The sequence below is a fragment of the Lynx rufus genome, unplaced genomic scaffold, assembly GCF_022079265.1.
Source record: "Lynx rufus isolate CCGP_SWC_20201006 ecotype Redwood Valley unplaced genomic scaffold, mLynRuf1.p SCAF_5, whole genome shotgun sequence".
Taxonomy (NCBI): Eukaryota; Metazoa; Chordata; class Mammalia; order Carnivora; family Felidae; genus Lynx; species Lynx rufus.
The window spans coordinates 73,559,488-73,631,576 of NW_025814867.1; positions in this window are offsets into that span (position 1 = coordinate 73,559,488).

Here is a 72,089-nt window from a genome sequence, read left to right on the forward strand (position 1 = left end):
TCTTTTCTCATTCTGCAATCTCCCCAGAGGCAATCTAATCCCTTCCCATGGTCTCAGTTACCATCTCTATGTCAATGACTTCAAATCTCAGGTCCAATCTTTCTTTTGAGTCCAGACCCACATATCCAAATGCCTACTTTCTAGCTTTTCATAGATACCTTAAAGTCACCTTAATCTCCTTCACACATCCAACCTGAACTCATGATCTTCCTTGTCCTCTTTAAACGGATCCTCTTTCCATGTTCTTTTTCTTAGGAAACGTAGACTGCTGGGGCCCACATTCAGAATTTCTAAAAAATCTTGGAGCTATCCCAGTCCCCTTTGTTTACTACTTACCCCATATATTACCTACTTTAAGCTTTGTAAATTTTACTCCTAAAATATTATTTGAATCTGTCTGGTTTTCTCCATCTTCATTGCCGTTGCCTCAGGGCAAGCTACCTTTGTTTTTCATTGAGACACCTACAGCAGCTTCCTAACCAGCATCCCCCCATCCTGCTTCCTCCTTGCAACAGTTTTCCATATCAGCCGGAGTGATACTTGCACAACACACAATACGTTCACATCCACCCCCCAACTTGCCCTATTTAAAACTTTTCATTGCCTTTTTATTGTTTTTAACATAATGTTTAAAACACTACATATGGTTTTCAGTACTAAGCAAGGTTTGGCCTCAGTGATTGCTCCAGTCTGGCCTTATTCCCTTTCCCTCTTTTTTTTTTTCTTCTTCTAAGTTTATATGTTTATTTTGAGAGAGAGAGAGAGAGAGAGAGAGAGAGCTAATGGGGGAGGAGCAGAGGGAAAGGGAGAGAGAGAATCCCAAGCAGGCTCCACGCTCAGCATGGAGCCTGATGTGGGGCTTGATCCCACAGACTGTGAGACCATGACCTGAGCCGACATCAAGAGTCAGTCACTTACCTGACCGTGCCACCCTGGCGCCCTGATACTCTTTACGGCTTGTTTTCTGTGCTCCATCCACACCATCATTCTCTGACTTCTTCAAAAGAACTAAGTCAAGGTCTTGGCGTGTGTTTTTCCCTCTTCCTAGAGACCACCACCTCTTTAACCCCCACCTTTTTTCCTCCCCCACTTAGTTAATTCCAATATATCCTTCTTATCTGAACTAGAACATTTTCAGAGAAACATTTTCTTCAATTGATCTCCTTGTTCCCTCCCACCCGCTCAATGTGAGGTAGGTACTATTTCATTTTCTTGGCTCCATATTTCTTTCTCTCAAAACATTTATCTGTAAATATGCATTCTTTGTCCAATCATTTTTAATGTTTTATTTTAAGTTTATTTGTTTTTTTTTTTTTTAACTAATCTCTATACCCAACATGGGCTTGAATTTACAAGCCTGAGATCAAGAGTCACAGGCTCTTCTGACTGAGCCAGCCAGGCATCTTTTTCTCTATGTAAATAGGTATTGAGAATGGTTTTTCCCCTATTGCATGCCCAAAAATGAACATGATACCTAACCACTCGTAGATAATAAATAAATCTCTGCTGACAATATGAACAAAGACCACCAAATTTCTGGCTTGGATAACTACTGGATCATGTGTTAAGTTAAGGAATGCAAGATGAGGAATATGCCGGAACGCGGCCAAGAAAAGAGAGATGTTAAGTACGAGGAAAGTTGCAATTGAGGAAGTCCCAGTGAGCAAATGCAGCAGGTGGTTGGACTACAGATTTAGAGCTGTGGGAAGAGATCCCGATGGAAATGAGGGTTCAGAGGCTATATGCATAGAGCTTTTCGTTAAGATCTTGGGAGTGGCAGGGGCACCTGGGTGGCTCAGTGGGGTAAGTGTCAGACTTCGGTTTGGATCATGATCTCACGGTTCAGAAGTTCCAGCCCCACGTCTGGCTCTCTGCTGTCAGTGCAGAGCCCACTTCAGATTCTCTGTCCCCTTCTCTCTCTGTCCCTCCCCGCTTGCGTATTCTCTCTCTCTCAAAAATAAGTAAACATTTAAAAAAAATTTTTTTTTAAAAAAGATCTTAGGAGTGGCCGAGCTAGCCCAGGACAAACATGTAACATAAAAGGAATAAAAGGCAGAAGACTAAACTCTAGAGATATTCTTGTTAAGAAACAGGCTAAAGAAGATTTAGAATAAAGTTTGAAATCACATGTCAAAGTTTGGAGGAGTTATATGCTACAGAGGGAATCTTTGAGTTTGGTCATTTGAGTGAGGTGATAGTCATCAGAGCTTTCCATTTTAAGAGATTTTTGAAGATCCTGTTCCTCAACAACTTTTCACCTATTGGTTTCAGCAGCCATAAATGATCCTTGATTGAATCAGTTATTTTGCTGGGGATTGCTGAATGGTGATTTTTAAATTTCATTTCGATTTCTTCAAGAACTCCTACCACTTCACCCTTTCCCTTAACAAAAAGTCTTATGTTCTTCTCAGGGAAAGATTCCCCAGGGCACCTCCCTCTTCCACTAGCCCATTGCTGGGCTATTTTACCCCATAGGTTCTGGACAAAACTCCTTCTTGAGAAGGTTGCAAGGGAATGGAGAATATGCTGGAGTCAGATTTGCTAAATCTTTGGAGAGTATATCCAAAGGAATGAAAGAAGACTTTTCCTTCTGGCAAAAAACATGACCCCTTCCAGCCTTACACCTCACCGACAAAAAATGCAGAGAGAGAGATGTGATTTATACAAGGTCACACACCCCATCCCTTGAAAGCCAATCTCTAAATATGATCTCATTCTTCGGACAGCTTTCCAGGGCCATCCAAGTCTAAGTAAGCTGCCCTTTCACGTGCACCCTTACAGCACCTTGCCCTTCCCTCTCCCGTCAGTCAGCACGCAGAATTGTAATGGCCACCTACTCACCTAAGCCCTCACTAGATCTCAGGGTCTTTGACAGCAGGGGCTGTGTCTTTCTGGTTCCATAGTTGTATTCCCAACATTTGATCCAGGACCTCACACATAACAGGGGCTCAAAACATTTTGCTGGGTGAATGAATGATTAGGGAGACACAAAGGGGGAGACGTGCGTCTAGCGAAGTGTGTATAGCATTCTGTGGCTGGAGCCTGGAGAAGAAAGGAGCAAACAGAAGTGTGATGCAGTAGGCATCCAGAGGGCTTAGACATTACCAGCAAGGCACAGAGAGACCTGGGGGCCTTCAAGGAGTAGATGTCCACCTCCGATTGGATTGGTGATTCAGAAAGACCTCATTTAATCCTCTTAACAACTTGATGAGATAGCTGTTCCTATCTCCATTTTACTGATAAGGAAATGAGCCTCAGAGAAATTAAGCGACTTGCTCAAGGACACCCAGCTAGGAGGTAAGTGGAGTCAAGAATCGTGACCGTCTCTCCAGCCTGCCTCTCGTCTTTTGTCAGAATGAGAATAGATTCAACAGCAGACCAGAGACAGAAACTATCTTGGCCAGGATTTTGACAGGCTCATAGCCTGGCTTCTCAGTACTTAATTTCTTCAGTGAGTCAGAGATAAAAATAGACACGCACATTTGACTTCACATGATGCACATGCTTGGGGAATTGCTGTCCATTTGAACGTTTTCAATGTCTGCATCTTGCTGCACCTTCTCTGCCTGAGGTCACATGGTGAAAATAAGGTTTACCCTGGCACAAGGTTAGCAGCAAAGGTCTATGTGGAGCCATTGCAGGGTCCCCACAGTGGGTAAGACCTCCAAACTTTGTACCAAAGAAAGAATAAAGACTCCTCTCGGGGCGCCTGGGTGGCTCAGTCGGCTGAGCTTCCAACTTCGGCTCAGGTCATGACCTCACGGTTCAAGGGTTGGATCCCACGTTGGGTTCTGTGCGGACAGCTCAGAGCCTGGAGCCTGTTTTGGATTCTGTGTCTCCCTCTCTCTCTGCCCCTCCCCCGCTTGCACTCTGGTTCTCTCTGTCAAAAATAAATAAACATTTAAAAAAAAAAAAGACTCCTCTTGCTGAAACCTTCCTCTAAGACTGCTTAGGAAAATTAGCTAAAATTTTAAAATAACAACTATGCCAGGCTTTCCATTGCTACTTCACTTGTCTTGGCTCCTTTACTTGCTAGCAGTGTGAGATCACTAAGCCTCAGTTTATTCAACTATAAAGTAGAGCCAGCACCACCTTTCTCATTGGGCAGTGTGAGGATTAACTAGGAGCACAAAGAATTTAGCACAGCACTCAGTACATTAGAAGTATTCAATGCATGCTAGCTACTATCATTATTATATATGCTTAACCCATGTAGCAACCACCTCCTGAGATAAATGGCATTATTACTCTCTTTTACGTAGGAGAAAACAGAGACTAGGAAGATAAATAACTTGACCAACATCTACCAGCTAATAAAACAAAGCTGTTGAGATTTAAATTCAAATCTGATTCCAAAGCCATTTTATTATTATTATTATTAAATAATCTCTACACCCAATGTGAGGCTCAAACTTACCATCCTGAGATCAAGAGTCACTCGTTCTACTGACCAAGCCAGCCAAGTGCCCCTGTTATTGTTATTTTAAACAATATATTGTCTCCCATAAGGAGAACAATAGTAGTGGAAAATGCTCAGGAATTCTTCAGTTGAGGAAATATAATGAAACAACCCTAAGTGTCCAGCTCGTAGTCTCTTGCCTAAATTTCTGAGACTTCTCCGAGGAACTTGCCTGGATTGAGTCTTTGAATCCTCCTGTGTCGTGCTCTCCCTACCCCAGTAGGGAAATGGCAGATTCTACACCCTCCTGGATTTGGCCTGAATCATTTCTCTGAGACTTTGAAATAATTCATTATTTCAGCTAAAATAAGGTCTCTGAAAATTTAGCATTAACTTCCAATTTTCTCCTCCTTTTAATTGAGGAACAGAGGGAGAAGATACAGTCTAGTTACTTGACTGATGCAACCCAAGTATCTAATAGAGGTTATGTGTTTTAATCAAATAGAGAGTTTAGATATTGCCAGAGTTGCCTTTGTTCCTTATTTTTAATTTTCCCTCTCACAAACAGCTTATTTGTATTTTTGAGCTTACATGTTAATAAAAACAATACAAGAAACAGTTGGCTAGTTCATTATTACTTGCGAATGTGCTTTCACACACATGACTTTCTTGCAAGAAACTTGTGATGTGTTTATTACCATTCCTTTCTCACAAATGGGGAAATGAAGCCCAGAGAGGTTAAGGGACCTGTTCAGGTGGAAATCCAGAGCCAGGATCTAAGCCCAGTCTTTCTAGATGCTGGATAAAAGCATGAGCTTCAGAGCCATACTGCCTGGATTCAAATCTCAGCCTCACTCTTTACCTGAGCAAGGTAACCTTGTCTGCCTCAGTTTCTTGTCTGTGAACTAGAGATAACAACAATATCTACCTTAATGGCTTGCTCTAGTGATGAAATGAGTTAATATTTTTATAGTAAGTAGAAATATCTCCTAGCTATGACACATAATCTGCCCTGGTTGTGGCACAAAAGGATTAGTTATTGTTGATGATGATGATGACTTCAAACTCTGATTTGTCCCAGTATCTTCTGTCAGAAGTACACCGTGTAAGTATGGAAATGAATTAATCCAGGAATTGATGGAAACCTCCAAGAAAAGTTGACTCAAGATTTTAGGAAGAATAAAATTATTTTTGAAAAACCTTACTGGGGGTACCTGGGTGGCTCAGGTCATGATCTCATGGTTTGTGAGTTCAAGCCCCGGATTGGGCTCGCTGCTGTCAGTGTAGAGCCCACTTCGGATCCTCTATCCCTCTCTCTCTCTGCCCCTCCCTCACTCATGCACTCTCTCTCAAAAGTGAATAAACAAATAAATAAATAAATAAATACATAAATCTTACTGAATTAAAGTTAAATAAATCTGTAAAACCAATATTAAGTCTACAAACCCTAAATAAGGAAGCAAGTAATAAGACAATGCCTTTACTGATTTATGCAAAGGATATTCTATTCTGTTATTTTTCTTCTGAAATTATACATTTCCAAATAAACATAAATGTTAGAAATCAACTTTGCCATTTTCTTTTTTCTTCTTCTTTTTTAACATTTATTTATTTTTGAGAGACAGAGACAGAGCATGAATGGGAGAGGAGGAGAGAGAGAGGGAGACACAGAATCTGAAGCAGGGTCCAGGCTCTGAGCTGTCAGCACAGTGCCCAACACGAGGCTTGAACCCATGAACCATGAGATCATGACCTGAGCCAAAGTCAGCCGCTTAACCAACTGAGCCACTCAGGCACCCCTGAACTTTGCCATTTTCTAACTCATTCACTTGGGTTGGGTCCCCAACCACCTCCCATAGTTGTATAAAATGTTCTCAGTCTTTCTGAAGAGATGGGCTGGTCCCTTTGCAAATACAGTAAAATCTTGGATTGCGACTAACTTGTTTTGCAAGTGTTCCACAAGATGAGAAAACACTTCTAATAAATTTTAACTTGATAAATGAGCGATGTCTTGCAGTATTTGATGCCAAACATCGCATGATCACCACATGTGGGATTGTGGGTGATCGTCTCCCATGCTCGGATGCTTGGTCTCAGACCAGGGTGTTTGGCAGGAATCAGTGATTTTTTTTAGAACATTGGAAGGTGCCCACAACTGACACTAGTGTATTTTTTGTCACTTCAATGCACCTATGGACAGTTGTTTGCTTTTTCATACAAGAGTAAGCTTAGGAATGCTTTGCTTCATTCTAGGTGGGTCTGCCTGAAGATATAGACCCTTTCCTCTGCTGCCTTATATTGCCAGTTACATTAAATATAGTAGATGACACGAGTTTATTAATACTGTAGGATAGTCAACATCCTTGCCAGCATATACCATGGCCCCCATGCAGAAAAAGGTTGAAAAGAAAGGCGGTAAGAAGGATATGATTATGGTGGAAGTTAAGAAGGAGATCATCAAGAAGTACAAACGAGGTATGTGAGTGGCTGAAATTGCAAGGTTTTATAGGAATGGTCACATGTTCTGGAAGATGTAGAAAAGTTGCTTCTGGTTTGGATAAATGAAAAGCAACTAGCAAGTGATTCTGTGACCAAGAACTTTATCTGTGAGAAGTCAAAGGCCTTGTACGCTGATCTCGTAAGTAAACTGCCAGGTACATCAACAGAAAACGAAGAAGCCTTCAAGGCAAGCAGGGGATGGTTTGAAAATTTTAAGAGAAGTGGCATCCATAGTGTTGTGAGGCATGGACAGGCTGAGAGTTTGGATGCTAAGACAGCTGTGGCATTAGCTACCGACTTCCAGAAGCTCATGGTTTCCAACTATTACCTGCTGGAGCAAGTATTTAACTGCGACGAGATGGGGCTTTTTTGGAAAAAGAGATGCCAAAGAGGACCTACATTACAGAAGAAGAAGAGAATGCAATGCCTGAACACAAGCCCATGAAGGACTGACTCACACTTTTGTTTTGTGTTAATGCAAGTGGGGATTTCATTCAGAGAATTCATGAGCCTTCAAGAAATGCAAGGTACAGAAGAGCCAGTTAAACATTATGTGCAGGTCCAGCAGCAAGTCTTGGGTCACTCATATCTTGTTCGTTGAGTGGGTCAATGAGGTCTTCGGTCCTACAGTGAAGAAATACCTTTTAGAAAAGAATTTGCCACTCAAAGCCTTGCTGGTTATGGATAATGCTCCTGTTCATCCTCCAGGCTTTGAGGATGACTTACTGGAGGAATTTCAGTTCATTAAGGCCAAGTTCCTTCCTCCCAACTCCACTCCAGTCCTCCGGCCCATGGATCAGCAGGTCATTTTGAACTTTAAAAAAGGTTTATACCAAAGCACTATTTCAGCGATGCTTTGAGGTGACTGAAGGAACAAACCTTAACCCTCCAAGAGTTTTGGAAAAATCATTTCCACATCGTGAACTGTCTCAAGATCATTGATGAAGGCTGGGATGGGGTCACCAAGAGAGCCCTCAATTCTGCTTGGAAAAAACTGGCCTGATTGCATTCTTGGCCATGACTTAGAAAGGCTTGCTCATGAACAGGAGCTCTTAGTTGTCATTGAAACTGTCCTTGGGGAAGACCATGGGACAGGAGGTGAATGAGGATGACATTCAAGATCTGGTGGAGGAGGATGGCCAGGAGCTGACCACCGACGAACTGATGGGTCTGCATCGTGAGCAACAGCAAGAGGTTATAGAGGAGATGTCGGCTGCAGAGGAGGAGAAAAAGGCGGAGAAACCTCTCACTTCAAATGAGATCAGGGAGATGTGTAAATGTGGGAAACAGTGCAAAATTTTGTAGAAAGGCACCACCCGAAAAAGGCTGTAGCTGTGAGAGTGATGAATCTGTTTAACAACTCAGTGTCACATTTCCACGAAATCCTCAAAAGGAGGCAAAAGCAAGTGTCACTGGATAGCTTCCTTGTTAAAGTTGAACAAAAAGAAAAAGATTCCATTGAGCCAATAGACAGCAGTGATGCTGTTAGGGATAGTGGAAGTCGTCCTACGACAGTGGAAGATGATCCTCCTCTCTCTCGTCTCCCTCACACCAGCCACGAAGGTTTTCAAAGTTAAGTGCAGGTTAATTTGCTTATCTTTCTTTATATTTTGTATTTTCTTTATTATTTTGTCTTATATTACAATATTGTAACCATTTTTATATGAATATTTTTGGGTTGTGGTACGAATCATCTGAGTTCCCATTGTTTCTTACGGGAAAATTTGCTTTGACATACAAGTGCTTTGGATTACAAGCATGTTTCCAGAACAAATTATGCTCACAAACCAAGGTTTTATGGTAGATCAATTTTTGCATGTTGGGCCCACATTTACAGATATCTCCGAAATTTAATCATATGAAATTAAATGTATCCATGTCTTGCCTTGTGCTCATTGTGTGTGATGCCACATGAAATACCATTTCTTTATGAATTGATTTAGAGGCAAATTAAGGAACAAAATCTTATTTATAACTCTTAGGGAAACCAAGTTGTCTGCTAAATCCCAGGTTTTATTCCTAAGAGAAGATTAAAAATATAGTTATTCTGATTTTTGTATGGGCAATTTCCCAAAGTCATATATTTTCTTCATATGTCTAATGCCTTCAGCTAAGTTAGAAAGGGAGACTTTCATTTAAATTTAATAGATGATCCTGGATTAAAAAGAAATTCATACAGTATGCTCACTCATTCATTCCACATTTATTGAGAATTTACCATATATTAAGTACTGTATTCACAGATTTTATCATAATAGCAAAAAGTTAGAAATTATTTAAGTGCCCATTACAAGAGAATATTGAAGAAATATTATAGAGCCATTGAAATTACATTGTAAATTGTATTTAAAATCATGCCATTTAACAATATGGTAAGATGTATATCAATAAGTGAAAAATGAGTTATAAAAATAAATATGATCTCCTTTTACAATTGGAAGGATGTAAAGTAAAACAATATCAGAGATTTTAATCTATTTTTCCTATGATAATTTTGATAGATTTTGTGATATAAAAAAATATATATTTATGTAAAAGCATACAAATCAGTTGGACTTTAGTCCTATGAAAAAGGGAGATATCGTCTGTAGAATTTGTCTTAAAAGTGTGCCTGGGAGGCTGAGTTGGTTAAGCGTCTGACTCTTGATCTTGACTCAGGTCATGATCTCATGGTTCATGAGATCGAGCCCCATGTGGGGTTCTGCGCTGACAGGGCAGAGCTTGCTTGGGATTCCCTTCCTGTCTCTGCCCCATTCTCCCCCACTCAAAATAAATTAAAAAAAAACTAAAAATCTTAGAGAAAAAGAATTTGTTTTAAAAAACATAAGTAGTACTTAAAAACTTGGTGTAAATATGTATGTGTTCAAATTAAAAAACGTGGGTACATGCGTATTTTTTTTTTAAAGAAGAAGCAGTGTTTAGGAAATATGTTTTGAGTAATTCCATATTGCAAAACAATCAAAACAAGACCAAATAACTTATATGGATACCTATCCATAAAAGTAAGTCTGAAAAGATAAATACCAAAATAAAGAAAGAATTTTATTTCTAGATGGGAAAACAGGATAATTTTAATTTTTCCCTATTTTTTATCCTTTGCTAGGCTTTCCTTTTAAAATGAGCATACGTCATTTTTTTAGTCAGAAAAAACCCACAGAAAATGGCATTAGATGAAACTGAAGGGCAAACAAAGTAAATCCTCCCTTTATGTGACCCCTGTCAGGTGCCGTGCATCGTGCTGGTCTACCACACACAGCTTCCCACAGTCCTTCCTTGGGAGGAAGACCTGCATCCTGCCTTGTAGGAAGGAGACACACACAACAGAAAAAACTCAGAAAAATAGTCCATCTTCTTATTTCTTGCCTACAAGGTTCCAGCCAGTGTGCTAGATAGAGTTTCCTATACTTAATTTTGTATACTGCAGCATCCCTGTAAAGTAGATCTATTTGTACCTATTTTCCAGACAAAGAGAAAAGACACCAAGCAAATGATGTGTGGGACCCTAGCTTGTCTTACTCCAAAAAGAGGCATTTAGGGCTGAGAGAAGAAGGAAGAAAAGATATAGTTCTGGAAGTAGTTGCAGACTGGTGACTTGTGCGGCCAATGTAGGCTATAGACTGGATTAACAAGCATAAAGTTTGTTTGTTTATTTGTTTTTGTTTTTGCTTTTTTATTAAAATCTGGATGTCTTCACTCAGAGTTCTATAGAAGTTGTGGGCACAGCCTCTGTAACTGGACTCTTTAGATTTAAATCCTAGGCTTGTGTCTCAATTTTTTAATATATAAAAAAGGGGTCAATAATTATATATCATCCAGTTTTAATAAAGATTAAATCAGTGTATACATGTAAAAAGTGTTGGCACAGTACTTGACATGTGGTAAGAATTCAATATTTAGCTCATCTTCTACTGCCTATCTTGGAGATTTTCTATAAATGGAATCATATGTGGACTTCTGTATCCAACTTCTCTCACTTGGCATCATGTTTTCAAGGTTCATCCATGCGTAGCATGTATCTTCATTCCTTTTTTATGACTGAAGAATAGTCCACAACATGGATTTGCTACATTTTGTTTATCTATTCATCAGGTGATAGACATTTGGGTTATTTCCTCCTTTTGGTTATTGTGAATAGAGGCGCTACAAATACTCATGTACAAGTTTTTGTTTTGACTTCTTTTGGGTATATACTTGGAAGTGGAATTTATGGGTCGTATGGTCAATCTCTGTTTAACTTATTAAGGAGCCGCCAAACAGTTTTACATAGTAAAACGGCTGTACCATTTTACATTTCCAGCAGCAATTTATGAGGGTTCCAATTTCTCCATAGTCTCATCAATATCTGATAATTTCTTCCTCCCTCCCTCCTTCTCTCTCTTCCTTCCTTATGGCCATCCTAGTGGGTGTGAAGTGGTATTTCATTGTGATTTTGATTTGCATTTCCCTAATGACTAATGAGGGTCAGCATCTTTTAATATGCTTGTTGGCCACTTTTATATCATCTTCGGAGAAATGTCTACTCAGTCCTTTGCTCTTTTTTATATTGGATTGTATGCCTCTTGTTACTGAGTTATAAATGTTCTATATACATATTCTGGATACTGGACCCTTTTGAGATACATGATTTGCAAATAATTTCCCCAGTTCTGTAGGTTGCCTTTTCACTCTCTTGGGAGTGTCTTTTTTTTTTTTTTTTTTAATGTTTATTTATTTTTAAGAGTATGGGGGCGGGGGGAGGAGTAGAGAGAGGGAGACAGAGGATCCGAAGTGGGCTCTGTGCTGACAGCAAAAAGCCCCTTGCAGGACTCAACCTCAAGAACTGAGACATCATGACCTAAGCCAAAGTCAGATGCTTAACCAACTGAGCTACCCAGGAGCCCCAATAGTAAACATTTAAAATTTTGATTCCTATACCTATTTTTTTTTTTTTTTTTTTTTTTTTTTAGAGAGAGAGAGAGAGTGCACAAGTGGGGGAGAGGGAAAGGGAGAGAGAGTGAATCCCAACCAGACCAGACTCCAAGCTCAGCCCAGATCTTGACACGGACCCTGGGGTCAATCCCACCACCCTGGGGTCATGACCTGAGCTGAAATCAAGGGTCAGGAGCTCAACTGACTGAGCCACCCAGGCACCCCGATTCCTATACATTTAATTTTTTTTCTAATGTTTTTATTTACTTTTGAAGGAGAGAGAGAGAGACAGAACATGAGCCGGGGAGGAGCAGACAGAGGGAGACATAATTCGAAGCAGGCTCCAGGCCTGATGCGGGGCTCGAACCCACAAACTGTGAGATCATGACCTGAGCTGAAGCCAGATGCTCAACCGACTGAGCCACCCAGTCACCCTGGATTCCTATACATTTTAAATGTGTCACTGGAGGTGCGTTTGCGTGTTGTGCCGCTAACCCCCACTTTCTCATAAACCCTGTGGTTTTTGTTGCCCAATTTTACATAGCGTGGCGGTTTTTAGGGACACATGTGCCTCCTTAGAGCAGAACTAGGAAAAGACGCAGTGGAGAGAAAGCTTGACTCATTTGGACAACTGGAAATGGTTCAGCATTACTGGGGCACCCACCCTTTGCAGAAGCTCAGATTAGAGCTACCACTCTGTGAGCTCTTGCTGTGTGTCAGGCAGTACTGGAAGCACTCGCCACACACATTAACTCGGTGAATCTTCATGATAACACTTGGTGGTAGATTCTATTTAAAATACTTTATAGATCAGAAACTGAGGTGCAGAGAGTTGAAGGAACGTTTTCAAGGTCACACAGGGGTAACCGGTAGAGACAAGTCTCTGAACCCAAGCTGCCCCAGAGTGCGTGTTCTTAACTAGACCCCAGGACAGAGGTTATTTTGTTTCACTTTTCTTTCTTTCTCTTAAGATGGTGTTGGGGGTGGGGGGGAGGCTTAAAAGAACAAAAACTGTTCTTCTTTTCCGTCTCCTTTACTTTTCTCTTCCCAAATCTTTTGTACTTATTTTCCAATTATACCTGAAAGAAATAATTGCTAGTTCGCACATACTGGAGAAGAGGCTGCTCAGCTTAGTGCCTGAGTCAGACGGGCTGGAGCGGTTCTACCGCTTGGCACCTGTATACCTATTTTTCAGCCTCAGTTTCCTTTTCTGTCATTTAGTTATTTACTGGATCTTGACAGCTTCTCTTAGATGTCTAATAAATATTTCTAGCCAAAATAGAACTCTTGATTCCTAGTCTCTCCCCACCCCACCACCCAGAACCCAACCCCAAATGCTTCCTCACCAAACCTTCAACAATTCAATCAATACCACCAATTTCTACCTTGGGGCTCAAGCCAAGACATCAAGGTCATCCTTGATTACTCTATTTCCATTACTTCCCCCTAACTTCACATACATTCAGTCTATCACCAAGGCCTTTTAACTTGACCTCCAAACGACATCTCTGACATGCCTACTTGTCTCCATCCCCGCCTTTGCTCTCCTACCCTAAGTCTGAGCAATCATCACCTCTGGCCTAGAATCCTGGAATAACTCCTTCATCTGTCTCCTGATCTCCTGCTCTTTAATCCACTCTCAGCAGGGACTAGAGTGAATGCCTTAAAATTTTATTCTGACCAAGCCAACTCCCCTGCATAAAACATTTCAAAGACTTTTAGCTCAGAGTAAAATCTAAACTCCTTACTGCACCCTGGTGAGGTCCTTCATACTGGGGTCTTTTTCCAACTTCATTTCATACCACTCAACCCTGCTCACTATGCCCCAGCCACATTGGCCTTATTTCAGTTCCTTAAACAAGCCAGTACCTCTACCTCTTCTGCTTTGCTCGACTTTCAGATCTCAGCTCAAGTGTCATCTTCCAGAGAACGTTCCTGATCTTCCTGTGAAGAGTGACCTCCCCCAGGGAAGGCTCTATCTCCTCAGCTTAACTCCTTCATAGCAGTGATCTCAATGTGTAAGTATCTTGTTTGTTTATTTACTTTTGTTATCGTCCCCATTTGTTTGTTTTGTGTCTCCTATGCAGTAATGTAAGCTCCATGATGGCTGTGACCTTGCGTATCTCAGTCAGTCTGACTGGATCCTTAAGCATGGCACATGGTGGTCCCCATGAACAAATGAAAGAGTGTCTCAACTCATAATATTGACATAAACAACTGTCTCCTATGTGCGGAGCACTGTACTAGATGATTAAGATTCACAAACTATCGGGGTGCCTGGGTGGTTCAGTTGGTTAGGCATCTGAATCTTGATCTCCACTCAGGTCATGATCTAACAGTTTGTGAGTTCGAGCCCCGTGTTGGGCTCTGTGCTGACAGCTCAGAACCTGAGGCCTGTTTCGGATTCTGTGTCTTCCTCTCTCTCTGCCCCTTCCCACTTGCACTCTGTCTCTCTCTCTCTCAAAAATAAAATAAATATTTAAAAACAAAGATTCACAAAGTATCTTGGTGTTGAAAGGGAAAGCAGAGACAAAACAGGTAAACTAATAACTACAAAATATCAATATAAATATGATTATAAAGTAAGAAGAAAGCATAGATAAAGGAATAATTAAATCTGGGAGTGGAGGGATGCCAGACAAAATACAGAGAGATAGCAGCATGAGCTGAGGTTTGAAAAATGGAAGTGCCAGGTAGACACAGACGAAGAGGTGTTCCAGGGCAGAGGCAACAGTGTGAACCAAGGCAGGGAGGTGTAACAAGGATTCATGGTATGTCTGAAGAGCAGCAAGGAGCCCAGAGTGGTTGGAGCTTAGGGTGATTTGGGAAGATGGCTAAAGATGAGGCCAGGAAGGTAGGCCAAACTCAGTTACCGAGGGTTTTAGAGGGTCAGCAGAGTTTGGAATCTGTTGTACAAGGCAACAAGGCACTCCTCTGAAAACAGAGGAATGACTTCTCCATTTTGGAAAGGTCTAACAGCAATATGGTGGGAGCCAGGTCTAGAGACAGAGAGTTCAATTAGGAAGAGACCTAAAATACGGCAGAAGACACGATGAGACATGAGATGCATTTCAGAGACAGAATCCACAGTACTTTGCCCTGTTGGATATGTATAATGAGGGAAAAAGGAAGACCAAAGAACAGTCTGTAGGTTTTAGTCTGGGTAAAAGGCGATGCTTCTAAGTTTGGAGGTATAGTTAAAGTCCGGTGAACCCCACTCCCTTATTATAGATGTGGAGCTCCTACTCTTTGCAATGAAGTGAATTGTCCATACAGATAGTTGATGAAGTGCTCCATTATCTATACCAGTGCTTCTCAAACCATCTGTGGGAATCCAGATTTATTTAAAAAAAAAAAAAAAAAAGTCCTAATCCTCAGCCAACACATACTTTAAAAAATTAAGTAAAAATGAATTATTAGAAAAATGACTTAAAAAAAGACAAGCTTAACTTTTTTTTTTTTAAGTTTTTTTTTTTTTTTCAACGTTTATTTATTTTTGGGACAGAGAGAGACAGAGCATGAACGGGGGAGGGGCAGAGAGAGAGGGAGACACAGAATCGGAAACAGGCTCCAGGCTCTGAGCCATCAGCCCAGAGCCTGACGCGGGGCTCGAACTCACGGACGGCGAGATCGTGACCTGGCTGAAGTCGGACGCTTAGCCGACTGCGCCACCCAGGCGCCCCAAGACAAGCTTAACTTTTAAATGATTAGATATAACATTATCTTTTCTGACTGCTAATATCATTTCTAAAGACTTACTCCCAATTTCATACTTGTAGCTAACCAGTAAAGATCAGATGACAAACCAGCATGTATCCCCAGACCACATCTAGAAGTCTCTGGTCCACACAGTTCTGAAGGAGAAGTGGGCTCTGAGTTTACCAGAGTGATGAGGTTAAACAAAATTGAGATTAGCTCTGCTGGGCTACCAGGAGAATGATGCAGTCTGTCTGTCCAGTTCACTAATTACTATTTTAATCTCTAGCAAAAGTGTTCTTTGCACTGCTCCCTCTTGTGCATGGGAGGCCTTCCTGGCACATCTGCAATGAAAGGGGCCCCTTACAGAATTTTCTTCATAAAGAAATCGTTTTCAGTAAACCCCACCAGAACAGTTAGTGGCCATCCTGAATTTCCGTCCCTAGGTTACTGGACACGTTCCATACATGGATCGGCAGTCTGGCAGGCTTCTCAGTTCAATATTCCTGCCTGCCAAGGGAAAGAAAGGTATGCTTGCTCATTTTATCCCTCTCCAAGGAAGGGGTAAAAAAAAGATCTCAAACACAGCTTGTTGTATTAGCACTAGAGGGAAGAGCTAATATGCATTTACACAATCCAACTTCTACTTGCATAATCTCTTGAAGGAAACAGCAGAGTGACATTTGTACCTAATCCTTCCATGGGGCTGTGACTAAGACTGCAAACAGTAGAGGGAAAGCACATAGTTGCTTGGAACATGGGGGCAAATGAAAGCTATTTGATAGGTAAGGGGCACCTGCAAAAAGAGGAACACATTTTTTTTAGGGGCTTTTACCTCTGTAATTCTCAAAACCACAATAAACAACCCATTTGGTAACAGTTGGGATGCGAGGAATGGGGCCCAGGGCTCAAGGGGAGGTGTAGGACCATGAGAGGAGGGAGAAGTTAGGGGGCAGAAAGTCACAAGGGCTGTGAGATCATGTGGACCTGGACGAATTGGACTGTGCTTATTTTACACAAGTGACTCTGAGGCTTTTCTACTGGTATCCTATCACATCACGCGTGTGGCATTTCCTTGTTCCTTATTCAGACGAGAAAGGAGGGCAGTGGTTTGTGTGTAACTGCTCTTGGTTCTGTGAAAAGATGTGAGGCCAGCTCACAGCAACTTGCCAAGCTAGCGTCCTTGTTCTGCCTTGGCCATTTCTTTCTTTCTTCCTTCCTTCCTTTCCTTTTTTTTTTTTTTTTAATGTGTATTTATTTATTTAGAGAGAGACAGAGATGGCACAAGTAGCAGAGGGGCAAAGTGAGAGGGAGACAGAGAATCCCAAACAAGCTCTGTGCTTCCAGCGTAGAGTCTGACGTGGAGTTTGAACTCACGAAACCAGGAGATCGTGACCTGAGCCGAAACCAAGAGCCCGACGCACAACCAAGTGAGCCATCCAGCTGCCCCTGCCTTGGCCATTTCAAGTCTACACTTCCACTGTCTTTATTTTGCAGGTCTCTTGAATGCCTGTGTGTTTTAATGAGAGAAGGATAATATTCCGGGGCAAGCATGAAGATTTTGACTTTCTTGATATCCACATCAATATCCATTTGGGTTTTAGTATTTGAGTGTTTCTTGTGTAAACCCAAGTTAGCTGTCACTCACCAACTGTTTTGACAGGAAGAGACCTCTGAGGGACTCCTCTCGTTCACTTGTCCTCCTTCGCCACTCCAGGCTCGCCTGAATGGATCACCTCCATTTCCTTGCTCTTGCCCAATGTACTGCTCCAAATACAAATGTTCTCTCACCAGCCCTCACCCCTACCCCACCTCACCTCCTGGTTATCCGAGACAGAGACTTAGGAGACACCACCGACCACTACGTTTTCTTCACTTCTGCCCCCATACCCATATGTTCAATCAATCACAAAGTCTTACCAATTTTATCCTTTCTACATTTTTGATTGCTACTGCCTGATTTGTTTCCTTTATTATCTCGTTGATTACTATACTTCCTGCCTCGCTGCCCCTACCCCACGTAACACCTGCATCACGACCTCCATTCTTGTCAGATCTATCGTCTTCACTGTCGCTAGGACATTCATCTAAAGCACCTCTCTGACCATGTTGTTCTCTAGGTTAAGAATTCCAACAGCTCCTCATAGTTAAGGGGGTAGAGTCCCAGCTCTCAGCATGGCAAACAAAGCCCTCTTTGGCCTCTTTTCTGCACAAATCTGTAGTTTCTTCTCCCCAAACTTTTTGTTGATGCCTAGTGACATAGGGGACTTGGAGCTGCCCTGTGCATCTTGCTACTTCACACCACGACTCCATTGCTTGTCTCATCCCCTTCCTGCCAGGCTGACTCAGTTCAGATATGTCCTTTCTGACATCCCAGGCTGGGTGAGGGACCTCTGTGTTCCTCCATCACACATCATGGAAATTATTTGTACATGAGCCTGTCTCCTCTGCTAGGCTAAGTCCTTGAGAGTAGGGACTGTGTTTTCTTCAACTCTGTATCCTTAGAACATCGTTTAGTGCTAAATACTACTAGGCACTCAATTATTGTTCACTGAAGTGAGTAGAATTCACATTCCTCTGTTTTTCCTCATTTCCTCATTTCATGTTTATTCTTTCTCTTGAGCCAAGTAAACCACGACTTCTTTTCATATTCTAAGGGCATTTGCTTATAAGAGATGATGATAAAGCGGGAAAGTACTTGCAGTGAAAATAATGTGTGTGTTGAGTGTGTATGTGTGTGTGTAAATGCTGGATCTGAGTGCCCTTAAACTTACATATCACCAGTGCCTTTAATGATTCAGTTTTGTTATTTTTGATTTAATGATAATAATAATAATAACAACTACATAGTATTTAAAAGGTATTTTTCCCTTCATTATCTCATTTAAGCCTCACACTAGCTATGTAATGTCACTCTTCTCATCTTAGAGATAAGGGAACAGAAAGATGAAGTGACTTGCCCAGTGTCACTCAGCTAGTTGGCTGAGTATTCTAACTCAAGATCTAGTGCTTTAACTGCTCCATGATGTTGAATACTCTTTAAGGTTAGGGACGGGATGTTGAGACCTCTGCCACTTGTCATATAGAAAAGTCATAAGGAATTGGAGTCAGTGAATATTTCCATCTTATTGTTTTGCCTGGTATTAACAAGGGGAGACCTTAACCACCTGCATTTACAGATTATTTGGTGTTTGGCACGTGGTAACATACCCATATATTCAGATCAGGGCCTGGAGCCTACCTTGGTTTCTGTGTCTCCCTCTCTGTCTCTGTCCCTTCCCCACTCACACCCTCTCTCTCTCAAAAATAAATAAACATTAAAAAAATTTTTGTTTAAATCTTCTTTAAACATTTAGTAGAATTCTCTAGTGAAGTTATTTGGGCCTGGTAATTTCTCATTGGGGAGTTGTTATGAGTTCAATTTCCTTAATAGTTTTAAGACTATATAAATTATCCATATTGGGTGAGTAGTGTATTATTTGAGGGCTTATTACATTTCGTTTAACTTGTCAAAATTTATGTGTATTTAGAGTTGATTGTAGTATTCCCCTATTATCCTTGTGTTGTCTGCAGGACTTGTAGAGATATCTCCTATTTTGTTCCTGACATTAGAAACTTGTGTCTTTTCTCTTTTTTCTTCGTCAGTTTTGCTAGAGGTTTGTCAATTTTATTTATCTTTTCAAATAACCAGCTTTTTGTTTCATTGATTTTCTCTGTTTTTTTCTTTTGCATTTCATTGATACCTGCTCTCAACTGTCCTCTAAATATCAATATATTTTCATTTTCATTCAGTTCTGTGTATTTTTTTTTTATTTCGTTTGGCACTTTGATTCACGGATTATTTAAAAGTGTGTTGTGTAGTTTCTAAGTCTTTGGAGATTTTCCTGTAATCTTTCTGTTACTGACTTGCAGTTTAACTACATTTTAGTTGGAGAACACATTTCGTATGATTTCAATTTTTTTTAAATATGGTGAAATTTTTCTTAAGGACCAGGATGTGATCTATCTTGTTATGTGTTCCATGGGTATGTGAAAAGAATATGTATTGTGCTGTGGTTGGGTAGAATGCTCTATAAATGATGATTAGGTCCTGTTGGCCCATGTGTTGAGGACTCCTATATCCTTGCTGACTTTTGTCTATTGTTCTATCTGTTGTTGAGAGAGGGGATATTGAAGTGTCCAACTATAATGGTGAATTGTCTATTTCCCCTTTCAGTTCTACCAGTTTTCTTCACATATTTGCAGCTGTGTTGTTTGGTGAATACACACTTAGGGTTGCTATCTCTTCTTGGTGGATTGACCCTTTATCGTTATGTAATATACCTCTCTGTTTCCGATAGTTTTCTTTGCTCTGAGGTCTATTTTATCTGATATTAAAATAACCACTCCTGCTTTTCTTTGATCAACGTTTACATAATATATCTTTGCCATCCTTTTACTTTCAACCTGCTTACATCATTGTATTTGAAATGAGTTTCTGGCAGACAGCATATAGCTGTGTCATGTTTTTAATCCATTCTGTCAATTCTTGTCTTTTCCTTGGTGTATTTAGGCTGTTTACAGTTAATGTAATTACAGTTATATAATAGGATTTTAATCTGTTCTTTCGTATTTTGTTTTCTGTTTTCCATTTGTGTTTTCTCCTTCCTGTCTTCCTGTGGGAAGGCATATTTCAATATGGTAGCCACTGGGCATATGTGGCTACATAGTACACATAACGTGGCTGGTACAACTGAGGAATTGAACTTGTAATTTAAGTAAATTTAAATTTAAATAGCCACAATTGATTAGTAGCTACCATATTGCACAGCATAGTTCCAGATGAAGGATGAGGTAAATTCTTTAGCTAAGAGTAAAGCTGGGAGGTGAGAGTGTGGAGAGAAGTTGGAAGTTTCAGAAGACATAACAAGATATACAGGAGTCCTCTTGATTAGTGATCATGAGTGGTCAGCACTGCTGTGTGATTTTTCTCCTACAGAATTCAGCTGCAGGAAAATATTATGACACCAAAACTGAAAATGTCTTTAGAGAGCCAAACTCCACATCCCTCTAGTTTTCCACCTGATGATTCAAGTGGTTGTTAAAATTAATAACTAAAGTTACTGGCCCAAGGTATTGTGACAGCCACCTGTCATAACCAGGTCCTTTGGCATTTTGTTCCCTTAAGATTAGTGCTAGTTCCTAAACTTTTTGCCTTCCTTTGACATCTTCTATTTGAACAATTCAAGGCTACAGGCAAAAACTTTAGTATTCTCTGAAGTCAGACCTGCTCTGGGACCCAGAATGAGCTCAGCAGAATATGTGATTTTCAATATTTCCCATGTATAAAATGTGAATGGATATTTTGTCTTCTTTCATGTTAAGTCATTTTCCTTTTGCTTCCTTTGTGCCCATGTAGAGTCTTGATACTTTAACAGAGATAAAGAAGCTGCAACAAGATAAATTATACATGAAAGTGAGGTCTAGGGAATGGCAAGACCAATTCTTCAACTTCTTCTGCAAAGTTTCTAAAACTTATGCAAAATGATTGGTTTTCGTTTCTTTTTTTTTATGTTTATTTATTATTTTGAGAGAGAGAGAGAGAGAGAGAGAGAGAGAAAGAGAGAGAATATCCCAAGGAGGCTCTACATTGTCAGTGTGGAGCCTGACATGGGACTCGAACTCATGTAGCGTGAGATCATGACTTGAGCTGAAATCGAGAGTTGAACGCTTAACCAATTGAGCCACCCAGGTGCCCCTGGTTGTGTTTTCTTAATCCCCTGATAATTTGGACACTGAGTCTTCCATTCCATGATCTGGTCTTGTGGGGAGCAAATTGCAATGCAACCTGTTCCTGTACCTGCATGTACCACTGTGGGCTGTCTGGAGACAATCTTTTGCCTCTACAAGAAGAGATCACAGTTGTATATCTCTTCCATTTTTGTCTCAATGCTTAGAGTCAATTATTTCAACATTTTTTTATTTTCTATGATAGATCTTTAGTCTTTAATAAGAAAGGAGAAAAGGAAAACAAATGACCATTTATTGAGATCCCACTTGTCTACAAGTGCTGTCTCATAAGTCATTTGCTATTCAGCAAATAGGTTATACACAATCCGGAGAAATGAATGGATACCTAAATGATGACAATGGCATCCATGTTTAAAAGGAACTCGTAGGGAGGGGCACCTGGGTGACTTAGTTGGTTGAGTGTCCCACTCTTGATTTCTGCTCAGGTCATGATCCCAGAGTCATGGGATTGAGCCCAGTGGTGGGCTCTGTGCTGAATATGGAGCCTGCTTAAGATTCTCTCTCTCTCTCTCTCTCTCTCCCTTATTCACAGACTCATTCTTTCTCTATGATGGAATAAATAACTAAATAACTAAATAACTAAATAAAGGAACTCATAGTCTGAGAGAGATTGATAATGTCTAAGCAGAAATAGCAGAATAAATAATACTATAAGAAAGCTTAACAATCCTGGAAGTAAGTATTTTTATTCCCATTATACAGATTCAGAAACTAAGTCCACCAGAGAGTAAATGATAAATTCATGGTGACAGAGTCAGAACCAGGATTTCAACTCAGATCCAAATCATACCAAAACAACTTTCATTAGAAAAAAACAAAAACAAAAAAACAACTGTCAGGGCACCTGGGTGGCTCAGTTGGTTAAGTATCCAACTCTTGCCTTCAGCTCAGGTCATGATCTCACAGTTCATAAGTTTAAGTCCCATGTCAGGTTCTGTGCTGGCAGTGAGGGTCCTGCCTGATATTCTCCCTCTCTCTCTCCCTCTCTCTCTCTCCCCTCCTTCCCTGCTTATACTTTCTCTCTTCCCTCTCTCTGAAAATAAATAAATAAACTTTAAAAGAAAAAAAAAAAACTGTCAGAAAAATGCACTTCAAATTTTATTTCAAGTGTCAGGCTTAGAATAAGAAATAATTAACATGTATCATTAAAAATTGTTTTTGTAATGCTCTAAAATACTAGCAGGAAAGATCATCACTTTGACTCAGTCTTTAAAAGACAGGACTTCAAGGCACCAGGGTGGCTCAGTCAGTTAAGCATCTGACTTTGGCTCAGGTCATGATCTCATGGTTCCTGAGTTGGAGCCCTGCATGGGGCTCTCTGCTGTCAGCACAGACAGATCCCCTGTCCCCCCCCCTCTGACCCTCCCCTACTCACGCACTCTTTCTCAAAAAATGTAAAAAAAAAAAGGAAAAAAAAGGAAAGACACGGGAGTTGGAGTCTGGTAAAATGAGTACCAGGACTGAGTCAGGCAGAAATCACTGAAATTCATTCCTGGCTTCCAGACATTATAACTGTATGAATATGGACTTATCATATAATGTCTTCTAAACTTGAGGTCTCATACCTTTATTTTTGTTTATTTATTTATTTATTTATAATTTTTTTAAATGGCTATTCATTTTTGAGAGAGACAGAGAGAGACGGAGCACGAGCAGGAAAGGAGCAGAGAGAGGGAGACAGAATCTGAAGCAGGCTCCGGCCCTGAGCTGTCAGCACAGAGCCCGACACAGGGTTCTAACTGAGACAGAGAGAGAGAGAGAGAGAGAGAGAGAGAGAGAGCGGGCATACACACACATACACACACACACAAACACACACACACACACACACACACACACACACGCATGTGAGCAGGGGAGGGACAGAGAAAGGGAGAGGATCTAAAGTGAGGTCCACAGCAGATAGCTGGATGCAGGGCTCAATCCCCCCGCCCCCCACCTCTGAACTGTGAGATCATGACCTGAGTCAAAGTTGGATGCTTAACACGACTGAGCCACCCAGGCGCCCCGAGGTCTCCTATCTTTAAAGTAAAAGTAAATAACACCTCACCTCATCAGGATGAGGATTATGCAAGTATGTCTAGGGAGGCAGGAGACACACATTAAATGTTGGATCACTTTGAGTCAAGCAATTTCATTGTCCTGGGTTTCCCCTAGGATTTAATTTTACTTTATTTGGTTTGTTTACTTGTTAAAAAACACAGTTAAGAGGACGGACAGAGGGAGGAAGCAGTAGGATGGAGACAGGAATGAGGAACATTTCCGTTAATTAGGAGAGTATTGGATTTGTAATTTGTGAAACTGAAATTGTAGCGTTAGAATTGCAAAGTGGCTGCTGGCAGAGGGAGGAGCTCCATGGTGTTTCACACCAGGGCACTTGGGCATGACTTCGCAAGGATTACTAGACTTAAAACCATTGCCATCTCTAATGCCATTTCTAACCAGCGTCTGTCTCCTACATGGTAACACGAGACCTTTTTGCTTGGAACCAGTGGATGAGCTACAAACGGACTTAAATTAGTTGACACAAAGGAACTTTGGTTGAGGCAAGTTGACCTAGCAAAGTGCAAAATCATCCTAACAGTAGGGCTATTCATTTCACTCTGAAGGACCTGAATCCAAGGGAAACCCCCGCACTGTCTAATGATATCTCTGGGTGTGCTGCTCCCCAAATTAGTGCTTCTCTGAATAATAAAGCAGCACTAGAAAGTACTGAATGGCCAGCCAACCCTAGGAAGCCATTATACAAATTATTGCCTCCAGAAATGGGTTGCTTCTTGAGGATGCCAAGCCATCGCGAAGACATTTTTGGGGACCTGCCCACAGATACTTAGGGAACTTGAGAACACAAGAGTCTCCATAAAGGCCTTCTGGGAGGCCACCAGTGTCCCCATACCTACAGTCATTTGGACCTATGTAAGCATGGGCTTGAGTAGAAAAGCACGAAATTCACACTTTCTCCATCCTGGTACTAGGGTAATTTGTGTGCTGGAAAATCTGCATCCATAGCAATGCCCTGTGTGGGACCTGACCTCTCCATCCCAGCTGGCTATGGAAGGAAGCCAAGGAAGGGGGTGGGGATGTCGGTGCATTTATTTGCATTTGCCATTTTTATTTGCCTCAGGGATATTAGACTGCAGGCCTCCTTAAGCATGAACTGTTTGTTAAAGTCTGGTGTTAGCTTTTGTGGACGGGTCTAGCCAAGAGTTGTTTTAGCTCAAATGGGGAGGTGGGGGTGGGGCCGGGGCGGGGTAAGACATCTGCAGAGCCCAACAACCGTTACCAAGGCCTACCCTGGCTCTGCCTCTACCTGCCAAACGGTAAACAAAGCCCCTGGGAGAACTCCGGCGAGCTGAACACCTTGGTCAAACACTAAGCAAACCACCACCAGGTGTGCTTGCAGAGCAGACTCTCCATCAGCGTCCTGTCATGCAGAAAATGTTTATCCAATTTGTCAAGATAATCTTTCCTCAAATAAGCCTTGGGCCTACTCCTTGGAACAGCCTGAATTTAGTCGGTATAATGTAACTCTATTTTTTTCGCCCATTTTCCTTTAATCGCTGTGTCAACTTTTCCCTGGCTTTAAGCAAACTGAAAGTAATTATATCATTCTTAAGTGAGTAATCTTTTGACTGGGTTAGCCGATTCGTGAGTTACTCTAAAATTCTTCTAAACCGTGCAATCCTTTTCCAAACACATTTTCTTAGATGTTTCACGAAGTTCGGCTCATCGATGACCCATGGATGTGTTTATTCTGTCACATTTTGTGGCTATGCCGTGACTATATTAGGGCATTTGAAAAGAAGTTGAGTGTGGAAATTTGAGAGATGGGGGGAAGAGATAACTTCACCTACTAATTTAAGTATTTCTTGAAAATATTACAGTCATTGTAAATAACTCACAGTTTCAAGCATGAAGAAGGTTTGATTAGTGCTTTGAATCATGGTGTAATATTAAAGGCTGGGCTTGAGGGACTTAAAAGCATTCACTTCTTTCATTTCATTATATAATTCTTTTGCTATTTGACACCCTGTGTGATATTGTTTTGTTTAAAAAACAGAAACATTCAAGGTTACTGCATTTTTCTTAGTTCCACTCATTGACATACTCCCACAGAACTCATGATATATTTAAAAATAGAAAGCTCAGCCATCTGGCTATTTGATGGTTTCTATTTTTGTCTCTCTTTGCATTCACAAACTCTGTTGAGTCTGAAATTTCCTATGTTCTGCCCTATATGTAATTGTGTATATGTACACATACACTTTCTCATTTAAATTTAGCCATTATCAATCTGGGTTTGTTTCACCGACCACAGTGGCATGTTGGTGGGGATGCTCACCTTGTTTAATCTATGCATTAGTCAAATCTGCATTAAATCCTGGCTCTGAAGATTGTTACCTACAGTCTAAGGGATGCCAAATCAAAGGCATTTCTTGTTAATATGTTACTCGTCCATGTTTACTCAGAAGTTTCATTGATAGAAAAATCCTTCTTGTCTCGGCTTTGATGCAAAAGATGGAACCACAGGACTAGAGGGAACTTTAAAGTTCATCTATCTCATACTCTTCATTTTATACCTGAGGAAACTGGGGACTAAGATGGACAGAGACCTGTCCAAGGTCATAGAGCTGATTGGTAGCAGAGTTCCCTTTCGAACCTAGGTCTCCTTTTTCTAAGGCTCTGTTCATTTGCAGAAAACTAGAGAAGAGCTATTAAAGATATTTTTGTGTTGCTCACAAATGTATATATTAATTACATTCATTATACATTTATAACTTTTGTTATTTATAGAATTGTGTTTACGAGCAAAATTAAACTGCATTGTTATGCTTTGACAGCCAAAGGAAAGTCTTCCTCACTCCTCAAGTGATGGTGACCCTCGAAGTTTATTGTACCCATGAATGAGCTGGTTAAAAAGGCAGATGTCTCAAGAGAATGAGAAAATAAGCCACAAACTGGAAGAAAATATTGCCAAAAAACACACCTGATAAAGGACTCCTTACCCAAAATATACAAAGAACTCTTAAAACTCAATATTAAGAAAGAAAATGAAATGGGCAAAAGACCTAGCTAGATACCTCACCAAAGAAAATAAGCAGATGGCAAGTAAGCATGTGAAAAGATGTTCAACATCATATGTTATTAGGGAATTGCGAATTAAAATAATGAGATGCCTCTAATATGAGGCATATACTCTAATATGAGAATATTACATACATATTACATACATACATAGAATATACATACATATTAGAATGGCCAAAGTCCAAAACACTAACAGCACCAAATGCTGGTGAGGATATGGAGCAACAGGAACTCTCATTCACTGCTGGATCCGGAAGAGGAATGCAAAATGGTACAGCCATTTTGGAAGGCAATTTGACAGTTTCTTACAGAAGTAAATATACTTGTACCATACAGTCTAGCAATCACACTTCTTGGTGTTTGCCCAAATGAGCTGAAAACTTATGTTCACACAAAAACTTATAATGGATATTTACAGTAGCTTTATTTATAATCTCCCAAATTGGAATCAACCAGTTTGGGTTGCTTTAGTTCTTTAGTACATGAATGGATAAACAAAGTGGTATATCTAGACAATGGAATATTATTCAGTGTTAAAATGAAATGAGCTATCGAGCCATGAAAAACATGAAGGAATCTTGTTTAAATTTTTTTTTTAATTTTAAATTTTTATTTTTGAGAGAGAGAGAGTGTGAGCAGGGGAGGGGCAGAGTGAGAGGGAGACACAGAATCTGAAGCAGGCTCCAGGTTCTGAGCTGTCAGCACAGAGCCCGGCACAGGGCTCAAACCCACAAACCCTAGATCATGACCTCACCTGAAGTTGGACACTTAACCGACTGAGCCACCCAGGTACCCTTAAAAACATGAAGGAAACTTAAATGTTTATTATTAAATGGAAGAAACCAATCTGAAAAGACTACATACTGTACGATTTCAACTATATGACATTTTGGGAAAACGTCATAACGTAAAACTATGAAGGCAAAAAGATCAGTGGTTGCCAGAGTTCAGAGGGGAGGGAGGAAGGAATAGGAGGAACACAGAGGACTTTTAGGGCAGTGAACCTTGTCTGTATGATGCCATAATGGTGAATACATGTCATTATTCATTTGTCCAAACCCATAGAATGTATAACATCAAGAGTGAACCCTAATGTAAACTATAGAATTTAGATGATAATAACGTATAAGGTAAGTTAATGGATTGTAACAATTGTACCATTCTGGTGGGGGGCTTCAATAGTGGGAGAGGTTGTGAGTATATGGGGACAGGGGTTATTTGGGAATGTCTTGTACATTTGGTTTAATTTTGCTGTAAATCTAAAACTGGTCTGAAAAATAAAGTTCATTAAAAAAAAAAAAAAGGTCTGGTGTGCCTGAGTGGCTCAGTTGGTTAAGCATCTGACTCTTAATTTTGACTCAGGTTATGATCTCATGGTTTGTGAGTTCGAGGTCTGTGTGGGGCTCTGTGTTGTCAGTACGGATCTTGCTCGGGATTCTTCTCTCTCTGCCCCTACCTACCACTCTCTCTCTGAGGAAACAAAACAAAACAAAACAAAACAAAACAAAACAAAACAAAAGTTTTAAAAAAAGGTCAGATCCCTGTTCTGTTCCACCTCACTTCTTCACCTTTCCACCTCCATCCCATTCTCCCCTTGCATCCTCCATCCATCCCTCCCAATGCTGATATAGCACTTTGGAAGTGAGGCCTTGGAATATGCACTTTTCAGCAATTTTTATGACAGGTCGGAAACAGCACTTTCAGAAATCCTGGTTTTTACCTTCAAGCTCACTGATGAAGAGACACATTGACTATTCAGTCTGCAGACAATGCTTATTTTCAATGTACATTCACTAAAACCTACAACCTCCTGATGTAACCTACTGCTTGGGAATCCCCACTTTGTACTGAAGGCAGTTAAGCTGGAAGTCAAATTGCTTCCGGGAGGAGGGAGCACCCTAGGCAGGGGCACCCTGTGGTCATGTCCCCCTTTCTGCTAGTGGTGAGGACTGGGGCAACTTTCCTTCCAGCCAGACCATTCAGCCTGCCCTGGTTGGCTGCACCTGCTTCTGGCCTTTACTTTCTTGTCCTGTGATAAGAGAAGGAAGCCTCCAGCTAAGGAATTGCCTGCCAGCAGTCTGTAGGAGCAAAGTATTCCTCAAAGAGTTTGATCCTAATTAGTCCTCTCAGCCAGCTGCAGGTGACAGCAAGCCAAGAAAGAAATTGTACATTAGTTGGAGAATTCAAAGCCCTTTCTGGTTTCTTAGGCATTTCTTGGGGTATCATTTGCTGACTATGTGCAGGACGTGTTTTGGCAGTGGGCGTAACTCAGGGAGCAAACTCCTTCCCTTCATGGAGCTTATATTCTATCTGTGAGAACTAACATTTATATGGTGTCTACTGTGCCTGGCACTTTTCTAAGCCCTCTGTGTATGTTAACTTATGCAACCTCACAGCGCTATGCATTTCAGTGATGTTGTTATTCCTGTGTACAAATGTAGAAGCAGATGCACAGAGAAGTTAAAACATTTGTCCAAAGCCCCATGCATCTGGATCTCAGCAAAGACTAGCTGAGTGCCCCCACAAGGCATTACTTTCCTTTGGATCCTTGGGGATCGGTGGTTCTACCTCAATAGCATTCGATTAATCAAAGGAGGAAAAGGGAACTAACATTCATTAGATATAGGCCATATGCCAAGGACTCAGGAGCTTCCTATTCGTGACTCTATTTAATCCTCACAGAAACCTGGGTGAGAAGTTCAGAGCCGGCGAGAGGTGGTTTTTCTGATTCCAGAGTCCACACTGTGCTGAGAGAGGTGTGTGACAGACATACTGCAAACTCACTGCCCCTACCAGAGAGAAAAAACAAACACACAATAGGGTTTCTAACTCCAAGCATGCCGAGGGCCTTCGGACGGCTGTGAATGGCTTCAAATTGTACTCCAGTGAATCTGAGGAGGAGCAGTGTCTTTACATCATTGTAAAGTGTCTTCTTTAAGAGATACTTTGAAGTCACCACAGACTGTCACAGTTGCAAGGGAGAACAAAGTATGGCAAATATATAGTGGTGAAATCGCACAACACCTTTGCTGGGTGATCAAAATGAACTGCACCAATGAAGAACAGGACATACTGTGCGAAGGACACAGCATCCCTCACCTCGTTCACAAGCCTAGAATGCAAAACCTCAATCTAATCACAAGGAAACCTCAAACACAAAGTGAAAAACATTCTATCTAATTTTTCAAAAAAAGAAAGTGAAGGAATCTTTACTTTTTAAAATATATTAATATTTAAAAAAAGACAGAGGGGTGCCTTGCTGGCTCAGTCAACTGAGCATGCAGCTCTTGATCTTGGGGGCATGAGTTCAAACCTATGTTGGGTGTAGAGTTTATTAAAAAAAAAAAAGACAGAAAATTTGTGGAAATGCTACAGATTAAAGGAGGCTAAAGAGACATGACAGTTAAAGGCAATACTCGACCCTAGACTGGATCTTGCACTAAAGGAAAAAAAAACACAACACTGTAAAGGATAATATTAGATCAACTGACAAATTGGAATCAGGTCAGTGGATTCAATAAAAATATATAAGTTTATGGGGTGCCTGGGTGGCTCAGTCAGTTTACTATCTGACTTTAGCTCAGTCATGATCTCTCAGTTTGTGAGTTCCAGCCCCACATCAGGCTCTGGGCTGACAGCTCAGAGCCTGGAGCCTGCTTTGGATTCTGTCTCCTTCTCTCTGCCCCTCCCCTGCTTGTGCTCTGTCTCTTGCAAAAATAAACATTTACAAAATTAAAAAAATAAATAAAAAAGAATTGAATGCTTAACTAACTGACTGAGCCTCCCAGGTGCCCTGGGGAGAGGGTTTTCTTAGTTTTTAATACGAGTCTGTGACAAAAAAGTGTGATTTGCAAGGAGCAGTTTATTCTTCATTGGAAAGAAGTTTGTCCTCCAAGAGGAAGAAGCATGCATTTCTAACTTGTGGATTCCAACTTCTAGTACTCACAGCTGCTTTTTACCTTAGCAACCCAGAAGTGTGTAATTAGTTTGCAATATCTGGGTGATCTCTACTCTTGGTTCATTAAGCATTCATTGAGAACTTACTACATACAGAGACAGAACAGATGACATTGTTAGTAATTCTTTGTTCCTTAAAAAGCATTCTGTGACTTTAGCTAGAAAGTGCTGAATGTTTCCAAACAGGTGTGAATCAGAAAGTTAAGAGGGTTCAGAAGACTTTAAGCTGAGAGATGCCAAGTAGGCTTCCCAAGAAAAAAGTCCTTCAAGCTGGAGTTTGTAGGATGAGTGAGCTCTGCAAAACTGGTGTGCGTGCGTGTGTGTGTGTGTGTGTGTGTGTGTAGAGTGGGAAAATGTGCATATGGAAAAATCTGGGCTGTTTTGGGGTGATTTTCCATTTGAGTTGGGGTGTCTGGCATATGTTAGGGAGAACTTGCAGGTAAGGTTGGTAACAAAGAACGTTGAAGGTTGGGCTAAGAAATTTGTATTTAATTACCAGGAAATAGGGTGGCACTGGATTTTTGAGCTGGTAGGTGACATTGAGTGATGCTTTGGGAACACTGACCCAGTATTGCTCTGCAGGTGGAACCGGATGCAGGGACGAAGGGGAAAGGGAAACCGGACTGACTCTAGTGTTTCCCTTTGAATTCTGAGATATCCAAAGCAGTGGTAGAATGTAGAAGGTAGGGAGCCAGAGTCCCAAGGTGGGCTGAGAGAGGGATGTAGGCTCCCACCAAAGGTAGGATGTGTAGAGATGAGGGCTAAGCAAACATCAAACATCCTCTTCAGCCTGGAGAGCAAAGCAGGCTGTCCTGTGGCTCCTGGGCAGGGAGCCAGGAGGAAACTGCTCCTGGAGTGCACCCTCCCCCACCACTGCTGATCTGGGCCACCCCTTGCGAGCACACCTGGCAGAGGACAGGGACATTTGTGTGGGGATAAGCGAAGGCAATGCTAGGGCGTGTAGCCCGCCCCAGGCGCTGGATGACATCACAGCAGCCCTAGAGTAGGTTCTCTGGAAGGTTCTCAAAGCTGCCAAAATCTAAGGGCTCACCGAACCAACCCTTTCAGCGTTCAGCTATCACTGCCCCCTAATGTATTCATGAACACTTCCGCATGGCACAGCTATGAGCTTGTTTCTCTGCCATCGAAATAAAAACACAATTCCAACCATGCAGGAGAAAGACAAATGCCCACCTACCAGATGCATCAGGACTTTGATTTGGAGCAGTGTTTAGGAACGTTGAATCTCCACTCTCTTTGCTCAGTTTTCCAAGAGTAGGTGGGCCTGGATGGGAATTCTTCACATTTCCCCTGAGACTTCGATGGTGCATGAGTCCCCATTTCTTTTATTGTGAAGGTAGGGCTCATCAGCTCCCCCACTGCTGCCTTCCTGCCACTGTCCATCATAAGGGATTTCTTCTGAGGCAGAGTTTTAGAACTGAAACAGACTTTAGAGGGCATCAACTTCAATCTTATCCTTGTAAAATAAGGAAATGGAGGTCCATAAAAGTCAGGTGACTTGACCAAGGTCATATGGACAGGTCAAAGTAGAAGCAGAATTCAGATCTCCTAACTCCTGTCCAGTGTTAACCAGTTTTGGGCTCCCAAAATGTTTCTTATGAACACTTAGAGCTCATCTTTTTTTTCTGGAACTTTCTATAGAGGCAGATTCATGCACAGCAAACCTGAGGGAAGGTTCTCCAAGGTGATGCTCCAGTGGAATGTAGAAATAATTAGGGCAGGATGTTTAAGTGTGATGACATGACCTCAATCTCCAAAGGCCTTAAAGGAAATGGAAGAATCTGGTATTTTGCAAGACCTGAAACAGGTGTCTTGTTTGATTACAGGATCTTTCCAGAGAAAGTCATAACGCATCCTGAAAGAGAAGAGAATATCATAAAGTTTTAAACAGATTAGATAGTTGAGATTAGCTTTTTGTGGATCTTGCAATGTTTTCATGTATTCCCAAATCGTATAACGCTGAGCATGTTGAGCAATCAGGTGAAAATCACATGCAAACAGAGTCTAAGTACTGATAAGAATCCTAAAAGTAAACAATGAATTCCTACTAATGGCTAAGTCACTAAGGTAAGATCCAGTCTAAATACACACCCTTGGTTAAATAGGGTTTCATTAGCTCAGGTTACAGTGGCTCAGGAAAATTTTTCCTTTATGCCTGTCAAGTGAAATTAATTATATATCATCCATCAATCATTTCTGCCATAGAAGTTCTATGGGAATATTAAAGATTCCACAGTGGCTCCCCACTCAGCCCCTATCCTCACTGACCACCCCCCCCCCCCCCAACAGGAGCACTCTGGGCATATTTTGGTGCCCATAGCTAAAAGTTCCTGGGATTTTTCTGGGAAGTCACAACTATGGCTTCTACAGATAACCTGTAAAAGTCTCCTTTTTCAAAATTTGACACTTGGTGTGTGCTTCAAGTTACTGACAAATATTTGACTTTGCAGAGAATATCTCAGAGTGCATAGCAAATTAGATTCTTGCAAGTTTCTGATAATAATTTTGTTTACATTGAATAAGTAACGCAAATAATTCAAAAATTCAAAAACATTTAAAGATAAAAAAAATAATTAAAAAAATATAACCCATGTCTTCACTACCACATTAAACCATTGTTAGAATTTTAATGTATATCTTTCCATCTATTTTTAAAAATTTTTCTCCATTTCCTCCTTATTACAAAAGCAAAGCATGTGTAGGATAGAAAATTCAGCAAATATGGATATAGAAGAACATAAAAATCAGCCATTGACTCATTTTTCCTGAAATAATCAAACTTTCTAGTCTTTTACATTCATAAATTTTATTTCACTTAGTTCTAATCATATTGCAAAGCTTCTTTTCAATGATCTTGTGAAAAAGCATATATAATTTTAAAATCAATTTTTATCAAAACAATACTTACGCATGCTTAAAAATCAAGTAGCATATAGTAATTTTATTGATTGTTGATTATAGCCTATCTAGTGGATGTTTATTTAATAATTACTCTGTTATAGATGAGATCATCTGGTTTTGTTGGCTTTAATATTTAGTCTCCCCCCTTTTCCCCCTTGTAATATTTCACACTCAGTAAACACATTTCCGGTCCAGACACTAGGTTAGGCATTAAGGATAAAAACATATTTGTTTATTTAAAAAAAAATTACTGAGTATTTGGCAGACAGTGTTCTAGGCATTTGGAATGTAGCAATCAAAGAACGGGACACAAATCTCTGACTTCTTGGAGTTTAAGTTCTGGTGGAGATGAACAACAGATAGTTCTTGCATAGATCAAAAGAGAGCATCTTTAAGGAAATAAGAGTAGCAAAATGAAGTATCCGTATTTGATCTTTATGAATAGCCACTCTATTATGAAAATCTATTCCAGGTGATTAGGACACAACAGTGAAAAGACCTCATCCTTTCTTCTTAATGAGTGTATAGTCCATTAAGTCCAATGGGCGTAGGAAGGCATTTGAACAAGACCCTGGGCAGTTAGCATATCCAAATGGATGTAGTGATGTTTGTTCTGCTACCCCACTGAATTAAGTGTGAAATCAAATGAAACAAATCTGCAAGTGCTTTGAAAGCTTTCAAGTGAGATACCTAATGAAAGAGTTGGTATTAGTGCTCTTAGCAGTGAAGAGACCTGCAACATACCTAAAGAAAAATAATAGTACCCAAGAGTGATCACCAAGGGCCAGGTGATCAAACCATCTACTGTTGTGGGTTTTCTTCCCAGGAGACATTTTCTACTGATGGGCAAAGACATGAACACAATTGAGAACTTATCCTTTCCCAGAAGTAAAGTCATTAAGTAAACAAGGCCCTATGATTAAAAATCATGATTTAAAAAAAAAAAAAATTTTTTTTAACGTTTATTTATTTTTGAGACAGAGAGAGACAGAGCAGGAACAGGGGAGGGTCAGAGAGAGGGAGACACAGAATCTGAAACAAGCTCCAGGCTCTGAGCGGTCAGCACAGAGCCCGATGCGGGGCTCGAACTCACGGACCGCGAAATCATGACCTGAGCCGAAGTCAGCCGCTTAACCGACTGAGCCACCCAGGCGCCCCAAATCATGATATTTTAGTAGAACTCAACACTTCACTGTCTCATCGCACAAATTGTTATGATAGCTATACGTTTTCAAGAAAACTCTGTTCTCTCATCATTTCCCAAATTCAGTGGTTCTTGAACTTTGGTTAGTATCAGGATCTCCCAGGAACCTGATAAACATACCAGGGCCAGTCCTAGCCTCTAATGGCTTTCAGTGTTGAAAAATACCTTGGAAAGCATATTGTGGATACCTTAGCTTTATAAGAGAGGGGACAGAAGTTTAGCTTTGTTAAGTGGCTTGTCCAGCTAGCCACAGCCAGCCAATGTCTGAGCCACCATCCACACACAGGCCTTCTGACTGGATTGATCAATGCATTGTGACCTCGTTTCTGCTGTTCTGCGTCCTGAGGTGCAGGAGTGTCCATGTGACTGTTGAGTGTTGGTGGCACACAGCCACCAGCTCTTGGGTTGGAAGAAAGTGTGATTTCCCGGACAAAAGCTGCCCTTCAGAGTTTCTAGCATTGCTTTACCAAACCACAAAAGTACTTATTTTGTCTGATAACAATGTATTTTATGTAGTGGCCCCCAAGATAAGTTTTTAAAGCACAGTAAAATTTCCAGCTGAACACTAGTGAATTTCCAAATTAATCTTTCCAAATGACAACCTTATCATTTCTCATAGAAAAGCATTTCTCCAATCCATTAAAGTCTTTTGCTTTTTTAGTCTCCTGCCTAAAACTAAAAACCTTCATCAATATTTGCTGGTTCATTTGGAGTCTCATATCCCCACAATCTGAATCTATGCACTATAAATGATAGACCTGCAAATGGCACTTGTTAATATGCTGTTTCTGTCTTAGTTTGCCTGGGGGATTAAAGGGGCAAGTAATGATGTGTTTTCTTGTCCTATGATAATACAGGGTTGCTCACATTTTTGGCTTACCTGCTATAGGGAGGTGATGGAGAAGTTGGCATTTTCACCCATTTAGAGTGATTTCAATATCAATTCAAATGAAAATGGATTCTTGGAGCAGTTTTGTAAAGAAATTATACATTAGTGGGGCTCTTGGGTGGCTCAGTTGGTTAAGCCTCAGACTCTTGATTTTGGCTCAGGTAATGCTTAGGGCTCCATGGTGGAGTCTGCTCTGCTTGGTATTCTCTCTCTCTCTCTCTCTCTCTCTCTCTCTCTCTCTCTCTTCAAATAAAATAAATAAACATTAAAAAATGTTTAAAAAATAAAGAAATTATACATTAGTATTATTACATTAGCCCAGTAGTGCAAACATATTTGCACAAGCATGTTAAACACAGTAATTTTGTAACAGTAATAGAAAGTAAACACATAAATAATAAACAATTGGAGGAAAATAATCATGGATGTGAGATTTGATAAGAAAAATAGGGTTTGTATACACTAGAATACTGTATGGCATTAAAAATGAGTGAAAACTATGTTGCTTGGTAATAAAAAGATACAAAACAGCATGCATTACTTATATGTTTATGTGTGGATTAATGTTATCTTTCTCTCATCTAGCAATCACAAAACTAGTCAGAAATCAGAAGTGATACATACCACCTTGCTCACAGCGGTTATCTTTGGTTGGTGGGGTTATGGAGGATTTATTCTCTATCGAACTCTGGTTTTATTTGTTCATTGTATTAGAACTTTTGTAATCAGGTGAACAAAAAACTAGTTAAACGTATGTTTTTCTTAAAGCATGATTTCTTATGTCTAAAAAAAAAAAAAAAAAAAAAAAAACATTTCTCCTTGTCTGGGTTTTATACCCAGGCAATGTCCCGGGAAGTTTTATCTTTCTTTAACCTTTTGCAAATGACAATTACACACAGTAGCCCAAATCTGGGGGAGGCCCAAGAAGAGAAGTGACCTGAGGTGGTTAAGGTTAATTTAATGTAAAAAGCTAGATTGGTTTGAGGGGAATATTTCAAACCAGAAATTTCTGGTTTCAGGAAGAAGTTCATATGAATGGGAATGCAGATTTTCTGGTAAGGAGGTGATAAAGACCTCCACGATCTTCAGTTTGTATGTATTTACTGATGGGATAGGAGCCTGCGGGCTGGGAACTGAATTTTGGATGCTTCAGTTCGTGGCCTCCAAGCTCTTCACCTTCCTGCCTGCTAGTGTGAACTTGGCACCTTTCTGTTTGGCTGGTTGGGCTTGCCAGCTTCTTCTCACTTTGTGTCTAAATGTGTGTGTGCTCTACCTCCCTCACTAGACCAGAAACCCAGTGAAGGCAGGACTATGTTTAGATGTATACAACTATTGAGTACAGAGAGCAGTGCTTTCTCAGACTAGGTGCCTAACAAATACTTAACCAGTCGCGCCATTTCCGTGCTGAGATTCCCTTTGTGTCTCCATTTCTTAGCAAATAAAGGACAGTTTCCTGGGATAAGGTTCCAAGCAACTTCCCAGTTCCATCTTGCCATGTTACCCTAAACACACAGCATGCTTCAGAAAAATGTGACAGTGAATTGATTCCTAAATATAGTCAGGGTCCTCCCTTCAAACTAGAGCCTGGACCATCACTGACTTCAGAATAAAATCTGAATTTTGGATCCAATGTCTTTCATAGAAGCCCTGCAGTGATAACAAGGAAAATGGTCTGGTTAATCACTGCAAGTTCAGGTCTCAGCTCCCCAAGTAGGAACTCCCATCTTGGGTAAATTACTCACCCTGGGAAATAGGAATAAGAATAATACCTACTTGTAGGTTGTTAATGAGTAATTTGCTTAGCATAGTTATGGAGCATGGGCTAAATGCTGGATATTGTTATTATTATTTATTTAACGCCTTTATGTTAATTATCTGTCTCCTTCCCCCCCCCCACCGCCCCAGGCATTTGAGTTTGCCTCTGAAGTAAGAAGAAGGAAACTGTTGAGTTTGGGGGTAGGGAAGAGGGAAGAAGAATAGCTTGCAGTAAATAAAACTTAAATTGTTTAAAAGTTAGGTTGGCATTAAAGAATGAAGGACTTGAATGCCTTGCTAAAGATTTAAGTTTATAGTTTAGTCAATGAACTTTGAGGAGTAATGGTTTATTTTATTTTTTTATGTTTATTTATTTTTGAGAAACAGAGGGAGATAGACCATGAGCACGGGAGGGTCAGAGAGAGAGGGAGACACAGAATCCGAAGCAGGCTCCAGGCTCTGAGCTGTCAGCACAGAGCCCGATGCGGGGCTCAAACCCATGGACTGTGAGATCATGACCTGAGCTGAAGTCGAACGCTCAACCGACCGAGCCACCCAGGTGCCTCAGTAATGATATATTTTAAACAAGATACTATAGACAAGATAATTGGCCAGCATCCCCAACTCATCAGCTATTTTTCTTTCAATTCTTTCCAATACATGATGATGGTAATGACTATTAATATGAATAATAGTTACTATTTATTAAATAGTATTTTGTGCCATCCAAAATACTAAGTGCTTTACACGTTCATTTATTAACTCACTCATTGCTGAGCACTTACCAGTAGCCAGGAGCTGAGGTAGGCTTTTAGGAAGAGTGGTAAATGAGACTGACCAGGTCCGTCCCCCCTGGAACATTCACTCAAGCTAAGATTCAGAAAACAGACAAGGAAGCACGTATGTTTTGTGCCAAGTGCCGTGAAAGACAGAGTTTGGCACTCGTGTCATTCCTGTTAGCTATTGTTATAATCCGTGTCTGCTCTCAACTCACTTTCCCATCTTGCTTTCTAGGACATACTCACCACTGAACCTCTTTCTGGACTTTTCTGTCTTTGTGCCTATGCCCACATAATTCCCTCTAACAAAAAACACGACTGTGTATTTTTGTCTTTTGAAGGTCCTATGCATCCTTCACCACCTATTTAGAATACCGCCTCTTCCAAGAGACCTTTTGCTCTGCAGCTGGGATCAGCTACACCTTCCTTCATGCTGCAGAGCTAGTGTTCGGACTTCATTTCTAGCGTTCACGTCACCCCACCTGAATGTTCCATACAATTATTTGTACATTGGTTATCTCTTTGCCTTGCATATTGTTACGGAAACTGGTCTGGATCACCCGGCAGAAGAACCAAGTGGCACTCGGAGATCTTGGAAGGAAGGAGAGTTATTTTACACTGGTGGGCCCAGAGGAGGTCATTCTCCAGAGATCTGAGCCCAGAGCATCAACAGAAGGGAAAATTTACAGTCTGTTACTTCTGCACCCCTCATTAGTAGTAATTTGGTGCCTGTGGCAAGCAGGGTAGGAAGGAAATCCCACAAGGGTAGTCTTCTGACAAGGACTGGAATTCCCTTCTCAGCCCTGTCAGCCATCTTATAACAGATTTTTCCTTAACAGACTGCGAACCGCTTCTTTCCCACCTCTGTTACTTGCATCTCTGGTCTGCATTAGGTCAACTAGTCGAGCGTAGCCACACTTGATCTTCTACAGTCTCTTTTCTGAACCAGGGAGCCTGAATCTTGGAAGCCTGAATCTTCTTTTCTCCTCTTTTCTTTCCAGCTGATCCCATCCATGTGTCTGAGTATACAACTTAGAATAGCTGCTGACAGCGTGATCATTTGCAATGGCAAATCTGACGATTTCACCGCCTCACTTGAAACTTGTCAGTGGTTCTCATGGTAAAGATGAGATCCAAAGTCTATGGCATGGCAAATCCTTTTTATTTTTTAAACTAAAAAAAAATTAAAGTTTATCTATTTTTGAAGGAGAGATGGAGTGTGAGCGGGGGAGGGAACGAGAGCGAGAGAGTCACACACATGCGGAATCCAAAGCAGGCTCCAGGCTCTGAGCTGTCAGCACAGAGCCCGCTGTGGGGCTCGAACCCACAAATTGCAGGATCATTACTGGAGCCGAAGTTGGGAGCCCAAATGACTGAGCCACCCAGGTGCCCCTCTATGGCATGGCAAATTCTATGCCCTTTCATAAACTTGCATGCTTAAGCCTCCAGCCTCCTCTCTCACTTCTGTCTCTCCCACTTCTCCAGCCTCCATCCAGTGGTGGAAATTTTCTCCTAACTCCTGCTCCAGGTCTCAATTCAATGACACCCTCTCCAGAAAGCCATCCTTGATTTCTCCTGGGCCTCGTAAGTGCCTCATATGGACCCAGTGCTTACTCTTGGCCAAGGTGTTGTCATTCCTTATTATAATCACGTGTTTAGTGGTCGGTCTTCACTGCTAGACTATAAACTCTACGAAGGAAGCACAGCTGCTGTTGTTGCTCACTGTGGTAGCCCAGTGTCTAATTAGTGCTTGATACACAATTGGACCTGAATGAATATGTACTGAATGAGTTCTTTGCATTTCCCAAAGTCCTCCTCCAACTCTTAGATGCTTTTTTAAAAAAAATATACACATGCAACATGAAGGCAAGTTTATTATAAAAGAAACAAAACATTATTTGAATGCAAATATAGGTTCCCTTTTATCCTCCTCCTAACCTTATCGTCTCCATTTTACTCTCATCGCTGGGATGTTAGTAGTTTAATGTGTATCTTTCCATTTCTGTATACCACACACACATGCACACATACATAACGTAGTCTCCATTCCCACACCTACATGGAGTGTTTCAGAAAGCAGAAATGCATGGGCACCGGGGTTGCTCAGTCGGTTAAGTGTCTGACTTTGGCCGCCGGAAATGATCTTGCAGTTTGTGAATTCCAACCCCGCCTTGCGCGGGGCTCCTTGCTGATAGCTTGGAGCCTGGAGCCTGCTGATTCTGTTTCCTTTCTCTCTGTGCCCCTGCTCCGCTCGTGCTTTCTCTCTCTCTCTCTCTCTCTCTCTCAAAAATAAAAATAAACATTAAACAAAATAAGAAAAAAAGAAAGCAAAAATGCAGTATGATTGGGGTACATTTGAAGAGATTTTTCCATTCCCCATGTAGATTTACCTCATTCTTTTAATAGCTATTTGTACCCCATAGGCAGGTTGTATCATAGTTGATTTATTAATTCCACATTGGTAAACTTTGTATGTTCTTCTCTTGCTCACAAATGTCAGTATAGTCGTTGGACGGGTTTTTAGAAGTGGAATTGCTGGCTCATAGAATGTATTCATCTTAAAATTTTTTTAGTTCTCAGCTATTTCTTCACATAGTTCTTAGTGGGAGGATTACAAGTTCTCAAAATGTTTAATTTGTCAACCTGGCCCTTGGCAAAACCGTGAGAAGGGGGAAATTTATCTTTACATCACTTTCAACCTCCTTAGAAGTACACTCTTCTGCCCCATTTTCTCTCTATCCCTTCCTCCTACCCAGGGGCACCCCCCCCACCCCCGCCACCCCACATGGTGATAAATCCAGCAATTTCTAGTTTCAGTTAATGGGGCCACCATCCAGTCAATGAAATAGCTTTCATGACCCAGAAACCTAGATTTTCCTAGACCCCTTCCTTTTCTAATCTATCCTCAGGCACATACCAAATCCTTTTATTCTCTCTCCAGATTCTTCTGGAATCTAGCCTAGCTGCTATCACCATCACCTCCAGCCAGGGTTCCATCCATAGCCACAATCTTGGAGGAAGGGGTTATAGCCAGAGTAACTTTTCTACAATTCTCATCTGTTTTCATCTGTTCTGCTTACGACTGTTCAGAAGTTTCTTCAGGAAAACCCGAGCTCCTTGACACTTTGAGGTCCCCTCTCTGGCTTTAACCTCCTGTTTAGACCCATCCCCAGAGATGTCGCTCATTCCCCATCTCCAGCACAAATAGCACCTCTGCTGGTATATACCTGTGCTGTTGTTTCCTGAAGGACACCACCACCTCTCTGTATAGGTTTCCTGCTCCCACTGACCCACCTTTGCCTGCCTAACTCTTACCCATCTTCCAGGTCTCAGCCCACATGGCACCTCCCTGTGGGCCCCTTCAGGTTGACTTAGGTGCCTGTCCCAGGGTCCCTACCCTATGCTGAACATACTCTCACACTGGCCACTCACATTCCTGGTCTCACATTTGGTGTAATTGCCTATTTACCTGCTGATCCCCCTAGAATGTAAGCCTTCTGAGGAGGGAATCATCATGCACATTGCCCAACACCATATGCCTGGCACAGTTGTCAAAATACAAGTTTGTAGATCTGAGTGAAGAAGCAAATGAGTGAGTGAATGAGATGTTTTTTGGCAGCCTGTACATTTAAACTCAGACCTGATAATAATCATAATAATTTCCACCCTGAAAATGTATCTTCTGGGGCGCCTGGGTGGCTCAGTGGGTTGGGCGTCCGACTTCGTCTCAGGTCAAGATCTCCCGGTTCGTGAGTTGAAGCCCCAGATTGGACTGGTTGCTGACAGGGCAGAGCCTGTTTAAGATTCTCTGTCCCCCTCTCTGCCCCTCCCCTGCCTGTGCTGCTTCTCTCTCTCTCTCTCTCAAAATAAATAAACCTTTAAAAAAATTTATCTTGTGCCAGGCTTAGAAACCTGTATGCATTCTGTCATTTAATCCTTACCATCGCTCTGTGAAGGAGGTACTTACTGTTTGATGGAAATGCAGAGATGCAGAGAAGTCAGGCAACCTGCCCTCAGTCACAAAGCCAGTGAGAGGCAAAGCTAAGACTCTAATATTGTCTGGTGGCAGAGCACTAACTTGGCTGCCTCCCACTGGTATTTCTAGTTGATCCTGACTCAACTGGAGGGTTTGACTGACATTCTGTCTGGCAGGGATTTCTGGGTACTGCAAACGGTGCAGAGGAAGTGCTTGTCCCTTCTCCTTCAAAGTAGGCCTGGTCAGGGTGGGATCGTGGAGGTACTTTTGCTCAGTGGTCCAGCATAAATATACAGAACATCTAGTTTTTAAAATATTTTGAAAGCTTTTCATTTGAAATAATTTCAATGTACAAACGAGTTATAAGAAGTTGTATGAAGAATTCCCGTATAGCCCTCACCCAGATTCTTTAATTGCCAATATTTTGTCAAACTTGTTTTATTTCTTTCTCTCTTTTTTTTTTTTAAATTTTTTTTTTCAACGTTTATTTATTTTTGAGACAGAGAGAGACAGAGCATGAACGGGGGAGGGGCAGAGAGAGAGGGAGACACAGAATCGGAAACAGGCTCCAGGCTCTGAGCCATCAGCCCAGAGCCCGACGCGGGGCTCGAACTCACGGACCGCGAGATCGTGACCTGGCTGAAGTCGGACGCTCAACCGACTGCGCCACCCAGGCGCCCCTATTTCTTTCTCTTTAGAAAATGTATTTCTTGGACATCTGGGTGGCTCAGCAGGTTTAGCCTCTGACTTTGGCTCAGGTCATGCTCTCACAGTTGGTGAGTTTGAGCCCCACGTTGGGCTGTGCCCTGACAGCTCAGAGCCTGGAGCTTGGAGCCTGGATTCTGTGTCTCCCTCTCTCTCTCTGACCCTCCCCCACTTGTGCTTTCTTTCAAAAATAAATAAATAAATGTTAAAAAACTTTTTTTAAAATAAAAAATGTATTATTTTTTCCTAACCATTAGGGCCACCTGGGTGGCTCAGGGGGTTGAGTGTTGGACTCTTGTCATGACACTCAGGTCATGATCTCATGGTTCATGGGATCAAGCCCCACATCAGGCTCTGTGCTGACAGCATGGAACCTGCTTGGGATTCTCTCTCTCCCTCCCTCTCTCTGCCCTTCCCCACCTCATGCTCTCAATCTCTCATGCTTTCTCTGTCTCAAAATAAATAAACTTAAAAAAATGTATTTTTTTCCCTAACCATTCAAGAACAAATTCCACCCATTTATGCCTCTTTATGCCTAAATATTTCAGCATGTATCTCCTACGAATAAAGACATTTCCTCACATAACCACTGTAGTTACCAATTCAGGAAATTGAACACTTATTAAATACCATTTTTGATATTCAAATTTCAAAAATTATTTCAATAATGTCCTTTGCAGATTTTGCCCTGATACAGGATCCAGTCTAGTGCATTTCCTTGTTGTGTGCTTTATTTTTTAAAAGCCTCTGGAGTTTTCCCTAAGCCCTTTGAGCATGGCCCCTTGAGTCAAATTCAGGGGATGACAATGTGCTTATTGTGATCTGGGCCACTGGACCACAAGCTCTAGACTGAGACCCCAGTCCTTGTCCTGCTCTTGACTTTGAAAAGTCCCTACAGCTCTGGTTTCTTCACTTGCTGGCCGGGAAGAGGGAGAGCTAGACTAGCAGGTCCCAAATCCCCTCCAGCCCTCAAGGCACCAAAATAAATAAGTAAACAACAAAACATTATTTTTCATGAGCTTTTTTTTTCTTAAAAAAATTTAGGTAGGAAGAAACCTGCCTCCTTCAGAACCTGTCAGTTCTGAAAGCCTGCTAAATGATTTTATTTTCCGGATGTCTTACTTCTATGATGTTGTCTTTTCTTCGCCATTATCTTTTGCAAATGCTTGGCTGACAGTCTTTTTCATCTTCGGAGTATTTTGAACATAATATGACTGTTTATTTAATGTCTCGTGCACTTCAGAAGATAATGACCAGAAGAAGGGACTGTTTACCTATTTTTTTTTCAAGCATTATAGCTTACTCAGCTCCAGACTTTCCAGAGAGCTTACATTAATTTGTCTTTATTTTGTCAGTTTGGAGTTAGATTAGCACTTGCGAGCTTTTATTCTTTCCCTTCTGAAATCTGAGCTGAATATGTCACCCAGATTCCTTGGCATCTACCTTTTACTCCCACGGGTTTCACTGCCCAGATACAAACACTTTGCTAGGAAATCCATACGGTGATTTCAAAGTTGTAAAACAGTAATAATGACAGTTTAGCCTCAAATTTTAAAATAACTTTCATGTTCTCTTCCCAGCTCTCCTTAACTACTATTTTTAAAAAGTTAGTGGCAGATTTTAAGGTGGCGGGTCTGTGTTATTTCAAAAGTCATTTTCCCTATGGCAGCTGTGTATAGATTTATTTACTTTTTTAATGTTTATTTATGAGAGAGAGAGAGAGAGAGAGAGAGAGAGAGAGAGTGGGGGAGGGGCAGAGAGAGAGGGAGACACAGAATCTGCAACAGGCTCCAGGCTGTCATCACCATACCCGGTGTGGGGCTCAAACCCATGAACTGTGAGATCATGACCTGAGCCGAAGTCGGACACTTAGCTGACTGAGCCACCCAGGAGCCCCAACAGCTGTGCATAGATTTAAACATGTGCATCTTCAGTGAGCATATGCTAAGCACCTACTTTGTTCAGGTACTGCATTGGTTCTAGGCATGCAGCAAGGAATTGGGGCACTGAGTTTGGCTGGGGAGACAGGCCTGCACACAAACAATTCCAAAGGTAGGATACCTGCTCTACTTGGGGTAGTGATACAGCACACTCCGATACAAAAGGGGAGTGATCAGCTCTGCCAAGAGGAGTGGGATGAAGCTATTCCTACAGGTTCATTACCTTTGAAAATTTAATACTTTGCTTCCTAGATGAACTATTCCTTCTTTGTGAATTCCTCCCTGAGGTGTGTTTCTACTTCATCTTCCCATTCGATACAGATCCACTGAACTCTGAGCTCTTTGGAGGAAGCAGCTTTTTTGTGTCTTTAGACAATCAGTGTGTCTAAGCTTGAAGCTGTGCATGTAGTAAGCCCACGATAAATATTTGCTGAAATCAGAACTGCATTGATATTATAGTTGTCTAATAGGGTCCACCCCATTCATATTGCCAGAAATAGAGCTCATTCCTCTGATGATTTAGCATTAAGGAGGCAGCTAGACCTGAAATAAGGATTGGGAATGGACGTAAAGAGGGGGCATTTCAGGCATCCCCAAAAGGCTGTGAACCTTCTGATTTGGGAGAAAGCCAGGAAGTTCTAGGGCAGGCAAGGCTGACCTAGCCCAGACTTCTGGAGTGTCTTTTTTTGTTTGTTTTTTTTTTAAATATATGAAATTTATTGTCAAATTGGTTTCCATACAACACCCAGTGCTCATCCCAAAAAATGCCCTCCTCAATACCCATCACCCACCCTCCCCTCCCTCCCGCCCCCCATCAGCCCTCTGTTCTCATTTTTTAAAAGTCTTATGCTTTGGCTCTCTCCCACTCTAACCTCTCTTTTTTTTTTTTTTTTTTTTTTTTATTTCTTCTTGTGGAGTGTCTTGAAGAGAGTCTTACTTTGTGAGACAGGGGAGTATCATAACACACAGGCTCCTTCTATAGGGTGGGTGTTCCAGGCAAGTTTAAACACTGCGTGGTGTTAATTCTGCAAAAAAAAAAAAAAAAATTTTTTTTTACTTGTGGGCAAGCAAATATTTTTAATATACATCTGTGAGAGTGCCTCTTTTGCCATATTTCTTACATTGAACTTGTACTCTGCAAGCTAAGCAATAAAAACTTAAAAAAATAATCTTGACAGGCTTGGAATAATGAGTTCAAAACAAAATATTTTGGGTTGGGGTGGAGATGTGGTTCAACAGTAATAAGTGTGAGAAAGAGGACTCTTTTGGTTGACCAGAAGCTCCATGTGAATGAGCAGTGTGTTCGGGCTGTTGCCCAAAATGCTGATGTCATCCAGGGTATTGACAACATGGCATTACAGACGTGTGGCCTAGTATCTTGAGGGAATAGTCACAAATGAACCCACAAATTTATCAGCAAAGATGTTCATTAGCATTTTATTTCTGAGTGAAAAATGGAAGTAAATTAAACGTCCAACAATAGGGGCTCGGGAGTAAATCATGATGCAGTACGAAGCTGTGAAAATTTATTTGAAGAATATTTAGTAGTATGGTAAATATTTTTATCCTAATAAATTACATTTAAGAACATAAAAGCAGGAAGCTTTTGCCTAGAAAACTCTTCTCCAAATGGCAGAAACAAAGGCGAATTAACAGATGTAAAGTGTTCTGAGCAAGGGAGAATTTCTTCCTCTGTTTGGGCTGCCATAACAAAACACCACAAACAGGGTGGCTGTAAACAACAGACACTTCTTTCTCAGAGCTCTGGAGTCTGGAAGTTCAGGATCATGGTGCCATTATGGTCCGCTGAGGCCCTCTTCCAGGTCACAGACTTCTCTTTGCATCTTCGCATGGCAGAAGGAGCTAGGGATCTTACTGGAGCCTCTTTTTTTTTTTTTAATGTTTATTTTTTTTGAGAGAGAGGGAGAGAGAGCATACGAGCGGGTGTGTGTGCCATGTGCGAACACTTGAGCAGGGTTGGGGCAGAGAGAGGGAGACAGAGGATCCAAAGCGGGCTCTACAGTGACAGCAGAAAGCCCCATGTGGGGTGCAATCTCATGACCCATGAGATTCAGACTTGAGCGGAAGCTGGAGGCTTAATTGACTGAGCCACCCATGTGACCCCTGGAGCCTCTTTTATAAAACAATAATCCCGCTCCCAAGGGCTCCACCCTTATGATTTAAGCACCCCACCTACTAATATCAGCATCTTTGGGGTTAGGGTTTCAACATGAGAGTTCTTGGGGCAGGGGGTGACACACATATTCAAACCATAGCAGAGAGGTTTATTTCATATGGCTCAGGAAGACCTCAATGGATACTGTGCACGGAAATTATAATCCAAAATAAGTGGGGGCTTTTAAAATTTTACTTTATTTTAATCCTTAGTTACAACATTGTAACAATAAAGATTTTTCTTTAAAAAGGGAAAAAAAATTAACCACACTTAGATTACCTTTAATTCCTCAGATGTTAAATTATCTTGTTCTCTGCTGGTACTTGTCAATTTGCATACGTCCTTGTAGAGTTGCTGCCACGGGATAGCTCAGAGTGGCTGGCAGTCATGCGCACCTGTGCTCTCTTACAACAGGGTGGATCCTACTAACTCATGGTCACCTGGAAGGAGCTGGAGTCTTTTTCATCATACTTCTCTGAGAAGCCACAACCAATCATAATCAAGCTAGCTAACATTGTTCCAGGCATTTTCCCACAAATTGTATATACATTAACTCATTAAAACTTGTCTTAACAACCTTGTAAATGTGATAGTAGTCTTATCCCCATTTTACAGATGAGTAAACTGAAGCCTAGCAAGGTTAAGTCATCTTGCCCAATTGATAGCACTTGGTGTTGGAGTTGTAACTCTTCAATCATCTTACTATATTTTAAGTTTATTTATTTATTTTGGCAGAGAGAGAGAGAGTGTGTGTGTGTGTGTGTGGGCACAGGGAGGGGCAGAGAGAGAGGAGAGAGAGAGAGAATCCTAAGCAGGCTCTGCACTGTCAACCCTAACCCTAACCCAATGCAGAGCCTGACATGGGGCTCCAGCCACAAATGGTGAGATCATGATGTGAGCCAAAGTCAAGAGTTGGATGCTCAACCAACTGAGCCACCCAGGTACCCCTTGCTTTTAGTAGATATTATTACGCATTACTTTAAAAATTAATAAGACATCATTAACAATTTCTATTTTGCTCCATAATTTTCAAATTATGTACAATGATTATGTAAGAAAAGAAAATCTTTATTGTAATTAAGCCCGACTAAAACTGGAATGAGGAAAGAAGTTTTGTTACAGTTATTTAAGCAAAAGCTGGATAATCACATCCTAGATGGGTGGTGTTATACCTGGGGTATGGAGATAAATGAGGTTTCAGCTTAGAATCTTTCTTTCTTTCTTTTTTTTTTTAAAGATTTTATTTTAAAGTAATCTCTCCACCCCACGTGAGGCTTAAACTCACAACCCTGAGATCAAGAGTCACAGGTTCCACTGACTAAGCCAGCCAGGCACCCCAACTTAGATTTTTTCTAACTTTGTATTTTATAATTCTACAAGAATTCAATTCTATAATTCTATCTGATCACTTTCATATACTTTAAAAGGGTTTTGTAAAAACAAGCAAAACACACAACCAAAAACACTTTTTTTTTTAATGTTAAGTCCATTTGTACTTTTATGTTTTGTACTTTTATATTTTGTACTTTTAATGTTAAGTCCATTTGTACTTTTAACTGAGGGTAATGATTTAAAAATAAGGCTTGGGGCACCTCAGTGGCTCAGTTCGTTAAGTGTCCAACTCTTGATTTCGGCTCAGGTCATGATCTCACGGTTTGTGAGATCAAGTTCTGAGTGGAGCTCTATGCTGACAGTGCAGAACCCACTTGGGATTCTTTCTCTCCCTCTCCCTCTCTTTCCCTCTCTCAAAATAAATAAACTTTAAAAAATAATAACAATAAGGCTCAATTCTTCATGTGAGGAATTTTGACACATATTTGCGTAAAGAAGTACATGACAAAGATGATTCTTTTCCAAGAGGATGTTTTGAAGTGGACACAATGGGAAAACATTTCAGGGCATGGGTAGGGATGGAGTGAGAGGGAAGAAGCCTTCACTGAAAGGAGTGGAGAAGGGGATGTTGACGCCTCCCAAGAGAAGCTTCACGATCTAACAATTTGGTCCAGAATTAGCCTTGTTGGGCTAATGTAGTCACACCTCTATTACCCTATCCCGATCAAGTTGCTCTGGAGAGTGTCCCAGGCATCATATTTTTAAACATTTCCCAGACGATTCTAATGTATAGCCAAGTTTGAAAACCACTGTTTCCAACCCAGATACCTATTTTTAAAAAAATTCTGGTCTGTAGTTTTTCCTGCTGAGAGTATGCAATTGTCTGTATCCCCAGTGAAGACATTCTAAAAATGTCTAAAAAGTATTTTTTTTTACTGCTAAATGAAGTGTTCTATAAATGTCAATGGGTCTAGTTGTTTGGTAGTTTTATTCTAATCTTCTATATCCTTTCTAATTTCCCGTCTACTTGTTCTATCAGCTATTAAGGCAGGCGTATGAAAATTACCAATTAAATGAATTAGCTTTTCCTTTTCTACTGTGTAAGTTTTTGCTTCATGAATTTTGAAACTTTGCTCGTGAGTGCATTATACATTCAGTATTGTTATGTTTTCTTAACGAATTGATATTCTACTTTTATGAAATGTCTCTCCTTATGCTGGTAATATTCCTTGTTCTAAAATCTCCTCTGTCCGATATTAATAAAGACATTCTCATTTTCTTATGCTTTTCTGTCTTTTCCATCTTCTTACTTTAAACCTATCTGCATCTATGTGTTTAAAGTGAGTTTTTTTTCCCCAGGCATCATATAATTGAATCTTGCTTTTTAAACCATGTGCGACAAATTCTGTTTATTTCCTTTTTTATTTTTTTTTAGTTTATTTATTTATTTTGAGAAAGAGACAGCGCGAGTTGGGGAGGGGCAGAGAGAGAGAGAGAGAGAGAGAGAATCCCAGCAGACTCCACACTGCCATTGCAGTGGAGCTCTAACCCACGAAACTGTGAGATCATGACCCAAGCCAAAACCAAGAGTCAGATACTTAACCGACTGAGTCACCTGGGCACTCCTCTGTTTCTTTTAAATTTAGTGTTTTATTTAATGTAATTAAATTTGGGACTAAAATTAATTTAGTAATTTATTAAATTTAATACAAATAAGAAAAATCAATGAAATGTACTATAAAAAACAAGGGTGCTTCCTTTGAAAATTAAAATTTTTCTTTGAAAAATGTCTATAGGATTGACAAAACTCTAACTAGATTTGGTAAGAAAAAAAGGAAATCACCAATATCAAGAATAAAAAGTGTGACATTACTAAAGATCTTAAATATAGACATTAAAAGGATAATGTCTATGATAAAAAGATAATAAAGGAATGTTATGGACAATGTAATGTCAATAAATTCAACAAGTTAGATGAAATGGACAAATTCCTTAAAAGAGATCACTTGTGAAAACTGGCACGAGGAGAAGTAGAAAATATGAGTATTTCTATACCTATTAAAGAAATTGCATTTGTAATTAAAAATCTTTCTCTCAAAGCAAATAAAACTCCCCCAAAAGTCACTTTGGGTTAAAGCTAGTCAAATAAAATTTTGCTTTTAATTCATCCCTCCAAAATTTAACAACTGGCTTCCTTCAAATGAGATTTTGTTGTGTGTTTTTACTAAATTGGTGATAACCCTCAGTTCTATTTCAAGAAGCTTAGTCTATTTAAGTGATCATTTGCTTTACTTGTGCATGTATTTTGACTTGGGCCCAAAGCTGAAATGTGACACATACCAGAAACCTGCGCACGTCATGAATGTGGAGCTCGATGAACCCTCCCAGACCAGCGTCCACTCTCAAAAATGGCATCTGGATAAAAAATAGAATATTACCATCGCCTCAGAGGCCTGCCTTATGTTCTCTCTGTCATCAAACTTTTTCCAAACTTCCACAAAAGGTTGACTCCCCTCCAAAACCATTGGTCATTTTTACCTATTTTTTCGTTTTTATCTTATGTATAGAGAGGGTGCAAGCAGGGGACAGAGAGAGAATCTTAAGCAGGCTCCATGCCCAGCACGTAGCCTGATGCAGGGCTCGATCCCATGACCGTAGGATCATGACCTGATTCAGATGCTCAGTGGCTCAGAGCCACTCAGGTGCCCCTATTTTTACCTATTTTAAAACCTTACATAAATGGAATTTCACAGTATGCACTTTTGTGTTGAGCTTTATCCTCTCAAGAGCATGTTAATGACATTCTTCCATTATCACTGCTGTATAGTATTTCATTGAATGAATATATGACAATTTATTTATCCTTTTTATTGTTTATGCCCAATTTTTATTTTTATTTATTTTTGTTTTTTATTTTTTTAAAGTTTGTTTATTTTGAGAGAGAGAGAGAGAGAGAGTGGGAGAGAGCACGTGTGTGCACGCTGGAGCCGGGAGGGGCAGAGAGAGAATCCCAAGCAGGTTCTGTGCTGTCAGCTCAGAGGCTGATGTGAGGCTCAATCCCACGAACTGTGAGATCATGACCTGAGCCCAAATCAAGAGTCAGACACCCAACTGGCTGAGTAACCTAGGTGCCTCTCATTTAGACCCAATTTTTATAGCTATTTGGATGTGCTTTAGAATACTTAGTATATTTCTCCTAGGTCCATTAATTCAGCATTTTAAAGTGAAAAACCATTGTCTGGGCACCCAACCAGATGATGGCACGCACGTATAGCATGGCAGCATCCTCCGAAATTTGAGTATTGGCAGATCCCTTTTTCCTCCGCTGCAGGTTGTTATAAACAGACTTTTGTTGAGTAGGTATCTGGATGCCATGTGGCTTGGTACTACTTGCCTGACATTTCTTTCATGATGGCATACAAAGCTTTTTTTATTTTTAAATATCATAACATGGGTATATTTGGGAAAGGGAAGCCTTTGAATCATAACATCTCAGTCAGACAGTTCTTTAGGGAATATAAATTCATATGTTCTTTCTTGGAGATAATTGAATAGCTTGGTAATCATTACCAAAATTCCTTTAAAAATGGCATGCCCTTCTAAGACATAGTGGCAGTCTAGTTTCAGATCTGTGCTTTTCTACATACTGTGTGACCTTGATCAAATTACTCATTTCACTACATTTCCTAATTTGTACTTAGTTCATTGGGTTTTTGTGATTTATTTAAATTAATAAAGCTATTATTATACAAAAAAAACAACAACAAAGAATATAGCCAAACAATGTATGTTCAAATATACTTGTTTCTAAGGTATTTGTGATAGTGAAAATGTGAAGCAATCCTGAATCTCTAATCCTGGAAAAATGAGAAAATAAACAGAGAGTATAATGTGCATATAATAAAATGTTACATAATCATTTAAAACACTGTTTGTAAATAACTAAAAAAGTTGTGGGAAAATTATGAGCATATGATTCAAAGTGGAAACAACAGGCTATAAAGTTGCATTTCTTTCTTTCTTTTCAACATTTATGTATTTATTTTGAGAAAAAGAGAGAGAGAGAGAGAGTTTGTGAGCCAGGGAGGGGCAGAGAGAAGGAGAGAGAGAATCCCAAGCAGCCTCCATGCTCAGTGTGGAGCCTGACATGGGGCTCGACCCCATGAACTGTGAGATCATGACCTGAGCCGAAATTAAGAGTCAGACACTTAACCGACTGAGCCACCCAGGAACCCTTGTAAAGTTGCATTTCAATTATATAAAGGTATATATCTGTAGCGAAAAAGATTTGGGTTCTCTTGGTCATTGAATTATTTATATACACATTTGTTCAATTTTTCTACCTTTACTGAGATGTACTCAACAAATAAAAATTATATATATTTGAAGTGTAGAACATGATGTTTTGACAGGTCGTGGGATTCTGCTGTAAACTTAATTTTCTTCATTATTAGTAGTAGGATTTTGTATTTATTTAGAGTTAACAAAATTAAACTTTCTGAGCACTACCATAAATAAAATTACTCAGAAAATAAAACAAAACAAAAATAAAGGCATCACTAAATAGTATCTGAGGGAAAAGCAGGGCCCTTAGTTGTCAGACAGCATGATGTTCGGTGAGACTGGGGAGCTTAGACTTTCTCACGGCAGTTGCCCTCTTGGGCTGGTTCTCTGTGTATGCATTCCGTTAATGAGGGCACCTCAGTAAACGGCTGCCAAGTCTTGGGCTTCTTAAAAATCATTCACTTCCTTCTTTCTCAAACAAGAAGGTAGTGACTGAACTGGGAACCTGTGTCCCCTCCCGTTGCCTTTGCATCCTGAATTGTTGCAGCCTGTTTGTCCGGGTATCTTGTCTGTGAGAGTTGTTAGGGTAACCAAGGGCAGCTGATTACTTAATTGTTGAAGGCCGGAAACCAGCCTCTCTCCTGAGTTCCCATCAGGATCTTGAGAATGCCCGATGTTGGGCCCCCGCCAGGTTTTCCATCCTTTCTAATTCAAAAGGTATACATCCTCTCCGATATAGTTACTGAGACTCTGGCCCCATGAGTTGTATAAAGAATTAGCTGGGTATTACAAACAAATTGAAATTTTTCAACAGTTGATGATAGGTCATCGGTTTAAGGTGGGTAAATAAAACCACCTTGGTGTCATTGGATATAATTCAGTTGTTTCTCTGAAGAGGCATAAAAGTGCTCTGTGTTTCCTCTTTCATTTCTTTCTTTCTTTTTTTTAATGTTTATTTATTCTTTGAGAGAGAGAGAGAGAGAGAGAGCATGAGCAGGGGAGAGGCAGAGAGGAGACACAGAATCAGAAGCAGGCTCCAGGCTCCAAGCTGCCAGTGCAGAGCCTGATGCAGGGCTCAAACCCATGAACTGGGGGATCATGGCCTGAGCTGAAGTCAGATGCTCAACCGACAGAGCCACCCAGGCTCCCCTCCTCTTTCATTTCTGTTAGATTGTTGACTGAAGGTAACTTGAATACATGGAATTTGTGAATACCTGCTGTCCGTGTCGTGCCGAGCTGACTGCTCTGTGGCTCTTCCTGTGTGGTCTGTATTGACTGGTACAGGCAAGTGTGGTTAAATCCAACACCCAAATGAAGTTACTTATATGGGTAGTGGGGTTTTAGGAGCTTCATTTGCCTTTAGACAAGATTTCCCTTCCTCTTCCTCCTACCTTCCCCACATTTGGTTTTTCTAACACAAAGGCACAAAGAACCTAACACCAAAGCAACCAGTTGGAAAGGGAAACATCCACGGAATTATTCGTTGCTTTGTCCATACAGTGTGAAACAAGAAGCTGGCATGAATTTATTTTTCACCTAGCTGACAGTTTTGTTTTATTTTGTTTCGTTAGGTTTCTTTAGAATGAAATGATTTGTTGATTGGGTAAAAGTGTAAATCAATCCCAATTCCACAATACTTCTGTGACTGTTTTTTTTTTTTTTTTTAAAGCCAGTGGGGAGTGGAAAGAATAATTAAATTGAAAGCTGGGGGACTTTGTGATTTTGTCCCAGCTTTGTCACCAACCAGTTACGTGACCCTGGGCAGGTCATTTCACCTCCTAAAGGCAGGTCTCTGATTCCTAAAATCAGGAGGCTGGGCAAGACAGTTCTCAGGTGCCTGGTAGTTTCTTGATTCTTTGATGTAGACAATGCAGAATAGAGCCCTGGGGTGATTCCCAGAGATCAAGTGATGACTAACATTTTTGGTTGGCTCGGAGAGAGAATCATAGATTTTAGCTGATTTTTAAAATCAGCTCACAAGTTTTTGCTGGATTTTTAAACTTAAAAATGCTTTTTTCCCAATTTCTGATTACAAATTGATACATGTGGCTTGAAGGAAACTTAGCAAATACACATTAGCAGAAAGAAGACCATCGAAATCATTTGTAATCTTACATGGAGACAGAACTAATGTCAACATGGTGTACGTGTTTCCAGACTCCTTAAGATCATGTTAATACAGTCAGTTCTGGTGTAACATTTGTTTTGAAAATGTAAATTTGGGGGCGCCTGGGTGGCGCAGTCGGTTAAGCGTCCGACTTCAGCCAGGTCACGATCTCGCGGTCCGGGAGTTCGAGCCCCACGTCAGGCTCTGGGCTGATGGCTCAGAGCCTGGAGCCTGTTTCTGATTCTGTGTCTCCCTCTCTCTCTGCCCCTCCCCCGTTCATGCTCTGTCTCTCTCTGTCCCAAAAATAAATAAACGTTGGAAAAAAAGAAAAAAAGAAAATGTAAATTTGTTCCAATACAATTGCACAAGGGAGTCACTTGAGTAAGACGCACAATTTCTTACAGGAGAAATACCAGGTGAACACAGAAAACCGCACCTGGCCATGTACGCGTGCACACACACCCTCACAAGGACAGGAGCCACAGCCACCAACATCTGGTGATACAACTCTTAGTCCCAATTCAGATAACTCTCCTCTCACAACTTCATCATAACTGCAGCCTGCAACATCCCACCACCCGCCCCCACACCTGTCATTTCTCTTTCATCTCAGCCTATTTTGTAAAATTGCTTCTTCTCTGTTCTCTGCTCATTTTCCTCTTCTTATTTCACCTTTCTCTCTTTTCCTTTTTCAATGTATTTTAATTTTTTGTTTATTTATTTTGAGAGAGAGAGAGAGAGTGAGAGCAGGGGGAGGGGCAGAGAGAGGGAGAGAGAGAATCCCAAGCAGTCTCTGAGCTGTGAGTGTAGAGCCCACCCTATGTGGGGCTCAATCTCACGACCCTGGGATCATGACCTGAACTTAAATCAAGAGTCAGATGCTTAACCGACTGAACCACCCAGGCGCCCCCCTCTCTTTCTCTGTCTCTTATTGCTTTGTGCCTCTCCTGCACAGTGTGATGGGCCTGGAACCCACTGGCGACCTGGCAGGCGGGCAGAGGCTGGCTTCTGCAACAGCAAACTGCAGGTCTCTCTCAAGGTAGTGTACCATATTTATAAAATGCACATTGAACTCGTGTAAAATTGTGCCGTTGTTTTTAAATTAATTTCCTTTTTTTTTACTGTGTTCCTTACGAAGTTTTTGAGCGTGGTGCCCCAAACCCATTTTCCCTTAGGTCTTATAGCTTTCGTTCCCCGATTTTGCTTAGTGCACTGACAACCTTAGTGAATAGCTTATAGCTAAAAAAATAGATCATAAAAGAACAAAATCATTCATGGAAATAACCATTTAGCTAATTGTTTAAATAACAAATGATTAATTTTATTAATTTTCAACCCTTGCATACCCATCCTATTAATATTCTGTGTGATGACAGAGTACTCATAAAACACTTCCGCTGCATGCTAAGGTAGCAATGAATATCTGGAGGAAAAGCCCTTGAATGATTGAGTTTCTAGTTCAGTTTCTCCACTTACGTTTCCAATATAGCAAGTATTAATAGATACAACCCACATAAACCACAGCTCTGTGGTGTACTCGATAATTTTTAAGAGTATAAAGGGGTCTTGAGATCAAAATATTTGAGAACACCTGCTACATCCAGTTTCCTATAGCTTTTCATCCCTGCAGCAAAAGTACAAAATTTCCTTAGTATTGATTCTCAGAAATGAAACTTCTGAGTCTAAGAGTGCGAATATTTATTTATTTGTTTATCTATCTATCTATGTATTTATTGTGACTATTTTTTAAAGCTTTCTCCTCGGGGCGCCTGGGTGGCTCAGTTGGCTCAGCGTCCGACTTCAGCTCAGGTCATGATCTCGCAGTTCGTGAGTTCAAGCCCTGCGTCGGGCTCTGTGCTGACAGCTCAGAGCCTGGAGCCTGTTTCAGATTCTGTGTCTCCCTCTCTCTCTGACCCACCCTGTTCATGCTCTATCTCTCTTTGTCTCAAAAATAAATAAACGTTAAAAAAATTAAAAAAATAAAAAATAAAATATAAAACTTTCTTCATATAGGGCCAAACTGCTCTCCAGAATGTGGTGCCCATTTACATTGCTATCATCCGTGTTCAAGTAAAACTCCTTTAATTTTGCCAAGCATTAGTTAACATCCCAGGTCACTGCACACCAGCTAGAGTGCAAAGGTGGGGAGCCTGTTTTGGTTATCCCAACTTCTAAGAAATATTTAGAGCTTTTCATTTGGAAGTTTAAAATGACTTTGAAATGTACTTATTGATGCGCTTATCAATTGTTAGCCAGTGATGAAACCTCTTTTTTTTTTTTTTTTTTTTACCTCTTCTGAGAGGAAAACACGACATTATGAATATGGACATGACTCAACAGTTCAAAGGTTGGTGGACAACAAAGGGACATACCTTTAAATACTGTTGTGGCCAAAGATGTTGAGTTGTAAGTTGAAAGATTTCCTTTTGTAAAATCACAGCCTAGAGGAACATATGACCATGAAAACACTTCTTAGGGAGCAGGTTAGCCTCTGAGAATAAAAACATCCGGACATTGCTCTCCCGGCCCTCCTTGTCTTCCTTCTGGCCTTCCCTTTACTCAGTCTCTTCCCTTCCCACCTAATTAGACCCCTTGAGTCCTTATTTGAACAAGCCTTGGTCTCTCCAACAACTGAAAAGAGTCTGACGAAGCTGAAAGGGAGTTACAGAAATGAAGCTGGTTTTCTGCCTCTCTTGTTTTTCCCTTCTTTACCTTAATTAATCCATATTTAGGTTCAAATACTTTTCTAATTTTTCTCAGATGCTTTGTGGCTGCTCTTCCTGTAGCACATGATGTGTTGAATAACCTTTTGCAATTACATGGAACAGATGTATTTCTTAAATCACCACCCTCTGGGGCGCCTGGGTGGCGCAGTCGGTTAAGCGTCCGACTTCAGCCAGGTCACGATCTCGCGGTCCGTGAGTTCGAGCCCCGCGTCAGGCTCTGGGCTGATGGCTCGGAGCCTGGAGCCTGTTTCCGATTCTGTGTCTCCCTCTCTCTCTGCCCCTCCCCCGTTCATGCTCTGTCTCTCTCTGTCCCAAAAATAAATAAAAAAACGTTGAAAAAAAAAATTAAAAAAAAAATCACCACCCTCTGAGAAGCTTCAGAAATTCTGCAGGTGCAACTTTACTGACTCTCTTGGTGTCTATGGGCTGGCTTAAATTTCAGGTGTCTGAAACAATTATTTATTTCACTGTCAGGAAAACAGACTAATAACTAATAATTTCACTACAAATCAGCGCATCCTATTATGGAATATTATGCAGCTACAAACATGAATGAAGAAGCTCTCTTTGTACTGATTTGGAAAGGGTTCTAAGGTGTGTTTGTTGGATGGCAAAAGGCCAGGTTCAAAACAGTAGGCTTAGGATTTTATCCTTTGTGTAAAAAGTGGGGAAACACAAAGATAGATGTGCATTTGCTTGTTTTTGCCTAAATTCTGGAAGAATGTATGAGAGACTAAATATGGTAGTAATGTCTGGGCGGGAGCAAGGGAACTAGGCAGGTGGAAGGCAAGGGTAGAAGCGAGATTTTTCTCACCCTGTATCTTGTTTGTTTTGACCATGCGAATGTATTATCTTCTTAAAAATTAACAATATATTAACAATAATAATGATGTTCAAAAAGAATTACACTTGCGTTCAGGAAATAGAATCACGACATATCTGCAGCAGGTGAGAGAGAGAGCCCAGTCCCTGAGAGTAAGGACTTTCTCATAGGTTTTATATTTTAGTCCTAATTCTTTCTACCGTTAACATGTGTGACAGGCTTGACCTTGGGTCTTGGCAGCTCTTCTTGGTTGGAGGACATCTCTGGAGGGGAGGAAGTGGTCTTTTCCTCCCCCCTCCCCCCCCCGCGGAGACAAGAGCCACCTCTGCTTTGCTTACATTCTTCATCTGTCTGGGTCGTGCTGGAACTGGCACCATCCAGGCAGGCGAGGGGAGGAGGCAGTTGCGGGTTCTGGCACTGTCCCCAAGGTGAGCTGTTTCTGACTACAGGTATCACAGAGAAAGCTCTGGAGAGCTGGCAAAACCAACCCCTCGCTTTCTTTGCAGGACGATGAAGATACTAGTGCTTGGGCAGTTGAAAGCAAACTCTGAAGGTTTTTGTTCAAAGAATATGCTCGGAGGACAATGCTATTAATGATCCTTAGCCAGGTCCAAGTTCGTTAATATTCCAAATACCTTAGAATAGTTCAGCAGCACATGTCTAATTTGAAGTAATTTATTCTGTTAATATTTTGGTTTTCTGCTGCCAGGAACTCTGGGCATATGGCATTCCCCTAAGACATGAAGAAGGAAACCATTATGGGTGATAATAAGGAACACACATTCATTGATATGTTTAACATCTTGGCTAGAAGATGAAATTCTAAGCCATGAATCCCAGTGGCTTCCCAGCTGTGTACAGGTTAAAGTACATTTCCCTGTGGCTGCTGTATTTATTCCAATAATGTGATGACTCTGGGAGCCATTCTGAGCCTTAGCTTTGTGATGGTGATAAGAATCACCTGGGATGCTTGCTAAAAATACAGATTCCTGGACTCCACCTAAGTCCAGGAGATCTGCTTGTCATAACTGCCTCGGATAATTCTTATCTGCCAAGTTTGGGAAACACTGCATTTTAGAATCTTGAGAGGAAAGTGATGTTATACTGAATCACTGTGTTTAGGCTGACTTCTTCTACCTGGAATGGCAAATGTCTGTCCCAGAAAGAAAGGGGGAAGTATTTTCTATACCTGGGATGTCATTGTGCATGAAATCTGTAAACGAATCTTCATGGTCCTCATTTGGCTTTACTAGTGACCCATAAATATTTGAGGTTTTTTTTCCCCCTTAGGACAAAAAAGAAAAAAATACCTGCTGTTCCTTCGTAGAGGTTTCTATTTTAAATGCAGAGCTTAGAGATCGGGGGAGCCATATGTAACATTTGGGGTTAAAACGGGTAGAGGCATATGGTAACGGCTAAATGATTCAATTACCCTTAAAATTCACAATTTGCCACACCCCATTCCCTCACCAGACACTTGTGGGTCTTTAGAGGGGATAGACTAGTCACAAGTATAGTGCATTTATGAGGCATACCTAGTGAACACAATAAAATGTCCCTCCTGTAAACAAATATTTTCACCCACTCTAAAGTAAAACTCCCAGTTGGGAGGTTCTATTTAATGAAGTTTAGAAATTCAGATTAGCCTCTTCTGTTCTAAGGCAGAAGAGGTTAAAAGTTAAATGAATTCTTCTATGGGCTTCTCCAAGCAGTAACTTTAAAAATCTCATTCAGAAGTAAATGTATAACCATGTCAGCAAATGGGTTTATTTTGACTTGACTTAACTGATCAGGAGAACCAGATAAGTTAATTAGAATTTATTTTATTTTATTTTGTTGTTTTTAGAATTGGCAAAACAGATTGACACATTTTTATTTTTCATTTGTCAACGTGTGTCAAATCAATCAAAATGGCTAAAATTTATGAGATGAAAGGCAGTTTGTATTTAATTTTTTAATTTTTAATTTTCTTTTTATTTTTTATGTTTATTTTTGAGAGAGAGAGAGAGTACATGAGCAGGAGAGAGTCAGAGAGAGAGGGAGACAGAGGATCCAAAGCCCAATGTGGGGCTGGAACCCATGAACTAGGGGATCATGACCAAAGCCAAAGTCAGATACTTAACCAACTGAGCCATCCAGGCACCCCAAGGCAGTCTGAGTTTTAAACTCAATATATTTTTGGCACATTTTATTGCACTGACACAGAATTCCCACCCACCTTATTCAAGGGCACTGCTCTTTATAGCCTCTCATTTTTAATTTTTCAGACTCAATCTTCTCTTAAGTTGTACATTTCTTTTCACTAAAGCAGAAACGTATCTTTCCTCCAGTCCTAGAAAGAAGGAAAGGAGGAGAGAAGAGAAGAAATTCAGACTCTGAAAACACCTAGATATGGAGGCCTGAGGCTTACCACTTCAAGAAAAAGAACGCAGGGGTGCCTGGGTGGGTCAGTCAGTCGAGCATCTGACTCGATTTTGGCTCAGGTCATGATTGCAGAGTCGTGGAATCGAGCCCCCTGTCAGACTCCAAGCTGAGTGTAGAGGCTGCTTTTGTGGTTCTTTCTCCCTCTCTCTCTCCCTCCACCCTTCTCCCCAGCTCTCTCTCACTCACTAAAAGAAAAAGACAAGAAAAAGAATGCAAAAATATCTCACTTCTGCAAATATTTTACGATTGTATGACCACATGAACCCATTGCTAGGGCCCTCCCAGCATCTTGGAAGGAGCCCCTGCAAGGGAGGGACTCTGAAGCTGAGACTTTATCAGCTTTATTGTAAACAATCTCTGCCTGCAGTCACCGTTTTGTCTTCTGAATTTGCACTATCAATTAGTTTTATTCCTTACCCTCAAAAATTATACATTTCTAAATGAAAAAATGAATATAGGTATTCCCATGCCCAGGTAAAAAGTATTTTGAGAAAAGCATAAACATATTCTCCGGTGGGTCTCCCTGGGGAAGCTGATGGGCTCCAGGACAAGTCAGCTTTTACCATCCCTCGTGTCTTCCCAGGATTGTTGCAACTGGGTGTGCTTGTACGGCACTCTTATTTTTTTCTGGTGGGACAGAAAACGTCCAGGGCAGAGGATCAGGGGGCTTTGGTGCCAGTCTCAACTCCACAGCCACAGCGAGGGTTGGAGCGGAAGAAACAGTGCTTGAGCTGCATGCATTCCCCAGGAGAGGCAGAGGCCTGGAGAGAGGCTGCTGCTGATTGCCTGGGAGGGGGGGCAGGGAGGAGTTGGTTCCTCATACATCACGAACCGCAACCCCCCAACCCCCACCCCTCCCCCCCACCCCCAAGCTATCTTCCTCTAGCTGCATTCTTGGGAAAAGAATTTCTGACCCCTCTGATGCTTGGTTTCTTCCTCTGTATAAGAAAGGGCTAGCACGAGATAATCTGTCAATTCTTTGCTGTTTAGTATTTTCTGATTCTCTAGCTGTTGGGTTTTCTTTTTTGGTCATCCTGATCAGCAGTCAGCTCCTGGATGACCTGAGTTGAGCCCTAGTACCCAGCACAGGGGATGCTGAATGCTTCCAGTAAAATGGAGATCTCACAATGTAAAGCTTCAAGGTGGGGCAGTGGGCTGAATGGCTTTCACCTTGGCCCCTTACTGACCTCTCGAGCTTTCTTAATTTGATAAGCACAGGGCCAGAAGGAGCCTAGGAGGGCACTCACAGCTCTGTCTCACTAGAGAAATGAGGAGACAAAGACCCAGAGACCCTCCCCAGGCAACTTCACCAACATTAATGACAATAAGTTAGAACCTGGGTGCCCAGATTCTCAGTCCGATTTTTCTCCCACTCACTGTCCTCAGCTTTTGGATTGCTTTGAGGCAGTCACTGCTGGTCCCTAAGTGCCTACATTTAGTACTAACAGAAATGAGCCAGAAGACTCCACTGTCTTGTGTACAGAACAGACCAAAGTAAAGGTTTTGCTTGGGACCCATGTTGAGATTATTCTTGTTTATCTAAAGTGGAGTTTCTGGGGTGCCTGGGTGGCTCAGTCATTTGACCGTCCAACCCTTGATTTCAACTCAGGTTATGATCCCAGGGTTGTGAGATCGAGCCCTGCATCAAGCTGTGCCCTGAGCGTGGAGTCTGCTTGGGATTCTCTCTCTCCCTCTGCCCCTCTCCACCTCACTAAAACAACAACAAAAAAAGTGAAAATAAAGTGGAGTTTCTATTGTTTCTATATTCAAATTAAAATGTGATTTAGCTTACAAACACATTTCCTTATACTTTTCTCAGGTCCCTTCTGGCCCCTGTCATAAAAAGAAGGGACATCAGTTATTGTAATTTTGCTTCTAGAGTGTCTTCTGCCGCTGGAAGATCATGGGTAAGTACTCCCTCTGTGAATCTATCCGGTTACCTTCCTCCTTCTCTTCTTTACAAACTGAACTCTTCCCTTGGAAACCATCTTTGATGAAGTGCACATCCTCCCGAGGTCCTGCCAGGTTCAGTTTGGGGCAGTGCTTTCAGGAGGCTCATCTCTGTCCTAGACTGTCTCGTTGAGATCTCCTAGGTGCTCTTTGAAGTGGACGTGCCTTCTCCATTCACTGGAATGTGGAACTGTAACTTTTCCACAGTTCTACAGATAGTTGGTGGCAAGATTCAGATTCCAACCCAGGTTTTCTGAATCAATTTTGGATATTCTTCTTTTTTTTTTAATTAAAAAATTTTAATGTTTTATTTTATTTTTGAGAAATTGAGAGAAAGAGAGAGAGAGAGAGAGAGAGAGCGCCAGCAGGGGAGGGGCAGAGAGAGAGGGAGACACAGAATCCGAAGCAGGCTCCAAGCTCTGAGCTGTCAGCACAGAGCCCCACTCGGGTCTCCAACCTATGGACCGTGAGATCATGACCTGAGCCGAAGTTGGATGTTTAACCAACCGAGCCACCCAGATGCCTCAATTTCAATCTCTGATATTCTTTTTGCTGCCTCACATCCACCTGCAGGAGAAAATGCCCGTGTCTCAGGGAATGCCCTTGAGACAACATATGGGAGAAGCTAGAGGAGGAAGGAATAGGTACTGTTAGTGGAAGGTGGGAAAAGCTTAATGCAGAGACACTATTGGAATCTGGGCTGAGAAGGCAGGGTAAGATGTTACAGGAATAGACAGAGGGGTATGTTGGGTCTCTGGGGAGTATTGTCTATATATGGGGTGTATTGTCCATGTATGGGGTGCAGTGTGGGCTAGTGTGCACACTCATTGTCATCAGCCACACAGGCACTGACTTGGTTTGGCAGCCACTGAGTTTGCATGTTGATTCACTCATTTATCACCGTTCGGACGAATGGCCTTTGCCATCGGCTCCTCTTGTCCTTTCTTTATCTATAAATAAATTATGCTTCTGTTCCCCTATGTATGCATTTCTCTTTTTTCCCTCCTTTTGTAGAAATAGACTTTGTAAAGTATGTATCATAAAAGGTAACAGGTATTACCTATGTAACTTGAAAGGTAAAATTCCACCATTTATTTAGCAGCTAGCCTCGGTCTCCACGTTAAGAACTCTTTAATGGGCAAGAACATTTTCTCCTCATTATCACCTCCTCAAGTTGAATAGAACTAGGAGGCCTAGACTTGGCCTTGGGGGTTTTTCAAGGTGATAATGAGGTAGCATTTTGTTCAACTTGTGCCTTATTTTAGCTCTTGGTGTATTTGCTTCATTATCTCTACCACATTTAAGTTGTTTTAGCAAGGACTATGTCATTTTGAATTCCTCACAGTGCTGAGCTCATGCCTGGCACATAGTAGGTGCTTAGGCAGTCTGGGATTCAAGATGGGGTTTCCAAATTTTTCCTGATGCTAGAATCAAAGAGACTGAAGAGTTTTCTACCTTCTGGACAGCAATACCTTTTAATTTATATAAGATTGATTTATATGTATTTGTAATGGAGATCTTTTCTTCTAGGGCCAGGAATATTTCCATTTCTTCTACCTGGACACTCTCTGGGGCTCTGGGGCTCTAGGTATTAATCAGAAGGTTACTTGGTGAATGTAGAGTCTGAGCAATAAATAGCTGAGAATCTTGACGGTTATTTCATTCAGGTTTTGGTGAAGCCTGAAAAAAAGCACACTGTTTTGGGGAGAGACATACAATCACCTATCACATTTACTGCCACTCCCCCACCACCAAAAGTCTGCGATATTGGAAGCTTGGTGTCAGCAGCTTGAAATGCAATCCATTTGCTCACTAAATCGAATATAGAAGTACATACTTCTCAAACTTTTCATTCTGAGGTTAGTCTTTTTTTTTTTTAATTTTTAAGGTTACTTATTTATTTTGAGAGAGAGAGCACCAGCACCTGAGCAGGCATGGAGGGCTGAGAGCTATACACGGGGGGGGGGGGGGGGGGGGGGGGGGGGGGGGAGGGGTGGAGGTAAGGGGGATGGGGGGAGGGGCAGAGAGAGAGAGGGAGAGAGAGAATTCTATGCAGGCTCCGTGCTGTCAGCGCACAGCCCGACTCAGAACTTCATCCTGTGAACTGTGAGATCATGTCCTGAGCTGAGATCAAGAGTTGGACGCTTAACCAACTGAGCCATCCAGGTGCCCCTTTTTCTGAGGTTAGTTTTATATTTCTTTGGAGCTGCTGGACAGTGTCCAGTTGTGTGAATGTGCATGAATTCTTATTTATTTATTTATTTATTGAGGTTTTTAAAAAAGTTTATTTATTTATTTTGAGAGAGAGAGAGAGTGCATGTGAGGGGCAGAGAAAGGGAGCGAGAGAGAATCCCAAGGAGCCTCTGCACTATCAGGGTTCAAACCCACAAACAGTGAGATCGTGACCCGAGCTGAAACCAAGAGTTGGATGCCTAACTGACTGAGCCACCCAGGTGCCCCTATTTATTTTTTTAAATTTTAATTCCAGTGTAGCTAACATACAGTATGATATTAGTTTCAGGTGTAGGATGTAGTGATTCAACAAGAGTGTGCATGAATTTTTTTTTAAGTTTATTTATTTTTGAGAGAGAGACAGAGCGTGAGCAGGGGAGGGGCAGAGAGAGAGGGAGACACAGAATCTGATGCAGGCTCCAGGCTCTGAGCTGTCAGCACAGAGCCTGTCGTGGATCTCAAACCCACCAGCTATGAGATCATGACCTGAGCTGAAGTCAGATGCTTAACCGACTGAGCCACCCAGGAGATCCAAGATTGTGCATGAATTTAAGAAGAGAAGGTGTGGTGAGCATCCTTTTCCATATCTCATTTAATTCTCCAGGCTACAGTATAGACAGAGCTGGGATTCGAACCTGGCTGATTCCAAAGCCCATATTCTTTACCCTACATTATACTGCCTCCCCATGGACACTCAGCATCCTCTATGACATCACTCCCATCAAAACAACCTCATCTCTCTGTGCTCATGCCTCCCTCTAGGAATGCCAAACGGCTCTAAACTCCCTGTATGTGCCACCCTGTGTCTGGTTCATAGGTGAAATGGTCTGATTGTACTATACCTGTTTGGCTGAGATTTTAGTATCCAGAATCAGAAAGATAACAATGTTACAGTAGGAGTGGGTAAAGGGAATATAAATTTATTATGGGCCATGAATACTACGTAATAGGTCCTTAATATAAGGTTTAATTTAATCCTCCTAATTATCTCATGTAGTATCAGCAAAAGGATATGTATGTAAGGTCAAGAATTTAAACTCTGGAGCCAGTTTTCCCAGATTTGGATCCCAGCTTTGCTTCTTCTTACTAGCTGCATGACCTTGGACAGGTCACTTAATCCTATCTCTGCCTTAGTTTGTTTCTCTATAAAATGGGAATGATAATAATTAACTTTACCCCATTAGATTGTAGTGAGGATCAAATCAACAGTGTCTGGCACATGGTAAACTCTTTCCAAGGGCTAGCTATTACTAGTGCCCCAATTTCAGAGATAAGGAATCTGGGCTTGAAGAAGTTATGTCACTTGTTCAAGGTCACACAGTTAGTGAATGGTTGCACCGATTTTTAAACCCAGGTCTGCCTACTTCCAAAGATCATATTATTTCTAGTACATATCACAGCGTTCATTTAGATAAAGACAATATGCTTTTCAGAATGAGGGGCTATATCTTAGGTCTGTACTCATATAAGAACAAGGTGAAACGCTAGGTGGTTAAAAAGAATGCGTTTTGAGATGAATCACCAAAAATTGCCCCTGGTTTACCTACTTTTCATAGTGTAGCATCACTTCCTGATCTCTTGGAAATACAGCTTGGTCATCCAGGAGCAATTAACGGTTGTAAATATGCAAACACTGCATAAAGGTTAGCCTTCATCGTAAGAGTGTGCCAATTTTACAGCAAGGAACCTGGGCTTACGGAAGTTAAGTGCAGGCCCCTGCTGGAATGGATATTCAGAAGTGAGGTACGTGTGTGCAGTACACACAGAGGAAGCATTTTTGGTGGGAGGTAGAGGGCAAGAAGCAATCTGCAGCCAGCAGGCCAGCTTGGAACTGGAGGCTGACTGCTTAGATTGCTTGCATTGGAAGAGGACAAAGGGGCTGAGGGCTATACAGAGAGTAGGGGGAAAATGTAAGCGGAGGGGGATAACAGTTACAGTAAAGACAAGATAGGAACTTTCATGACTAGAGGCAGTGTCAATAGCTATGTCCTTTCTGGTGAAGAATATGACCCCCTATAGCAAATACTTCAAAAATGGACCTCTCTTTTTTTTTTTTACTTTTAACATTGTCTCTTAGGACGCTGATCTCTTTCAAAAGAAATTGATAAAATGGAACAGTACATAGCCACTAATAGTAATTTTAGGAAAGGTTTTTAAACTCTATAGGAGCAAGGATCTCTTAAAGCTTGTTCAAATCTGCGTATTCCTTGCTTAAAACAATGCCTGGTACATAATAAAAGTTCAATGAATATTTGTTACAGAAATAAATATAATGTTTTAAAAAAATCACCCGAAGATATTACACTGATCTCTTCCTTTGAAAAGAATTCTGATCATAGAAAGGGAAGTTTTAAAAATGTCACCACATGCAGTGTGTACAAATGTTGAATTGTTATGTTATACACCAGTCACCAACAGAATATTTTATGTCAGTTATACTTAAATTAAAAAAATAATGCCTCCACACTAACCTTGGGTTGGATCCTGAAGTAGAAAAAGGACATTCATTAGTCAAGCCATGTAGATGCGGAGGAATCTTAAAATCCATACTGCTAAGTGAAAGAAGCCAATCTGAAGACTATATACGGTATGATTCCAACCAGATGAGATTTCAGAAAAGGCACAAATAAAGAGACAGTAGAAAGATGAATCACTGCCAGAGGTTCTAGGGGAGAGAGGGGAGGGATGAATATGTGAAGCACAGGGGATCTTTCGGGCAGTGAAATTACTCTGCATGATATTGTCATGGTGGATACATGTCATCAGGTGTCTGTCCAAACTCATAGAACTGCACGACACAAAGAGTGAATCTTAATGCAAAGTATGAATTTTAGTTAATAATTATGTGGGGCGCCTGGGTGGTGCAGTCGGTTAAGCGTCCGACTTCAGCCAGGTCACGATCTCGCGGTCCGTGAGTTCGAGCCCCGCGTCAGGCTCTGGGCTGATGGCTCGGAGCCTGGAGCCTGTTTCACATTGTGTCTCCCTCTCTCTCTGCCCCTCCCCCGTTCATGCTCTGTCTCTCTCTGTCCCAAAAATAAATAAAAACGTTGAAAAAAAATTAAAAAAAAATAATTATGTATCAAAGGGTACCTGGGTGGCTCAGTCGGTTAAGCGTCCGACTTCAGCTCAGGTCATGATCTCGTGGTCTGTGAGTTCAAGCTCCGTGTAGGGCTCTGTGCTGACAGCTCAGAGCCTGGAGCCTGCTTGGGATTCTGTGTCTCCCTCTCTCTGCCCCTTCCCACTCGCGCACGCTCTCTCTCTCTCTCTCAAAAATAAATAAACATTAAAAAAAAGTAAAAAAAAAATAATGTATTGATATTGACTCATTATTTTAACAAATGTACTACAGTCATGGAAGATGTTACCAATAGGAGAAACTGTGGGCTAGGGGTGCACGGTGGGGATGGGATTGCTATACTGGACTTGTGCTACCTGCTCACTATTTCTGTAAATCCAAAACTGCACCCCAAATTGGTTTATTCATTATTTTTTAAATAACAAGAACATAAATGGAAAAGCTGGTGAGAGCTGAATAAAGTCTGAGTTTTAGTTAATAGTCATGTACCAATGTTAATGTCTTAGTTTTGACAAATGCACCATGGTTATGCAAGATGTTAACGTTATGGGGATCTAGGTGAGGAGATAATGAGAACTCTCTGTACTATCTTTGTCACTTTTCTGTAAATCTAAAATTAATCCAAAATGAAAAGTTTATTTAAAAGAGAATGCCTCCCAGCAAGCGACAGTCAGGCCTCCTGGCTAACAACCCCCCAGGTGCTGGTGCTCTCCCTCAAGCAGGGCACTGCCGGGGATGCTGTGGCTGTTCTGGTGGCTGGAAGTAGATGATAAAGGGAAGATCAAGTGCCTGCACTCCAGTTCTGGACTTTTGGTGACAGCCATGGCCCCTAAGTTCCTAAGAGATGAAGTTAAATGTGGTATAAACCACGAAAACACAACTCGACAAAGAATGTATACAAGTGCCATCATCTTTTTTTGGAAATACATGGAAATGGCCAAGGAATGAAACCTGCAGGTGCGTCCTTCTAAACTTGTCTTTTATGTCCCCTTGGGCCATCTTTCTTTCCTTCTGCCTTTCTCTATTTATTGAGCGCCTGCATTGGACCCTGAGGATTCTTCAAGGGACAAGACAGCTGTGAGCCCTGCCCTCAAGCACGCGAAAACTTGGCTTTCAGTAGTTAAAGAGTGTTTGCCCTTAACCTGGTGCATGCTCTCTCTCATCTTGAATGCCCTCAGGGCTGGTTTTAATTTTTTTTTTCTTTTGGTAATCTCTGTGCCTAATATGGGGCTCCAATTCACAACCTCGAGATCAAGAGTTTCTCGCTCAGCCACGCGAGATAGCCAGGCGCCCCTATTATTTGTTGGTTTTTAACACGCTTTCCTAGGTCACAAGCAGAGTTGCCAATACCATCTTGTGCTGTTCCACAGGATTTCAAAGACTTTCCCGTCTCTGCTTTGTGATATTTTATGGATAGCTGTCACCTCTGAAATTGGTGTCATAAGGACTTCTTTAAAAGCCCATCAACATCATTATCTTTCCTTTGAAAAGAATAGTAGCCACATAAGAAGGCCATAGAGGGTGGGGAGGAGCAGTCATTTAGCTTCGGCCATATAAAGTGTTGAGTTTCACACTAGGGCTCCTTAGATTCGGCTCACACGAGACTGGCCCCGAGATTGGCTCGCGGAAGTTCAAAGAGAAGAATTCTTTCTGGGGTGCCACGCTCAGCTTTGGCTCTCAGGCTCACAGGCAGGACTGTTACCACTGTACTCTTTATGGTTCCCGTCTACCATCTGGCTCTTCCTTACCTGCGTACATGTTTAATCTGTTTCATCAGAGTAGCAAAGGCAGCATACCCATTCTTAGAGTGTGCTTTCGTTGGTTGGTCAGTGAGGTATCGCAGAGCAAAGTGCACTGTTTCTCCAGTCCCCACCCACCATCCCTGATCAAGGTGGTGGCGTGACGGTGGTGCCGATAGGAATAAAGAATGTGACAGAATCATATTTTGAGGTGTTCTTTGCCCTCAAGGCTTTCCAGTGTATTTAGAAGGTATACCTAACCTACCACAAGCATCTGGGCAAGGTTCAAATTTCCTGGTCTGATTCTGCCTCTGACAACAAGGCTGGAACAGTGTCTCTGAGAATAGGAACCCAGAGGTTCTAATGGACAACCTGGGAGTGAGAAGCTGGAGCTGGAGGGTGGGTTCCGCTGGTTTCATGGGCATGTGACCTGTGATGCCCCATAGACTCCATGATTAGAAGGGCTTCACTTTAGGTTTAATGCTCTGCTGTCTCTGTATTGAAAAAAACAGGGGTTTTGATTTTGCTCTGGGCCTCTGTCTTAGTCTGTTTGGGCTGGTATAACAAAATACCATAGACTGGGTGGCTTATAAACAACAGAAACTTATTTTTCACAGTTCTGGAGGCTGGAAAGTCTGAGACTAGGGAGCCGGCACAGTCAAGTGAGAGACTTCTTATGGTTTGCAGACTTTTTGTTGTGTCCTCACAAGGAGGGGAAACGAATTTCTCTGAGACCTTTTTTATAAGGGTATCAATCCCAGTCATGAGGCTCTGCCCTTATGACCCAATCATTTTCCAAAGCTTCCACCTTCTGGTGCCATCACATTGGGCATTAGGGTTTCCATGTATGAATATGGAGCGGGAGAGCACATTCAGAGAATAGCAGTCCTACAAATTATGTAGCCAGTCCTGCCCATGTGTAATATGTACAGGAGGATCAGACCTATTGGGGTTCAGAGTTGGGCTTAGCTCCCTGCTAGCTGTGAGTTCATGAGCAAATCTTAACTCACATCTTTGAGTTTTGGTGTCCTAATCAGTTAAACGGACATACTTCTCCATTAAGAGAAACATTTAAATGAGAAAACAAAGTTTGAAGAATGAGCTTGGTGCCATGCACACGGGAGAAATCTTGTGCATGAAGAAATCTTCATGCATGAAGCCATCCACCCAATCACCCACCTATCCATCCATCTATTCAGATATCCAACAAACAGTTACCATTTTCCTATTTGTACAAGGCAGTATGCTAGGGTGCTGCTTTGGGGTGTAGAACTGAAGAAAATGTGTTCTCAAATAGCTTACAGTGTAATAGTAGAGCTAAGATCCTTCCTTCCACAATGGTCTCTTCCAACAAAATTTGAATATAATATCTCTTTGGGGACTGGTTATTATTTGCCTGGAGAGAGGGAAGAGTAAGAGGGAAGTAAACTGTAAAACTTCGGGATGAGAAGCTGAAGTTTGTAACCCGGGATATCTGAGTCATTGAGAAAAGTTAACAGAGAGCGTTGACAAGTATAATCTCATTTTAACAAGTAGCCCAGGGAGGGAGAGGGTGATAACATGGGTGAGAGAGACAGGGAAAGAAGGCTCAGGGTGGGGTGGGGGTGTGTGTGGAAGAGTCACAGCGCCAGGAGTAAGATAAGAACAGAACTGGAGCCAATAATTGGAGAGAATACAAAATGTAACACTTCCATTGTCAAACCAAGCAGCGGGTTTTAAACAATAACAGATTTCTGGTTTTAACCACAACAGTTTTTATCAGGTTAAGCATGAAAGCGGAATAGCAATGCACATACATGGGAAGATTTACCATCTTGGTTTAATAAACGAGTTTATGTGCTGTGTTGAAACAGTGCAACTTCCTTAATCCAATATCTGATGAAAGAGCAAGGATAGAAGAATTAATTTACCACACACTAATTAAAGAGGGGTATGCACTGTATATACGGTGAAAGTCTCCGAAATGAATATTTGATAAACAATATCTGGTAAATTAAAAACCTGAAATGTTAAATTAAATGCAAATTAAAAATCTGGAATGTTAAATTAATTAAATACAGAAAACTGCATCAAATAACATTACAGGGTCTCAGTGAAATCGGGAAGAAAAAAAAGCCAAGTTACTCAGCATTACATCTTGCCGGCATGCACTCTTGACTCACCTGTTGGGAATAAATGAGGGTGACAGGAGCTTCAGCTTCATCCATGAATTTAAATGTCACAGGCACAGACGCTTCTGGAGACTTTTTACTTGTGATGCTAAGTGGGGAATAGAATGGACTTTTTTCTTTATCAGGGAAGTGATGCTAGGAGATTTATTCAAATCACTGGATCTTCTTCTAGCTTGAGGTAAGGACAGCCACTCTGTTACATAAAGGGACCCTCTAAGGCTAGCGGTTCACACTGTGTGGTGGCTGAGTTTATGTTTGATGTGCAGCAGAAGAGTGAGCTTGGAGAATCAGGCTCAGAATGTTCCTGGAAACCTGCCTCTTTCTGTGGCTTTGCTGTGGATGAAAGACCAAAATGCCCTGGTTACCTTATAGGCATGAACTCCATTGCCCTGTAAAGAAATCTAATGGGTGGGGCAAGCCATATTTCCTTTGTTTCCTGAAGATGGGAGAGGCTTCTAAACCAGCATCTGTTGTCATCTTACTCTTGATTTGAACACAGGATCAATCCCAGTGGGTCCTTTGGATTGAAATTTCTGCTCCTG